This window comes from Juglans microcarpa x Juglans regia, chromosome 4S (genome assembly GCF_004785595.1).
Source record: "Juglans microcarpa x Juglans regia isolate MS1-56 chromosome 4S, Jm3101_v1.0, whole genome shotgun sequence".
NCBI classification, from domain to species: Eukaryota; Viridiplantae; Streptophyta; class Magnoliopsida; order Fagales; family Juglandaceae; genus Juglans; species Juglans microcarpa x Juglans regia.
In genome coordinates, this window is record NC_054601.1 from 17907695 (window position 1) to 17962001 (window position 54307).

Below are 54307 nucleotides of genomic sequence, written 5' to 3' on the forward strand. Positions count from 1 at the left end.
ATATGAAAATCTAGATCCGTTGAAGAACTTGTCTCAAGAACCTAAATTATAAGGAAGAATGCCACAAAGGTTGTGATTTATTTTGAAAAGTTTAAAAGTTCATTCAAGAACAAGAGGAGATAAACTCAACTCACAATGAATAAATTCAACAAATTTCATAAACTTAAAATGACGCAACAAAAAGTATTTAAACCAAAGCCTAATTAAAACCCTAGCCAAAATAAATCCTCATCTTTCAAAAATGACCCTGAGTGAATAGTATCGCGGCTATAGTACTCGGTTACAGTAACTTACATATCTCAATCCCCCAAAAATCCTAGGTTAACATAAAATTATTTCCCAAAACACCCTTGGGCGAAATACAAGGCATTCCCGAAAGAAACCCTAACTGTAAATTAAAACAATCCCTAAACTACCATTGAAAACATCTCTTGAAACCCTAGTTCATAAAACATAAAATATATGCGGGCCAAACATCTTCAAGCCCCATTATTCTGGACTAATTCATGTAAGTAATAAAATAAGCCATTTTAATAAATTACATAAGGTCCAAACAATAACTCTAACTCATGTCTTCCGTAGCTTATATCAAGTGGATCAAAACTGGATCTCCTTCTTTGAAGCTCATTTTGAGTGTTGGAGTCTTACTAGCTTCATCCCAAATGGATTGCACCAATCCTTGCATTGCCTCATTGATCTTCTTGGTTCTTGACGTTGTAATTGGCCTATATGGAATTTGCAAAGGATCTTTAAGATTAGGTCTATCTTGGTGCTCGTCATTCCCCCTCTCCTCAAAAGGATTATACATCGAATCTCCACCTACATCAAATGGAGAACGATCATAAACATTGAAAGTAGTAAAAACATGAAACTCACCGGGAAGATCTACTTTATATGCATTATCATTAATTTTCTCAAGAATTTGAAAAGCTTCATCCAAGCTACTCCTGTCATCAACAAGCAAAGGCATCAAAGCTAAAGGAGTAAGTGGATTAAAACCATCAACAATTTCAAAAAGAGAATAAGAAATAGTAGTATACAAGATTTTATTATATGCAGACTTTAATAAGGGCAAATGATGCTGCCACAAACGTTCAAGCAACATGTTAATGAATGGCAAATGATACTCCTACAAACGTTCATGCAACATGTCAATGAATAGCAAATGATACTCCTACAAACGTTCATGCAACAAGTCTAAAGTCTTCATTACATCAAAGTTACCCAACAAACCACCATGTCTATCACACACAAGCAACTTACGCATAAAACTAGTAGGCACAAAAAGTCTATTCTCTCTAAACAAGTACCAATCTAGTTTATAGAACTTACCAAACGATACATTCTCACATGTTCCATAGACACTAGTAAAGTCATCGTAATTAGCATACAATTTATTATCATACTCAAATCTTAATATTATTTATATTTACAATAAAGATAAGGACATACATTCTTGCTAATGCATTAACCATAAAATTTTCCTCACCATATGTGTATTTGATTACATGATGAAAAGTTTCAATACAGTCATCCCACTTAGCATGCATTCTAGTCAACAACTTACCTTGTCCCCTCAAGTATGTCAAGAACTCATGTTCTTTAAAGAAATGTTGGGTATGAATTGTCGCATCTGGCACAAAATCAATGCAGTTCTCTATCTCTCTAATAGGTGGTAATCCACTAAACACACCGCTAAAAAACACGACCTTATATCCCTACAACAAAGAGACACAACACTAGGCAAAGGTACGTCTTAGTATTAAGACTCGCCTTGGCATAAAAACTCACTTTTCTTTTTATTTTTCTCTCACTTTCTTTACTCTTACTTTTCTTTCCACTCTCTTTTTCCCTTTCACTCTTTTTTTTCTTTTCACTCTTTTTTTTTCTATCACTCTTTTTTTCTTCATCTTTTTTTGAACTCTCGATCTCACAATTATTTTTCAACTCATGCTCCATTTTTCTTGAGATCTCAGCCTCATCTTTTTTCTCTCTCATTTTTCTCTCTTTATCCTTTTTGGCCTCACTATTTCTTTTTTTCTCAATGTCACCTTCACTCTTGCTTTTTAGCTCAATCTCACTTTCACTCTTACTTTAGCTCAATCTCTTTTCCACCCTTTTTTTTTTTTTTTATCACTCTCACTTTCACTCTTTCATTTTTTAGCAACCTCACTTTTCAGTTTCAGTTGGTCCCCATAGACTTGTGTTGGAGTTAAAGGAGCAAGTTTGATTGTTTTTCCATCATTTTCAAAATTGTACATGTTCCTTAACCCATCATGGATCACCTTCATATCATACTGCTACGACTTTCCCAACAAAATACGTCCAGCATGTATAGACACTACATCACAAAGCACCAGATCCTGGTACTTCCTAATTGAAAAAGAAACTAGCACTTGCTTATTTTTCCTAATCTCCTCACAATCACTCAACCATTGCAACTTGTATGGTCTAGGGTGTTTCAAGGTAGGTAAATTCAATTTCTCAACTAAAGTAGTGCTAGCCAAATTAATACAACTCCTTCCATCAATGATCATACTACATATCTTGTTATTGATGTGGCATCTAATATGAAAAATGTTCTCGCAATGTTGTTCTGTATCATCTATCTTAATTTGTGTATTGAGAGCATGCCTGGCAACAAGAGACTCACCATACTCTTTATTCTTAAACTTATGTTCAATATTAAGTTCACGCCTCCTCCTATCTCTCCCACCTTGTAATTTTCTACACGCTGCATCCCATTGATACATCATATTCCTCACTTCACTCAACACCAAATTCAACCGCTTAAACTGTTGTTGCATGACTTGCAACACAAAGGATAAGTTTTCTGTTATCCCCTTTGGTGATAAGTCACTTCTATAAGACATCGTAATGTGCTGCCCAAAAAGAATGTTAGTGAAAAACCTCACACACTCTCTTACGTGTTTACACTCGAATAATGACACTCCACTCATTTTCACTCTTAATTAGTTTTTTCCCAATAATAGTCTCACACTCTCTTGCCTTTTACCTCAATAGTTTTTCCGCTCAAGTGCTTTAAGAACTAGTTGAACTAAATCAAGACAATACAACTTTGTATTATTCCAACTAACAATAGGTTCAAGAAACAAAGAAGGAATAAAATGACACGAGACTCAAGGAATTTATACGAGGAAAAGAGCAATTATAAAACAAGATACCAACTAGAAAGATATATTCTGTCCTTTTTATGATAAAGCTCAATCAACAAATGTCTTTCTTTCTCTTTGTTATAACTATGTAGCAACCTTTGAATATGCAACTTTTACTTCTTCTTTTTTTTCGAATTTTCTTTTCTTTGCTTTGCTTGTCTTTTCTTTTCTTTTCTTTTCTCTTCTTTTCTTTTCCTTTCTTTTATTTTCTCTTCTTTTCTTTAACTCAATCACAAGCAGATATTTTCAATTGTGAAAATCAAGCAATTGAATTCAAACAAACAAGAATTGACAATGAAGTATAAGTGAATCAATGGAACAACACACCATGCAATTGACAAACTTAGATATGTTGGAGACCCTAGAATTTTGAAACTCTAGGTGATGCAAATTTTGGCCAAACCAAAAACTCTAAGAATTTCAGCAACTTACATTTTTTTTTTTTGGCAACCCTAGAACAATGAAGCCCTAGAATTGAATTTAAAGATGCAAGAATTAAAAGATAGAATTAAACCTGATTGGAAACATTGCTCTGAATACCAAATGATATGAACCCGTGGGAATGGAATCCCTTGAACCCAAAATCAATTTGAAAACTCACCCAAGAAAGCCAAAATCAAGTCAAAGGATGGAGGATCTAGACTCGTTAAAGAACCTGTATCAAGAACCAAGATTACAAGGAGAAATGCCACAAATGTTGCGATTTACTTTTGATAAGTTCAAAAATTTAATCAAAACCAAGAGGAGTTGTGAGATCTCGAGTTTCACTTGAATTTTTAATCCTTATTATTTTGAGGTGTTATTTTAATTTAATGTGTTAATTAAATATGTTATTTGTTTTGGTATTTTATTTTTTAATTTAATTTAGAGAATGTTATTTTAATTATTTGTATTGTTTTTATTTTTGGACCTGTGTTTATTTTTGGGCTTTTTATTTGCTTAATTATTTATTTGGGCTGTGTGTGTGTGTGTGTTTTTCTCTGTGGGCCGTGGGTGTGTGGGTGCATTTTTGGTGACCTGAAATCCGGCCCAACCCAGCAGGGGCCCAGGCCTTGTGCGGAACACGGCCCAGCCGTGCGGCCCGTGAGAACCCAGTCTCTTCATTGAGAAACGGTGTCGTTTTGATGGAGCCCTAGCTCCATCTTATTTCCTTCTCTCGCGCCGCACTTTGCTACCCTCCTTCCCAATTCTTCTTCTTCCTTTTTCTTCTTCATTTCTACTTCTCCCACCGGATCTCCACGCAGCTGCTGCCGAAATTAGATCCCAGCCGAGAGCCACCTCCACCTACGTCTCACTCTCTCGTGTCGTTCGGCATGCACCCCGAAGGTTTGCTGTCAACCTGTGGCATCGCACGGTCACTTGCTCTTCCGCAAGCTCCTCGGTGGCGATGGGCATGGCTTCCGTGAGTGCCGCCGAGCCATCCGTCCACGAGAGGACTTCTTTTTCTCCACGGCATGCTGCCGTTATTTCCTTCCTCCACCGTGCGACACGCACGCCATGCGAACCGCCACTTTTGGCCTATAAGTAGACCACGACTTCTCATGGTTTGGGGATCTCCGTTCAAGTGTGTTTGGTTTTGGTTTGGATAAATTAATTGGGATTTTTGGTGTGATCCGAGAACAACTTTCTCTTGAAATTTCTGGGTATTTGGTTTGTAAATCTGTGAGGTGTTGTGATGTTTGCCGAGCTCTTTGTGCTTTCAAAATCTTGTATTTTGGTTGGGTTGTTGTTGAGTTTCCATCTGGTTTTGTTACAACCCGTGAGTTGAGAGAAACGGTTTGTCGGTGTTCAGCCGTGAGACGCCGTCGCCATTGTTGGCAGCACTTCCTTTCACGTGATCTTCCAGATTTTTTATCAATTTCATCATGTGTATGTAATTTTCTCTTTATTTAAATATTATTTGTAATTTCTCAATTTTATAAATAAATTGTTGTATTTATTGGCTTTATAAACTGTTGTTTATTTGTACATTATTGGTTTGATGAAAATGTATTGTATTTGTTGAAGTGTTGGGCTTTAAATGGTATTGTGGAAAAATGGGCCTTGGGCCGTCAAAGTTGTTGGGATTTTAAATGTAATTGGGCCTTGGGCCGGATTAGCGGATGGGACTATGCGTGTATTTATGAAATTGTGTTTCGGCATTTATTGAGAACTTGTAAAATGAATTATTTAAATGCGTATTCTAATAAACTGTTGAAAAGCATAAATTATCATTTTGTTAAATTATGCGGTAATGTCACGAAGTCTGTTGGATATTGATACTGTTGCGTGGGTGCGTGTGTTTCACGACCCCAAGCCGAGATGGGGCATTATCTCGGTGGAGCTTCTCTGGTCACTCGGAAGCGTAACAGACTGACGCGACATCCTCTGAGTTGTCGCAGGGTGACGACGGGAACGGACGAGACGGTAACGCTCTCGTACCGATTCCGTGACCTTTGGCTGGCGAGATTAGAGGATGCTTGGCCATGTACGCGCTGGGCGCGGAACTGAGCATCGCTCGTTACGAAGTCTCATGCACGGACGTTACTCGTGATGTGACGAAGAGAGTCAGGGTGTGCGGACGGTCCATAGGGGAGACCGTGGTGCATGCGTGAATTCATAATAAATATGAATGGGACAAAAATGGGATTTTTGGGTGAAAGACTAAAAATGATATTTTTGGGAAAGAAATGTAAGTTGTTATTTGTCCGCATGGGAACACGTGTTTGTATAAATATGTTTTAAATCTCTTAGATGTTATTTTGGTTAATTACTTGCTGAGATGTCATAATCTCATAGTGGTGTTTACCCTACTGTTCTGTTTTATGGTGCCGTAGAGTTTGACGCAGAGCCCGGGTATGAACCTGAAGGACCGACTCTGCCAGAAGCTTAAGTCGCTGTTATGTTGTTCAGCATTTTGGGACTTGTTTCCATTATGTTATTTGTTTTCTTTAAATTATCTGACGGAAGACTGTAAAATATTTGTAAAGTTATTTTGCTGTTTTATGAACAATTCTGGTACTTAATAAAGAAAGACCATTTTATTTTCACCGCTGCGAAAATTACTGTACATTTTATGTATATTGTACACACTTTGAGCACTGAGAGTTATTGGGGTGCGTGATCCGTGTGGTCATCATCCCGGTGTCACGAACTCCATATAAATAACACGTGGGGGTCGAGGGCGCCACAAGAGTAAACTCAACTCACAATGAAAATTTAATATTGTCTAAAGAAACTTATGTTTGACGGCTACAAGGTATTTAAATACCTAAATCCCAATTAACCCTAGGCCAAAACAAGGCACCTTTTACCCAAAATGCCCCTGGATGAACAGTAACGCAGCTACAGTAACTGATGGGAACCAAGGTGGGCCTATTCTTAAAAATCCTTTGCAAGTTCCAGATGGACCAATTACAAGATCAAGAGCCAAGAAGATCAATGAAGCAATGCAAGGATTGGTGCAATCCACTTGGTATGAAGTTAGCAAGAGCCCAACACTCAAGATGGGCTTGAAAGAAGGAGAACTAATTTTGATCCACTTGATTCAAACTGTGGAAGATATGACTTAGAAATAGAGCCTATTGTTATTGGAGACTTCCAATTTGGTTAAGCAATTTATTTTGTTAGTTTAGAAAAAATAGACTTGATGATGCTTGCCCATATATTTCTTATGTTTTATTAATTAGGGTTTCAAAAGAACTTTTATTGCATGCACTTGAGGGGGGGCGTCGGCCACATAGTATTTTGGCTAGGGTTAATTTTTCAAATAGGGTTTCAAGTAGGAAGGCCATGTAATATTCGGCCAAGGGCTTTTTGGGAAGAATGCACTTTGGGCGCCTAGGGTTTCTCTTATTTTTGGCTTATTTAAGCTTGTAGCTATGCAACACTTAGAGTTTAAAATATATTGAATTTTAATTGTGAGTTGAGTTTACTCTTCTTGTTTTTTATTAAACTTTTAAACTTATCAAAGGTAAATCACAACTTTTGTGATTTCATCTTTGTAATTTGGATTGTTAAGACAAGTTCTTCAATGGGTCTAGATTTAATATAATATAAATTCTTGAAACGAGTTCTCAACAGGTCTAGATTTTACATCCATTGACTTGATTTTAACTTTCTTGGGTGAGTTTTCAAATTGATTGTTTCAAGGGATTCCATTCCTACGCGTTCATATCATTTGGTATTCAAAGTAAAGTTTTCAATCAGGTCTAATCTTATCTTTTATTTCTTGCATATTTAATTCTAGGATTACAAAAAAAAAAAAAAGGTGGCTGCGAATTTCTTCACTATTCTTAGGGCTGCCGAATTTCATTGTTCTAGGGTTTGTGTTGGCCTAAATCTCTTGTTCTAGGGTTTGAGTTAATGTTAGTGTTTTTTCAATTGCTTATTCTTTTGATTGTGATCAAATCAGTTGGTGAAAAGAAAAAAAAAATAGTCCAAATAAAAACTGAATTTTTTTGTTGAGCCTTATCATCAAAGGGGCTGCATACATCATTCTAGTTGGTATCTTGTCTTATAGTTACTCGTTCATTCGTATAATTTTCTTGATTCTCGTGTCATTTTTTATTCATTCCGTGTTTCTCTTGTTCTTGTTTCTTGGACCTAATTAGTAGTTGGGATAAAACAAGGTTGCATTGTCTTGATTGAGTTCAATTTGTTCTTAAAGAACTTGAGTGAGAAAACTCTTTGAAGTAAAAGGCAAGAGAGTGTGGGACTATTATCGGATAAAAAGTCAATTAAGAGTGAACCACAAGTGGAGTGCCATTATTTGAGTGTAAACACGTAAGGGAGAGTGTGAGGTTTTTTTTTTTTTTCTACCACTAACATTCTTTTATGCAGCACAATACATTGTCTCATCGGAGTCGCTCATCACCAAGGGAGAGAGCAGGTAACTCATCCTTTGTGTTTCAAGCCATACAACAACAGTTTGTGTTGGGTGAAGTGAGGGATAGGATGGATTATCAAGAAACAATGATTAAAAATCTGCAAGGTGGGAGAGATAGGAGGCAACGTGAGCCTAAGATTGAAAATGAGTATGAGAATGAAGGAGACAGTGAGGATGAGGAAGCCTAAGCATTTCAAGTTGGGTCGGGTAGACATAGAAGAGTTAGGCGTGAAAGAGGACTTGAGGGGAACCTAGGGGTTAGGAGGGTGTAGATAGAGACCTTGGGAGCATCAAAATGAAAATACCATCTTCCAAGGTTGAACTGACCCTGAGGTTTATCTAGAGTGGGAGCAAAAAATAGATTTGGTATTTGATTGTCATAATTACTCTGAGGAGAAGAAAGTAAAGTTGGCAGTAATTGAGTTCATTGATTATACTATTATTTGGTGGGATCAACTAGTGACCAATAGGAGGAATTATGAGAGGCCTGTAGAGACGTGGTGAGAGTTGAAAGCTCTCATAAGGTGGAGATTTGTACCTAACCACTACTGTAGGGACCTTTACCAAAAGCTCCAAAATCTTATACAGGGGTCTAGAAGTGTGGAGGATTACCATAAGGAGATGGAGGTGGCGATGATTCAGGCAAATGTAGAGGAGGACCGGGAGGCCACCATGGCTAGATTTTTGAGTGGTTTGAATAGGGACATATACAATGTAATTGAATTGTAGCATTATGTGGAGATAGAGAATATGGTGCACATGGCTATGAAAATGGAGAGTCAGTTAAAGAGAAAAGGGACAGCAAGGTACACTTCGGTTTCCAACACTACTTGAAAATCAAAGTGGGATAGAAATGATCCAGCTGGAGCAAAGAGAAAGACTGAATCACCTAAGAGAAAAGATGAGGGAACTAGCAACAATCTCAAGGTAGAATCTCAACCAAAGAGAAAGACTGAATCACCTAAGAGAAAAGATGGGGGAACTAGCAACAATCTCATGGAATAGAGATATTAAGTGTTTTAAGTGTTTGGGTTCAAGGCACATCGCTTCTCAATGTCCAAATAGGCGGGTAATGATTATGCGTGACAATGAGGAGGTGATGACTAAGAGGGAGGATGATACTAATGAGGTGCCCGAGTTGGTTGATGCTAGTGATGATGGAATGGTATACCCCGTGATAGGTGAGTCTCTTGTTGCCAAGCGTGCTCTCAATATACACATTAAGGTGGATGATGCAGAGCAACAGAGAGAGAATATTTTCCGTACTAGATGCCACATCAACAATAAGGTATGTAGTATGATCATTGATGAGGGAGTTGTACTAATGTGGCTAGCCCTACTTTGGTTGAGAAATTGAATTTACCAAACTTAAAATGCTCTAAACCAAACAAATTGCAATGGTTGAATGATTGTGGGGAAGTTAGAGTGGATATACAAGTGTTAGCTATTTTTTCTATTGGGAAGTATCAGGATGAGGTGCTTTGTGATGTTGTGTCTATGCATGTTGGCCTTATTTTTTTGGGGAGGCCATAGCAGTATGATAGGAGGGTGACACATGATGGGTTCAAGAACATGTACAACTTTGAAAAGAAAGACAAAACAATCAAACATGCTCCTTTAACTCCAAGCCAAGTCTATGAGGACCAACCGACACTGAAAAGTGAGGTTGTTCAAAAAAGAATGAATGAAAATGAGAGTGATCAAAAAAGAAAGAATGAGAATGAGAGTAATCGAAAAAGAAAGAGTGAAAAAGTGATTGAGCAAAAAATAAAGAGTGAGAGTAAAAATGAGCAAAAAAGAAAGAGTGAAAAAGAAAGTAAAGAGGTGGTTGAGAGTAAAGAAAAAAGAGTGGAGTCACAAGAGAAAAAAGAAAGAGAGTTTGCAAGGAGAAAATGAAAGACAACAGTGAGTTTCTATACAAGAGAGAGTAGGGTTAAGAGGGCTTTCTTCGCAGATCACCCTATGATTTTTCTTGTCTATAAAGAGTCTTATCTTAATCCTGATGAAACTAACCAGTCTCATCCTAGTTTGATTGTTTCTTTGTTGCAGGAGTTTAAGAATGTATTCCCGGAGGAGATGCCAAATGAGTTGCCACCCACTAGAGGCATTGAGTACCAGATTGATTTTGTGCCCGGAGCTGCTATTCCAAACCGACCAACGTATAAGAGTATCTAGAGGAGACAAATGAGCTTTAGAGGCAAGTTGAAGATTTGATGAGCAAGTGGTACGTGAGGGAGAGCATAAGCTCATGTGCAGTACCAGTGCTACTAGTGCCAAAGAAGGATGGGACGTGGAGGATGTGAGTTGATTGTAGGACAGTCAACAATATCACGGTAAAATATCGTCATCCCATTCCTAGATTAGATGATATGTTTGATGGATTGCATGGCTCATGTATTTTCAGTAAAATTGATCTTAAAAGTGGGTACTATAAAATTAGAATGAAAGAAAGTGATGAATGGAAAAATACTTTTAAGACTAAGTATGGGCATTATGAATGGTTGGTTATGCCATTTGGACTTACAAATACGTCCAGTACTTTCATGAGATTAATGAACCATGTCCTACGTGTGTTCATAGGCAAGTTTGTGGTTATGTACTTTGATGATATCCTAGTGTACAACAAGGACTTAAATGAACATATTGAGCATTTGAGATATGTGTTTGATGTGTTGAGATGTGAAAAGTTGTATGCTAATTTCAAGAAATGTACCTTTTGCATGGAAAAAGTTGTTTTTCTTAGTTATGTTGTTAGACAAAAGGTATTGAGGTGGATGAAGAGAGAGCCAAGGCCATCAAGGAATGGCCAGTGCCAAAAAGTATCACTGAAGTAAGAAGCTTTCATTGCTTAGCTGGCTTTTATCGGTGTTTTGTTAAAGATTTTAGCACCATTGCTGCACCACTCACTGAGGTAATTAAAAAGAATGTTGGATTCATTGAGGGGCTGATCAAGAGAATGCTTTTGCAACTATTAAAGAAAGGTTGTGCTCTGCACCTGTGTTAGCATTATCTGATTTTAACAAAACTTTTGAGACTGAATGTAATGCCTCACGAATAATGATTAGAGCCGTTTTGATGCAGGATAGGCAAACCATAGCCTTCTTCAGTGAGAAGCTAAGTGGGGCGTCCCTGAAGTACTCTATTTATGACAAAGAGCTTTATGCTCTTGTTCGTGCATTAGAGATTCGGCTTTACTACCTATGGCCTAGGAAATTTGTGATCCACACCGATCATGAATCATTGAAGCATCTCAAGGGTCAAGGTAAGTTGAATAAAAGGCATGATAGATGGATGGAATATATTGAGACCTTTCCATATGTCATCCGTTACAAGTAAGGTAAGGAGAACATTGTTGCTGATGCTCTATCCCGGAGGTATATACTTCTTACTTCTATGAGTGCTAAAATGCTTTAGTTTGAATATGTGAAAGACATGTATGCCGATGACGCTAACTTTTATGATGTGTATATGGCATGTGATAAGGCGGCATTTGGTAAGTTTTACAAGCATGATGGTTATTTGTTTAAAGAAAGTAAACTTTGTGTGCCAAGTTGTTCTATGCGTAAGTTATTGGTACGTGAGGCACATAGTGGAGGATTAATAAGACACTTTGGTGTCAAAAAAACTTTAGACATTTTGCATGAATATTTCTTTTGGCCTAAGATGAAGAGAGATGTCGATTACATTTGTGGCAGGTGCATTACATGTAGAAAGACCAAATCTAAGGTTATGCCACATGGGTTGTATACACCCTTAACCGTTCCTAGTGAGCCAAGGGTAGACATATCTATAGACTTTATTTTTGGGCTGCCTAGGACAAAACGGGGTAAAGATTCTATTTTTGTGGTTGTGGATTGATTTAGTAATATGGATTGATTTAGTAAGATGACACATTTCATTCTATACCATAAAACAGATGATGCCACAAACATGGCTGACTTGTTTTTCAGGGAGATAGTGCGACTCCATGGTGTGCCCAGGAGTATTGTTTATGATAAGGATGTTAAATTCCTTAGCTACTTTTGGAAGGTGTTGTGGAGGGGAATTAGATACTAAGCTCTTATTTTTCACTACTTGTCATCTGCAGATTGATGGTCAAACTGAAGTAGTTAAAATAACTTTAACTCAACTTTTACGCATTGTTGTTCATAAGAATTTAAAGACTTGGGAGGATTGTTTGCCATTTATAGAGTTTGCATATAATAGATCATGCATACTACTACTTCATTTTCTCCTTTTGAAATTGTTTATGGTTTTAATCCACGTACTCTTTTAGATTTGATGCCTTTACTTGTTGCCGGCAGGAGTAGCTTGGATGGACAAAAGAAGGCAGAGTTGGTGAAATCACTTCATGAGAGGGTACGACTTCAAATTTTCCAAAAGAATGAAAGAGTTGCTTCCCAAGCCAATAAAGGGCGAAGGCGTGTCATCTTTGAACCAGGAGATTGGGTTTGGGTTCACATGCGCAAAGAAAGATTTCCAGCTCATAGGAGGACTAAGTTGCATCCTCGAGGAGATTGATCTTTCCAAATTCTTGAGAAAATTAATGGCAATGCATATAAAATAGATCTTCCAGGTGAGTATAATGTTTCTGGTCGAATCATTTTGAGGAGATGGAGAATGATGGGAACCAAGGTAGGCCTCTTAAAGATCCTTTGCAAGTTCCAGATGGGCCAATTGCAAAATCAAGAGCCAAGAAGATTAAGGAAGCAATGTAAGAATTGGTGTAATCCACTTGGGATGAAATTAGCAAGAGCCCAACACTCAAGATACGCTTGAAAGAATGAGAACTTTTTTTTATCCACTTGGTTCAAGCTGTGGAAGACATGACTTAGAGATAGGGCCTATTATCATTAGAGGCTTCCAATTTGGTTAAAAGATTTATTTTATTAGTTTAGAATAAATGGACTTAATGATGCTTGGCCCATATATTTCTTATGTTTTATTAAATAGGGTTTCAAAAGGACTTTTATTGTATGCACTTGAGGGAGAGAGGGGGGGAGGGGGCGCCAGCGACATAGTATTTTGGCTAAAGTTAATTTTTCGTCTAGGGTTTCTAGTGGGAAGGCCATGTAATATTCGGCCAAGGGCTTTTTGGGAAGAATTCACTTTGGGGGGCGCCTAGGGTTTCTTTTATTTTTGGCTTATTTAAGCTTGTAGCCGTGCAACACTTAGAGTTTAGAATATATTGAATTTTAATTGTGAGTTGAGTTTATTCTTCTTGTTGTTAATTGAACTTTTAAACTTATCAAAGATAAATCACAACCTTTGTGGCGTTCCTCCTTGTAATCTGAATTCTTGAGATAAGTTATTCAACGTATCTAGATTTTAATATAATCTATGTTCTTGAAACGAGTTCTCAACGGGTCTAGATTCTCCATCCATTGACGTGATTTTTACTTCCTTAGGTGAGTTTTCAAATTGATTGTGGGTTCAAGGGATTCCATTCCTACAGCTTCAAATCAGTAATGCGGCTACAGTAATTTCTTGAAACCCTAGTTCAACAAAATAAAACATATGTGGGTCAAGTATCCTCAAGCCCGATTCTTTTAGAATAATTCCTATGACTAATAAAATAAATCCTTTAAATTATATAAACAAATTGAAAGCCTTCAATAACTATAGGTCCAAACAATAACTCTAAGTCATGTCTTCCAGAGCTTGTTCAAGTGGATGGATCAAAACTGGTTCTCCTTCTTTCAAGCTCATCTTGAGTGTTGGGCTATTGCTAGCTTCATCTCAAGTGGATTGCATCAATCTTTGCATTGTTTCCTTGATCTTCTTGGCTCTTGATCTTGTATTTGGCCCATCTGTTACTTGCAAAGGAAATTTAAGACTAGCCCCACCTTGGTTCCCATCAATTATATTTTAGGGTAGGGGGTTTTCACATTACCAATTGTATTCAATGCCAGTTCTAAACTCGTTTGTTGTTTTCCTAGCAGTACGACCTACGCTCGTGTTGTGAAACTCACCATCGACAGGTATGGTCGATATTCGTTGTTTATAAATTATAGAAGGTTCATCTTTTCATATACATTAATTCACATTAGTTGCTGCAATTAATCACTAGCCTTCTATATTTATCCTTCATTTGTGTCCATCATCATTTCACATGGTTATGTTCTATATGTCCTTGATATACGGTTTTAGCTATTTCACATGGATGATTCAGAGAATACAAACATTGATCGTGAGTTATGGGCGGATGGGATGGAGGATATTTTGATTGAGATGATGTATGGGGACACCGTTAGTGGTGCATTGCAGGCAGGGAGGATCACAAGTAGGGACAACGTTTTGTACGCTCAACGCCTTACTGCTCTGGGTACATAGTCGTTTGATGCAAACCAACTAAAGGGCAAAATACAAAGGCTGAAGAAGAGGCAACGGTAGTTCACCAATCTAATGGCCCAAACGGGTATGGGATGGAACCTTGACACCAAAACGGTGATAGCCAGTAACAAGCACTGGGCAAATGCCATTAGGGTAAGCTAATTACACTTACATGAAAACAATAGCCAAGTTACTACATCAATACATGTTTTATTCAATTTTTATGTCTTGGTAACCAATATCTAAGAAGCGACTTGATATATTTGAATTAGGTGAAATCAGACTGAAAGTATTTCCAGAATGTGGGGTGCCTAAAGTATGCGGAGCTTTGCAAAATTTTTTGCCCATCAATCGCCACTGGGACACTTCACCATGCGTCAATTAAACCAGTGCCAAGTAGTGACGTGGAGCGTCAGCTTGATGTAGAGATGCGACATCAGGGCCTCGCACTGGGCACGCAGTCGAGAGTGGAGGTTGATATTGATGACATAGACGTTTCCATGAAGACACCTTCTATGGGACCATCGGCACACTCGTCACGCCACCATAAAAATAAGGGGGCGAATCAGCCAGGTCGATGAGGAGTTATCGAATTTCCTCGATGAGATGAGGAAAACAATAGTAGCACAACGGAAGTGATATGATGAGAGAGCTCAGGCTTTCGCAGCAAAGTGTAGCAAGGGATCGACGCCGACCATGGGATTCATTAGCTCATTGTGTGGCATTGCTACAGGCGACTCAACCGAAGTTGTCGGAAGATAACTTTTTTCATGCATGCAAAGAACTATGTGATCAAATCATCCAGCAGGACTTTTTATCCATAGATGACGAGCATAGGCGATCGTGAGCCATGCATTGTTGATTTCTATTTTTACTGCTTTATGTCATTTGCTATTAGATCTGTATTAGAGATTATTAATTACTTTATGTGAACATACTTGATGAGATGTTATTTGCTATTAATACTGTTTGGAATTTTTGATATAGAAATCTATGTGGCTGGCTGATTTGGGATGTTTCCTATAACGAGTAGTTTATATCAAATATAAATACATGAAAATAAATACTTGTGAGGATCTATGACAATAAATACATGAAAATAAATATCCGCTAGTGAGAGGTGAGGATTTGAACAGTGTAAGTGGGACTTCTACAAATATTTGTTATTGGTAGCAAATGAGACTTCTACAAATATTTGTTACGGTGTACAGAGGCTTTTATTGCTAGATGCTTGTTGAGTACAGATGATTTTATTGTTGGATGACTTTTACAATGTAGTTTACATCAAAGAGCCTCTGCATTGTTGAGTATAAAGGCTTTTATTGCTGGATGCTTCTTTTGCAGGCCGTTTGTATCGCATGCATGCATGTGTTTTTGGCTTTATTGTTGACCTATTAATATTATGGCATTATGACATTCTACGTATAAGGAAGTGTGTGTGTGTGTGTGTGTGTGTGTGTGTGTGTGTATAGCTAGATGTTTTGAGTAATTATCTCCAGCCTGTGAAGGGGGTTTATCCATAGCAGATCATGTGATCTTGCAGTGTTTAAGATGTAATTACAGTACTACTAATTTTTCTAAAAACAAGTTAGTACTTCAAGTTTCAACCTTATAAATATATATATATATATATCTACACCTCATCCTGATGAATTACATGGGTAAATAGTATCAAGTTACTTTTATTTCAAAGCTCTACAAATATTTAGATATGATCAATTAATTGTTAGTGAGACTTCTACAAATATTTGTTATTAGCAGGTGAGGATCTAAACTATGTAGGCAGGAGGTCTACTATGTTGTCATTGTGAAGTCAATCCTACATATAAAATATCGGTGGCTTGAAAGTATACGCACAGTTGGGCTGATTTTATTACTTAGGTTTGAATAGGGGTTAGTTGTCTGTTTGACTGGAAGCTATCACACGAAGCAGTTCATAAAATATTTGGGCAGCTGGTTCAATACACAGACGATAAGGAAACCGCACCAATTTTTGGGAATAAAGGCCTTAGGCACAACCCTTTTACACAATTTTTGGCTTAACATCATATCAGGTGCATTTCAAGGCTCTAACATCTCTTGCCTAGCATCCCTTTCTAGTGGAGGGGGCAACTCTAGTGTCGATGCTGGTGGAGGAGGGGGCAGCTCTAACATTTTGCGTGAAACCATCAGGTCTGAAATCTCTACGCTTATACTGTAACTAAAAATAATAAACTAAAATTATATTCTCTAAAAGCTATGTTTCATCTTCAGTTCATGCTACATTTTAAGTGTATAGGGCTTATGCCTGCATACTATTTTTTTTTATATGCATGCATGTATGCTTAAAATCAATGGTTGACATGTTGAGTGTATAGGGCTTATTAAACCTTGTGGTCTTAAAATGAGTAAAGCCGTGAGTGACCTTACTATTTAACAATTACCATCTTATTTGAACTTGGGTATATTAATTGATTCATTACGTGTCATTATTATCCATTTACTTCAATTTCTTCCACTAATGGATAGTGTTTTCTCAATAAAATTTAATTTATGCGGGCTTTTTGTTTTGATTTTCGTGTTGTTCTTGCAGTAGGAGATGTCCACTTATTTCTAAATTATAGTCTATTTATTTCCTTCACAAATGAAGTTATATCTACTTTATACTATTTATTTCATTTTTTAAACTACCTAAAAAATGAAGTTAACATCGCCATCAAACCATTCAAGCTTCATCTATATTCCTACCCGTCCATATATTATTTTGTAAATTGTCAGCTCTAACATTCTAACATAATTTTTACAATAGCTTTATTGAGATAATGGATGATGAACCTGATTGGTCAGTGGAGGGTGGAGAACATGTAAGTAGTGACGATGAAGGGAATTCTTGTGGTGATGAGTACAAAGTGCTTGAGCTAGTCACTGTTATTAGGATCATATTGTGTCAACTGGGATGACATCGTCGAATGCCACAATATAACATATTCATTCTGGGAGATGAGTATATTATAGGAATTTTAAATGGACATCCAGATAATTATAAGGACATGTTTTGGATGGAAGTATCAACATTTCGCGCATTATGCTTATTGTTACGTGTAAATCACTTTTTGCGTGATTCTAAACGATCGGTGACCTGGAGGAATCTGTCGCCATGTTTTGTGTAATTGTGGGCCACGCACAAGCCCAACGAATTGTTGGTGACCGATTTCAAATTTCGATCCAAATAATTAATAAATATATGAGAATGATGATGAAGGTCTTATGTGAGCTTGGGAGACATATTATCAGGCCAAATTTCACATACGAGGTGCACCCATATATTGTAAGGAACAACCAAGATTTTTCGTGGTTTGGGGTAAGGAATTCTCAATTATTTACAACAAAAAATTATTTTTGAAATCATAATTAAATATATTTAATGTAATTTTTTACACATATGATTTTATTTCTTAGTTGACAACAATGCGTTGGAGCGATGGACGATACTATGGTGTACACCAAATAACAGCCTCAGTACATGAGGCATTAAGAAACCGGTATGGGCGAGTTGTCCAAAATGTATTGTGAATTTGTGACTTCGATATGAAGTTCATATTTGTATACGCCGGATGGGAGGGAACAGTGCATGACGCTCATGTCTTTCTCCATGCGGTGAGTCAAGGATCCGCCCAATTTTCATAGCTGCCTGAGGGTATACTTCTTATTTTATTTAATGCAAAGATGTTTGATTTTTTGTCATATTTTTTTCCCTTTCAAGTCATCTCAATGTATGTTTTGGAATCTATGCTGTCAGGTAAATATTATTTGGCCGATTCTAATTTCTCGTGCACTAGAGAGATTTTGCCCCTGTATCCCCGAGAACAGTACCACAGAAGTAAGCGTCATAATTAGCGTCAATTTCGAGGGTACAAAGACTATTTTAATTACTGTTATTCCTTACTTTGTAATATCATAGAACGCACTTTTGAGGTACTTAAAGAACAGTTTAAAATTTTAAGCTTAATGCCTCATTATTTTGTTGGGCGGCGAGGACTCATCGTGACATCATGTTATGTTTCACATAATTTCATTAGAACGGTGACTCCTAACGGCAGGTTGATGACGAGGCAGGGCCACCTAGTAGTTTCGAAATGACGACTGAAGCAACAGAAACTATGGTGGCAATAAGAGATGAGATTGGCATAACTATGTGGGAAAATAAGAATGGTTGTTGAACGTCTAACTAAAAGTAGTGGTATATGTGTCATTTTGTTTACGTATTTTAATGGTGTACTTGTTTGTTTAGATTTGTTGTATATGTTTTAGAATATTTAATATTGGTACTATTTAATGCGTTTTAAACATAATTATTGCATGTGGTGTATTTGTTAAAAAGAATAGTTGTATCATTTTTCTTTTAAGTTGTGTTATTATATAATTAATTAATAACCTTGAAAAGTAGTAGCTTTCGAGCTTATGCATTATTATAAACGGATATTTTAATTTATTCAATATATTACCCACTTGTGAGTTAAATAATAAAGTTATTATTATTACCCAACATATTACCCAATTATTTTAAAATATAAAGTTTATTTTATTAATCCATTGTTGTTTAATAACATTATGTAATTTTTTATTTATTTTTTATTTCATATTTGATATGAATTAATGGTAAATATTTGAATAATTATTGAAACTTGCCCACCTAGCTGGTCACTTCTATTTTCATCGGAAAAAGAAAGGAGAAAAAAATAATACGAAGCATGTATGTAGTTTTTGTTGATGGTATACTCTGTAATTTTTGACAGCCAAGGGAAGGACTTTTGTCCTATTCGAGAAGGGGCTAGCCAATACCTGGGGTCTGTCAGAAGACTGTTTCACGTGCATAAAAAGTGACTTCGTGGGTCCCACTCAAGTCATCTCAAATACTACAAAAAGGTCTAATAAAAAAATTCGTCTCTCATCTCTCTATAAACATACCTTTTTTAAAATAATTTATTTCATTTTAACTCATATATTTTAATAATATTTACATATAATTTAGAAAATCTCAACTCAACACATTTTAGATGCTCGATTCAAAAAAATAAACGAGGCCTAAATATAAAAAAAGATTTTGAACAGGATGCTGAGAGGGACATTGGATTGGTGGATAGCTTTCAAGCGTGGCCCGTTGGCCCAAAACAGGTCCAATGTCGCTAGCCTAACTCAATCTAAGCAGCAAGTACTCCTTTTTTTTTTAATTTTTTTAATTTTTAAAGGTAGAACAAACTTTATTCATTTATAACGAGATATTATAACTTTGATCTGATACTTACAAAATATAAGTCAATTACTATTTTTAAGACTCATTAATATACAAATTTCTTTGTGACTGATATGATCTAATCTATTGTTATAACTCTCTAGAAAAATAGATACAAAAAACGTAAAAGATACATAGAAAAATAACAAATTAAAGCTTGGAAAGCTGTAGATCCACATTTTCAACCTTATAAAAAATAAAAAATGTAAACATCAAGACTGTGGTGGCGCGTGTAGAAGTACGACAGAATATCAAATCTGAAGTAAGTACTCCTTCAGACAAGTACAATCCTTTTGAAACCCTATCTCAACTCTTCTCCTATCCGCACGACCATCTCTTTGTTTTGTCTCTTCCATGTGCACAGACAGATCGTTACAATAACTTATGAATAATTCTACTTATCATCTCCACACTACATCTATTTTAATTTTTTTTTTCATTTTTCCTATAACAAGTACGTGGTGTATGGATGATAAGTAAAACAACTCAATTAGTTTAACAAGAATAAAATAAAACAAAAAATAATAAAAATAAAAATAAAAAATATTTTTAAAATATGTAAATTATGTGATGTGAAATGATGAGCAACATCCTCGTAAAAAATTAAAAATCACAAACATAACCAGGAACTATTTATTTAGCATTTCCTTTTTAAGTTACAAATTTGGTGAAAAGAGAACAAAAGAAAGCAAGGGAAAAATGAAAATGTTGAAGGGAATTAAGAGGAGAAAAAAAAAAAAAGAAAAAAAAAAGGGAGAAACTATAGAAAAGAACAGAAGAAAACAATGAAATGATTAAGGGGAGTCGTGAACATCTGTTGCTAAACTGAAAGGAGGCTAGTGCTTTACAGGGTGACTTATTTCAGCCGGAATGATTTGGCTTGGGCCATCTCTAAAAGAACGGTGGACATTCTTAACTCATGGAGAGGGCTAGGCGCTCGTTTACAAATCTTAACATATATCCGGGAACAAAATCCTGATTAATCTCGAGAGTGCACAAATCCTCCACAAAAAATTTTCTGCAAATGCGCTTTCGGAAAATTTCCTGAGTGTGATGATCCTAAAAATTAATTACACCCAAGGGTTCAAAACTTCAACCCTTAGAGGGAGCATTCCACCAAGACCAACCACTTGAGCCAACCCCTAGGTTTACAAATCTTAACAATGCTAAAGGAATGATAAAAATTGAGAAGCTCAAGGCTTTATTCTTCAGCACTCTCCTCCACCAGACAGAATCCATAAACTTTAATGGACTCACTCTTCATTATTATCTTCTTCTTTTTCAAATCTCCAGGTAAATCATAAATGAGTTACTTGAACACTTCTTGTACTTGGAATGTTTATTACTTGCAATAATAATAATAATAATAATAAATAACATCCAGTATATATCCTAATTCTAAAGCATGGCTGCTGACTATGAAGTCAGCATAAGACCTTATATTCATAGTCACTGATCTAATATAACGTCGAGTTAAAATATAAGAAAAATGCAAGTCAAGATAAAAATCCTACCCAAATCTGCAAAGGTAAAAAGACTTAAGAGAACTAAACCGAACATTATTTTTGGTATTTCCTGTCACGGCTCCCTTCTGCCTCAGCATCTTTGCTTCATAGTTGACTTGATTATTGAATCCTTTCTAGCATAGAAATGTGTTTACTTTTCCTCATGATGCCCAAATAGGGTTTTCTATATATCATGAAAGAGCCTCCTTATATGATCAACAGTTGCAGGCATTAATGTGATCGGGCATCGTTTATACTGTCCAGATTAAAAGGAAAAAGATCAGTAAAAAGAGTTAACCAACGAAAGATACAATGGAGAACAAGAGGCAAGATTTGACCGTAGAAATCACAATAATAATAATATAATGATACAGCTATTATTCCAAATGTCTGGATGCTACTCGGTTTATGATTTTTCCAGAGTATTTTTTTTTTTATGTTGGAGAACCTCTCCAAGGCAGGGCCCTTTGGACCCACCCATGCAGAGTAAATCTTGGTTCCGTGCACCGCACCCTCGGAAGTTTCTTATACGAAACTGGTTAAATCGTTGGCTTTTCACCAAGGAGTGTGGCCCCAAAAGATTGTTTGCACCCATGAGGTGTTGAATCTTGGACCTTGAAATGAGTGATACCCCAAGACCAAGGCTTTCACCACTTGGACCAACCCCTTGGGATTAAATGAATGGATGCAGGATTATTAAAATTTAAACAGTTCTATAGAAAACTTATTAAGAAAAATAGTTCTATAGATATCATAGAAGTATTGAACCAATTCGCTTTTCTTTTTCAGTAATAATAATTAAGAAGAGTCTGGAGGCCTCACCTGAGAAACATACTTAAATATACACGTGTAGCAGAAGACAAACCCTGAAACGGTAACAACAGATGGATTTGCACGCTTCTGCGAGCACAAAGGACAAATTGTTCTATCGGGTGGCAGTGGAATACCCTCTTCAGCAACCTGTTTGCAATGATATATTGCATTTCACTATTTAAACCACAGTGACAAAGCCTTGCTCCAACACAACTCTATAGAGAGAGAGAGAGAGAGAGAGAGAGGGGGGGGGGGGGGGGAACCAAGATAGACTATAAATTGCTTCTTCACCTTTGGCAGAGGAGGTGGTGGTGGTGTGGGGTACACAGTTGGAGCTGACATTCTCTCCTCAGCAGATTGGTACCACCATTCCATCATCTATAAGATATCAACTATAAGATAACAACGACAAGATTGATTTTTCATAAAGAAAAATCCTATAAAAAAAATTCATAAAGAAAAACAAATTGAATGAGAAAATAATGCATTAAAATATGAGAATTGGATCATGAGTTTAAGCCCTTGTTTGGATTCAAGATCATCTCACTCACTCTATACGGTAGAGCTCACTTCTTATCCAAACACTTGCTGAAGAGGGACGTGAGATGTTTCTATGTGCTTTCGAATAAGACAAAAAAGGCCACTCTCAAGTGACAGTTGCTTTTGGAACCCTTTCAGAAGCCCAGGCCACTCTCCTCAAATTTCTTTTAATAAATTATGGTACATAATTTTTATAATAATAAAAATATAAAATAAACTAATTTTATAAATATTTCATAATTATTTAAGAATGTTGTAAATAAAATATATTTTTATTTGATATTTTTTATAGAATTTGATTTTATAAAAATATTGTCATCTTATAATATTATTATGAATTATATTATAAAAAAAAATTGGGTAAGTAATTTAAAAAATTATTATAACTTTTATACATATATTTATAAATAAAACAAAATCATTACAAATATTATACAATCATTTGTGAGACCCACATCTATCTCCTCTCCAACAACTTAAAACCATCTCATCTCACTTCCAATCCAAACACACAAAATTTTCAAAAATCATTTCAACTCATCTCAACTCACAAATCTCACAACTATTCACTAACTATTTCAACTCATCTCATCTCTCAATCCAAACGGGGAGTAAAAGTATTGGAGTAGCTGTCTACTTCCATAATATTAAATTGAACAAAAGAACAAGACACAATTTAGTTCCCTAATATAGACATAAGAGGTTTATGTCAGAAGAGGAATATGATACTGTTACGAAGGGTTGTGTCAAGCCGTACATCGAGTCGTTGGACTGTGAAGGTGCATAGGCATATATTAAGTGATTCCCAAAGGCTCCAACAGAGACAAATCTTTGGGAGCCACCGTGACAAAGCTAGTGGCAACTAGCACTTCTATAGATAATGAGAAATGGTATTAGAGACAACTCAGTGATGTAGTATATGTCAGGCACTCGTGTGAGGGAGGTTTGCTACCTTAATTCTCACACTGAATGGCTGACTCGTATAAGCATTGCATAAGCATGAGCCAAGTATTGGATGTGTAATAACTAATAAGTGAAACTTTACCATTTAAGTGATTCCAGAGAGTTCTAATATTAACTAGCCATTTGAGGATATAGGGGAAATGTAGCTAATGCTTCTCTATATCATGACAAAAGCACATGAACTTTTTTTATATATTCATTGAAATATATAAATTTGCATAAGATCCTCAAACGTCCTTTCCTATATAGATATTCTCTAAATTAACGTTTCGACTTGCCTTTTTTTCTATTCGCTTCCTCTGCTTATACAAGTCTTGGATCTTTTAATTAACCTGAAATTAACAACGTGGAGATCGACCCAGAACTGAGGCTTCAACAAAGCAGGAAGTGGTCATGGTCAATGAGCCATAAGCCAAGGTGATGGTAAATGGTAGTTGCAGGTGGTGACTCTATAGTGAGAGTTGCTAACACACATAACTGGATGAAGATGATAGCAGAAACACACAGACCCATAGCCCAACCCTGCCATCCAGCAGAGAGTGCAGCCAGGGCAGAGGGAGGAAGTCTTCCTTTCCCTCTCCACCAACCACCACAGTTTCTGGCCAACCTCTGTCCTTTTCCTGCCCTTGCATATTTAGTGCCCTTTTTTGGCTTTTGTAAGAAAATCTTTGTAGCCCTGATCTGCTACACTTTGATCCTGACCAACCACCTTCACCTACTATGCCCCTTTCTCTCACTGTCTGCATTCCGCAAGCCTAGCCAGAACCCCAAACGACATGCATGTGACCAACGAGCCGACTCTGGCACGCATGGATTTCATGTGTTATTATGTGGTGGTTGATCTTCTTGCTAGTTGGAGAAGTCTAAATGTAACGAAGAACCAGTCTGACATTTATAAGGATAATTTTATTGGGCTTAAATTTTGTATTAATGGACCAAAATTGAGAAGCCAATTGAGGTCTATTGGATAATTTTTTAACAGGTTGGGCCACACTTCTCTCAGGAGACAACTAAGGCAAGTAGCTAGTTGACTGTAGGTTTAGAGCACGCTAGGATAGATTCTAAGTAATTATCTCTCTCCGGTCTTTTATTACATAACCTCTTGCTAGGCAAATGGGCTTTTCTGATCGAGAAGAATGATTCAACCTTCGCATCTTAGTGTCCAGTAGTGACATAACCTCGATCTCGAGGTACCGAGACAGTATGTTTCAAAGGTAGGTACAAGGGCATCGTGGGTACGGAAAAGGGCCAGAGAAGTCGGTGACAACCCAGAACCCATCACAGAGAGCAACAGGCGATCTGGTGGGTGGGCCGATGGTCGATGACTTACCGGAGGTGACACTGCCGGTGGAGATAGAAGCCTAGAATGTCCATTTTGAACCTAAAAGGGGTTCTCGAACAGAGGAAGAGGGTCAGAATGAGCCAGTGACCTTCTCAGTCATAGTTGGAAGTCCTATAGCTACTGTGCTTGCATGGGATCCTCAAATGGACACTGCAATGTCAATGGAGAACAGTTATGAGAGATTGGGTGTTTAGGACTCCCAAACCGATGCTGGCACCCTGGTTTTATTTAAGCCAGGAGCCTCTAAAAACGAGGGGGAGTCTCTGGACACAATAATAAGCAGGATCACTGGTGCTGATAATCATTGGGATGAGCCTACTCCGTTGAATTTAATACCCCTGCTGAAAGAATAGATACCAACATTAGACTGGGTTCTTCTTAAAGCCAAGGAGATTCAATTGTGTTGGACTTCCATGTATCGGTTATGAAGATCAGTTCTTGGCCTTACTTGCTGCCATTGAAGCTAGGTAGCCCAATTCAGGCATGAAGAGCCATTCAGCCAAGAAAAGGGAAAGGGACTTAAAGTGACTTACATGTAGGAAGTGCGAATTGTGGCAGAACAAAAGGTAGGACAAAATCGGTGTTTTTATGAAGCTCAAGATAGTCTTGTGGAATGTCAGGGGGTTGAATGAGTTAGATAAGCGCACCAAAGTACGAAATCAACTTCGCGGCTGGAAAGTCGATGATGTATGTTTACAAGAGACAAAACTGGAATTCACCTCCCATAGCACCATACGGAGTTTGTGGAATTGTTATCATGTGGGGTGGTTGTATTTGCCATCTAAAGAGACTTCGGGAGGCATCTTGGTAATGTGGGATAAAAGGGTAGTGGAAAAGATGGATGCGTGTGTGGGGGCAATATACGGCGGCTAATTCTTTCAAGAATGTGGAAGATAGTTATCAATGGTCCTTTGTCGGTGTTTATGGTCCCAACTCTAATATCACGAGAAGAGGCTTGTGGGATGAATTAGCTGGTCTTTGTAGCTTATGGAGCCTTTCTTGGTGTATTGGGGAAGATTTTAACGTCACTCACTTTCCAAGCGAATGAGTAGAAGGTCCTAGCTCTAGCTCAGCAATGACGGGATTTTCTGAATTTATATATGATCAAGAACATCTGGACATTCCTCTAGTGGGTGGCATATTCACTGGTCTAGTAATAGAGAACATCTAACTTGGTAAAGACTTAATAGATTCCTTATCTCACCCGATTGGGAAGCACATTTTCTGGACCTATTCCAAAAATAGCTTCCAAGGTTATGTACGGATCACTTCCCCGTTCTCATTGGCTGTGGAGGCATCCAGAGAGGTAAAAGATATTTTAAGTTTGAGAACATGTGGTTGAAATCAAAAGGCTTTGTTGAGTGAGTTAGACAATGGTGGTCTTCCTATCTCATACAGGGTAACCCGAGATATGTGCTGGCTTGTAAGCTAAAGGCTCTCAAGGCAGACATGAAGAAGTGGAATGAGCAGATTTTTGGGAATGTGGAACACCGAAAAAAAGTCCCTCTTCGACGAATTACAATGTTTGGAGGACATGGAGGAGTAGAGAGGGCTTTTAGAAGAAGAAAAGGCTCACAAAAAGCATCTCATCTTGGATATTGAAAGGTTGACTTTAATGGAAGAGATTTCATGGAGACAAAAATCAAGGGCTTTATGGTTAAAAGAAGGGATAATGCACCAAGTTCTTCCATTGCATGGCTAATTCACATAGACGACACAGGGCTTGTTTAGATATAGTTCTCATCCCAAAATTCTCATCTCATCTCATCTCTTTCCCAAACATAATTCAGATTCAAAATTTTTAAACTAATCATTACAACTTTCCCAAACTTTCAAATAAAAAATAAAAAACAATTCAACATTTTCAAATCTCCAACCAAAAATAATATTATAAAACTATATTCTAACAATATTTCAACTTTATAATATTTTTTATTCAATTTTCTCTCATTTCCCAAAAACAAAATACTTAACTCAAACTATCTCATTACTATTCATAAACTATTTTATTACTATTCACAAAATTTTCATCTCATCTCATCTCACTTTCCAAACGAGCCCATGTCATTGAGTCATTACTGGTAGATGGGAGGATTACATCGAATCCGTCTGAGATCACGGATCACATTACCAACTACTATGCACAACTACTTTCGGAGCAATTTTCTTGGAGACCATGTCTGGATGGCCTTGTTTTTTAGTTGATTCATCAGCAAGAAGCAAGTTGGCTAGAGAGGCCATTTGAGGAGGCGAAGATTCGCAAGGTGGCGAGAAGTATGGCAGGTGACAAAGCTCTAGGTTTGGACGAGTTCACTATGGCCTTCTTTAAGGCATGTTGAGAGGTAGATAAAGATGACATCACAAGCTTCTTCCATGAGTTTCATGAATGAGGTAAGTTTGAAAAAAAACCTAAATGCTACTTTCATTACTCTTATCCCAAAGAAGCTGGGGGCGGTAGAGATTAAGGAGTTTTGTCCTATTAGCTTGGTGAGCGGCACGTACAAAATCCTTTCGAAGGTATTGGCTAATAGATTGGGTACAGTATTGGAGAAGATCATATCCAAGCCCCAAAGGCATTAATATGAGGTTGGCAAATTCTTGACTCGGTTCTCATTGCCAATGAATGTTTGGAGAGTTGTATCAAGTCGGGTGAACCAAGATTATCATGCAAATTTGACATGGAGAAGGCATATGCGTGTAAAGTGGAATTTTTTGTTACACGTGCTTGAGAGGTGTGGACTTGGGGTGAGATGGTGTTCTTGGATCAAATTTTGCATCTCCACAATACATTTCTCTATTTTGGTGAACGGTACCCCAATGGCTTTCTTCGGAAGTTCAAGGGGTTTAAGGCAAGTGATCCCTTATCTCCATTACTATTTGTTTTCATAATGGAAGTTTTTAGAAAAATGATCGTAGGTCTAGTGGAAGGTGGATTTTTATATGGCTTTGTTGTAGGGGATGCACGAACCGGCACAGTTGAGATGACCCACCTCTTATTTGCAAATGACACTCTTGTGCTCTGTGGGGCTAGTCATAATCACATTCAAGCTTTGTGGGCTCTTTCACTTTGCTTTGAAGTGGCATCAGGCTTTAAAGTGAATCTTACCAAGTCAGAATTAGTTCCGATTGGAAATGTTCCAAGTGTTTTGAGCTTGGCCAATATCCTGGGGTGCAAAGTCTCCACTCTGCCAATGAAGTATCTCGGTCTTCCATTGGGTGCCTCCTTTAAGTCAGAATATATTTGGGACGTGGTGTTGGAAAAAAATGGAGCACAAACTAGCAAGTTGGAAAAGGCTTTATTTGTCCAAAGATGGTAGAGTTACATTGATCAAAGGTACTCTATCCAACCTGCCTACTTACATCTTATCTTTATTTCCAATACCGTGTAAGGTGGCTCTCCAGTTAGAGAAATTGCAAAGAGATTTCCTATGGGGAGAATAGACAAAGAACTCAAGTTTCATTTGGTGAATTGGGCTATGGTTTGTACTCCTATACGCGAAGGAGGGCTGGGAATTTGTAATTTGTTGGTTTTCAACAAGGCTTATAGGGTAAATGGTTATGGAGATATTACGAAGAGAGGGGAGCTTTATGGAGGGTGATCATAGATTTTAAATATGGTGAATTGTAGGGAGAATGGTGTTCGAATGAGGTGAGTAGACCACATGGAGTGGGGCTTTGGAAACACATAAGAAGTGGTTGGACCAATCTCCATCGATCAACACGTTTTGTAGTTGGGGATGCCTCTAGAATTAAATTCTAGAATGACTTATGGTATGGAGATCGAATCCTCAAAGAAGCCTACCCAATACTATACAACATTGCACAAAGGCGCCTTCAGTAGCAGATCTTATGGATATCTCTATTGGCTCTCCCCAATGGAATATCATTTTAATTAGAGCTGCCCAAGATTAGGAAATTGACACATTTACAGATTTCTTCAATCTTGTGTACAATTGTGGAGTGATTGGAGGAGCGGATAAGATTATGTGGTCACCATCTAAAAAGGGGAGCTTTACTGTATAGTCGTACTATAAGTCTCTTATGACACACTGTACAAGAACATTCCCATGGAAAAACAAATGGAAGACTAAGGCCCCCTAAAAGCTTCTTTTTTTGTAAGTACATCTTCGTTAGGGAAAATTCTCACCTTAGATAATCAAAGGAAACACCGACTCATTGTATTGGATTGGTATTACACGTGTAAGAAAAGTGGTTAGTCTATGGATCACCTATTATTGCATTGTGATATAGCCATGAGCTTATGGAACAATATCTTTGCTAGAGTGAGACTCTTTTGGGTAATTCCAAGAAGGGTTGTTGACTTTTTGGCCAGATGGAAAGGCATCCGAGGTAATTCTCAAATTGCAACTATGTGAAAAATGATACCGACTTGTCTATGGTGGTGCATATGGATGGAGAGGAACGGTCGGAGTTTTGAGGACTACAAACGAACAATGGATGAGCTTAGAACTTTTTTTCCTTCACGATTTATTCTATTGGTCGATTGTAATAGACTTTAATGGCATGAACGTACATGATTTTCTTGTATTTTTAGACAGTCATGCCTAAGTGTGGCTCTTGTACATGTCCCGTATACTTGGTTTCACCTATTTTCAATAAAATTCTTATTTACTGATAAAAAAAGTCATATGAACGATAAGTAAGCTTTAAGGATTGGTCTTATATTATGGGTGGATGTGCAAGCTACAAACCTAAGCATAGTCCACCACATTTTATGTTATGATGTATGCAGTGACACAGACCTAAGCATGCTCCACCATATGCCATGTTATGATATATGCGGTGATACGAACCTAAGTGTACTCCATCATATGCTATGCCATGATATATGCGGTGACACGGACCTAAGCGTGCTCCACCATATGTTATCCTATGATTATGCAGTGCCATGAACCTAAATGTGGTTCACCATTGGACCGATGCACATATGTTATGAGGGCCACCATACAAGTGAAAGACAAGATGGATATTTATGCATGAGTCATGTTAGAGGCATGGAGTCCATTCATACATCCATGTTATGTGTAATGCCATGATTATGCTTCAATTCCGCCTATGTTATTGAGGAATGTCCATATGCTATATGTATGTATGACTATGCATGAAAGTTTTCAAAGTCAAGCCTAATATCAACTTATGTTAAGTTTACAGTATGACGTGCTATTACTAAGGCCCCGTTTGGATAGTTTTTTTTTTTTTTTTTTTTTTTTGTCGATAAACAAATTTTTATTTATCAAAAGAGAGAGAGAATGCCCAAGTATACAGGACATATACATGAGCAAGTTTATGTCTAGCATAGAGATATAAGGAAATCATGAAAAAACCTGCCATGAAAATCAATTACAATCGACCAATAAAGTAAAGTATTGAAAAACAAAATTCTAAGCTCTTCCATTGATCTCTCTTGATTTTCAAAGCATCATGCGTTCCACTCCCTCCAAATGCACCACTATAGACAAATAGGTAACATCTTCCATATGGATGCAATTTGAGAGTTGCCCCTAATACCTCTCCAAGAGGCTAAAAAATCACATACCCTTTTCGACATCACCCACGCCAACCCCAACCATGCTAGCACTTCGGTCCATAAGGTCATAGCAATCTCACAATGTTGTAATAGATGGTCAATGGACTCACCGCTCTTCTTACACATGTAACACCAATTCATAGCTATAATGCCACATTTCCTTAGGTTATCTATAGTAAGAATCTTCCCCAAAGAGACTGTCCATACAAAAAAAAGGTACCTTTAGAGGTGCCTTTGTCTTCCAAATACTCTTCCATGAGAACGGGACTAAGTTGTGCATGTTTAAGGAATGATAGAAAGAACGGGCCGTAAAAACTCCCTTTTTAGAGGGATTCCAATATATATTGTCTTCACCTTCCCTCGACACACGAGTGGAGTACACAAGGAAAAAAAAGGCTAAAAGGTCATCCATCTCCCAATCTTGTGCATCTCTATGGAAAGTGAGGTTCCATTGGGAAGAGTCATTGGAAAAGAAAATTAAATCTGCAATAGATGTTTCTTTCCTTCTTGCTAAGCTATAAACTTGAGGATCAACATCCTTGAGTGCCCGATCACCACTCCATAAGTCATGCCAAAATTTTACATTAACTCCGTTGCCGACTTTGAAGCAAGTATGTGCTGCATAAATGTCCCACCCTCTTTTAATATGTTTCCAAAGCCCAACTCCATGAGGTCCACTCACCTCATTAGAACACCACCCTCCCCATGATTCCCCGTGCTTCAAAGCAATGACGGTTCGCCACAAGGCCTCCCATTCTTTGTGATATCTCCACAACCATTTGCAAGCAAGGCTTGGTTGAAATATCTCAAATTTCGTATACCCAAGCCTCCTTCTTTGATGGGGGAGCAAATTGTGGCCCATTTCACCAAGTGAAATTTAAACTCATCCTTGATCCCTCCCCAAAGGAAATCACATTGAATTTTCTCCATGCGATGAGCCACCTTAGCAGGGACCTGAAATAATGAGAGGAAGTATGTTGGTAAGTTAGAAAGAGTGCTTTTTATGAGAGTTACCCGGCCCCCTTTGGATAAGTACATCCTCTTCCAACCAGCTAGTTTTCTCTCCATTTTTTCTATTACATCATCCCATATAGATTTCGATTTGAACGCCACACCCAACGGAAGGCCGAGATATTTCATGGGCAACTGAGTTATCTTGCACTCCAAGATGGGTGCCAGACTCTCCACGTTGGGTACATGTCTCACTGGCACTACCTCTGATTTAGCCAAATTCACCTTCAAGCCTGACACGGCTTCAAAGCATAATAAAAGAGCTCTCAAAGCTCGAATTTGTTCATGTTTGGCCTCCCAAAAGATTAGTGTATCGTCAGCAAACAATAGATGAGAAATGTAACACACGAGCCTAGCGCGAAGCCTATTTTTTTTTTACATATTTTGGGTTAAGAATGTGAAAAATCCAGTTGAAACTTTTAAAATACTATTTTATGGGCAGAGAAAATTTAAGGAAGAGCCCATTTATTTTTTTATTCACTACATTTTTTTTTATGGACCATAAAGCCCAAGCCCGTGTTACCTTATTTTCAGATTCCACAATTCTACACAGTTTTACGTTGGTTTTATCCACTCCATGCACACACACGACTCTATTTCCATCTGCACGCACGTCTCCCTCATCTCTCTAGGGTTTTCACATCACATATATATACGCACACATTAGCCATGCATAGAGAACTGCCTTTGTTACGTTCGCTGCCGCTGCTAGCCACTCCTCCCCACACAAAAAGCAACCACGGCTCCTCCGCAGCACAACCCATTTCCACCATGCACCGCCCAGAACTCTCACTGTCCCCATACAAAAATCGACACAACCCACGCATAACTTCCTCTCGTTCACTGCCTCACCGCGTTTTCGGCTCTTTGCTCATCAACTTTGCCACCATAAACCTCCACCGCAAACCACCAACACCAAAAGATAGCCACTGCAGAACACTCCTCCGCCTTGGTCACATAAACCCACCCCAAGCCGTGCAGCTCCCCCAACCGCTGGCCAAGCCGTAACGCAACACGGTTTGATTCTCCATGACGCCACTACCCTGCCACACGAACTCACAGACAACAACTCCTCCTTGCAAACAGCGCACCACCCTCCAGGCTGTCCTCGCCGACACAGAAAGCCAACCAACATCGCCCAGCCGTTGAAGGAGGAACACACACGGCATACTCTGTTTTCCCACTCCCGAAACAAAGCAGTCCTTGCTCAAGTAGTTCCACTGAGCTCCTCCGCCGGCCTCTCCCTCTCCCTGTGCCCCTCTGTTTTTCTGCCACGTTGCACGACAAAAGCCACCGCACGTAGCTCCCGACCAGTCGCACGCCTTCTCACTGTCCCACGATGAGCTCTCTCCCCCTTCCGCATGCCATACTCTCTCCGTCTCTCACTCATACTTTCACCGTGTTTTTCTCTCTCACTCTCTCTCGCTTCCAGTGCTCCGCCGAGATCACCACCGCTACGTCGCTAAGCTTCTAGCCCCTCGCTGCGTCGCACGCTGCCGCATGATTCCTTCGTGAGTAAGCCCTTGCCATGCAAGTTATTTGTTTTACGTAGGTTTTTGTTGGTTTTCAAAGAATTGAAAGAAATTACATTAGTGCCCTTTTACTACAGGTTATATTAATGTGCTTTTAAATTTTTATTATGCATTAGTACACTCTTATATAATTATGATTACAAAAATCACTTAAGTATTTTAACATGTTATTAAGTAAAGATTTATTTTAAGAGTAAACAATATTGGAGTAATGTTTTTTTTACAATTTAGATATGATTTAGTCTATTTAAAAATAGTTATGGTTTATTTTAAAATATTTTGGGATAATTATATGATCTAGTATTAAACTTTATAGTTTGTTTTCAATAATAAATAGGTCAAACTTTTAAATGTTTTAGTCATAGTTATTAAATCAACATTGATGATTTTAGAAAGTGATGATTTATAATTTTAGGTTTTGAGGAATTAAATAGCTTATTTTAAAAATTTAGGATTAAATATCGAAATACGTGATTAATTGAAAATTTACGAGAATTACGTGGTTATTTTATAGATGACGCTTAAATTATTGTTCGACATTTTTTGAGAAAAATTCCGAAAAAACTAAGAAGTCCAGATAAGCGGGGTTCCTATGCTAGACTTTGCATTAAAATAAAATGAGCTGAAGTTGACTTTTTTGGAAAATATACATATTTGGTTATGAAAAGAAATTTGAACTACCTCAGTTATTTGTTCTGCATTATTCATGAAATTCTGTTTAAGAAGAATATATTTTCTGTCATGACTGGTACAGACATGAGCTTATTTTTTACATTTTGTTTCTGAACTTTGAAAAAGAGAGCGAATATGAAATTTTGTGTATAAGTTATGTTTTTGTGATCTGATTCAGTTCAGTACTCTGTGTTGATAAGATGTGGCACTTGAAAAACCTTTGGCATGACTTTCTGATTATGTTCTAACTCTGATTCTGATATGGTGATTCTGATTCTATTTTACTCTGATATGTGGCCCTGTCACGGGATATAATAGTGACATCTGGTCCTACCACGGGATATAATAGTGGATTTCTGTTCTGAGTGCAATTGCTTTGATATTCTTGGTGATTTATGTTCTGCTTGGCTTTCCGCAGGATGCACAACCCTACCACGGGGTTTAAATATGGTCTTTGTTCTGATATGTTCTGATAAGATGAAGATGTTCAGTCATGTTATGCCAAAGGAGTCTTTGAATATAAAGTTGGTTTTTGAATATGAAATGTTTGAAAAATAGCTCTGATTTTCTGATAATATGTATTTTTTTTTTAGATTTGCATATTGATACTGAAATGTTTTGTTTCTGCATTATGAACTCTGTGAAAATGTTCATGTTTACATACTAGTATATGTCCTCTGCTTACTGAGTCATTGATATAAAGTCGGTGAGATGATTATTTAAGCATAGTGGATTACTCATAGAATATTTATGAGAAGTGGCGGATTTTATTAAGAGATTTTGTAGTATTTTGATGACTTCATATTTTGGTGTCTATAAATATATTGATGAATTGTGAGTTTTAAGTTATAGGGAGTAACTCTTCAATCCCTGCGGGACCGGGGCGTTACAAGAAATGTTAAGCAAACTTGAACTTGCCTCTCCCTATGAACCCTCCCTCTACCGCCCCTGAAATCATCTTGTTGAAAGCTTCCATCACAAAAACAAAGAGAAAAGGAGAAAGAGGGTCTCCTTGTCGCAAACCTCAGGAGCTTTTGAAAAAACCTTTGGACGTACCATTCACCAATACAGAGAAACAGGCCGTAGAAATACAATGAAGGATCCAGGAACACCATTTAGAGCCAAAGCCGCATCTCTCCAACATATAAATTAAGAAACTCCAATTGACGTGAAAGTGTTTCATCTCCTCTCCTCTCATCTAATCTCATTTCATCATTACAACTTTCTCAAATTTTCACACAAAATATAATAAACAATTCAACTTTTTTAAATCTCAAAACAATAATAAGATTAAAAAATAATATTCTAACAATATTTTATTCAACTTTCAACTTTCAACTTTCATCTCATCTCAACTCATTATCCAAACGGCACCTAAGTCTTCGACTCATTTTTGTTTGCCTTTATGTTTTAACCACCCCAGGTGAGCATCTTTATGAGGACATAATTGCAAGATGGGACTTGGCCTAGGGAGAGGAGGCAAAGGCCTAGACAGTATATGACCTGCTAAGTTTCATGATTAAAGGTTGACTTTATTTATTTATGGAATCTCTTGTACCTAGTGCTTCATTAAGAAGAAAACTTTTAAGTCAAGGTTAGTAGCACATCAGTTCCCCGAGATTTTTTTTAAATGACTTCATTCATAACACTGGGGGAACAAGGCATTACACTTAAAAACATTACCCAAATTGCAGCAATGTGGAAGATGACCTCATTTGCATTTTGTGTTGCATTTCGAGGGAAAGGAATGGCTGGAATTTTGAAGATTGAGAATGCTCTCTGGAAAATCATAAAAGTTATTTTTTAAGATTTCATTTCTTTGGGTTATAGCTATAGATTTTAATGGACTCAATTTCCATGGTTTTCTTATATCTATCTCAAGTGCCTAAATAGATGCAATCTCTTGTATATTTCCTATGTCCTCAAGCTATGCCTATTTTCATATCAGTAAAATCTCTTTTAATCATTCTACCAAGTGTGGATCATCTACAGAGTTTGAAGTTTTTTTTTTTTAGAAATATTGTGGTGTGAAGGATTGCTTGGATATTATAGGATTTCAGGAGCAAATGTAGGTAAAGCAGGTGGTTAAAGTCATTCATAATCAAAGTTTCTTTGGATGGGGATTACGTGGCATTTCTCTTCCAGTAAAATGTACTGTTAAATTATTTGATTTTACTTCCAAATAAAAGAATAAAAATAATGGATCCAGTCTAAATTCTTATGTAGAATCACCTCAAACAATCTTTTTATAAGTAAAATCATCTTAAACAATTATATATATATATATATATATACTAATTAGATATATTAGACTTCTTACGAACATAATATTGCAGATGGGTAAACCACACTCACTTTGAAAAAGAACACTGCTGCAATCAACCCTGTTTGTGCATAATCAAGTGCAGTATACATACAACTGAGGAGTGCTCCTTGTAATGCCTGTATCAGGAAATATATATACATATAAAAAATGGAATCAACATTTAAAGTTTAAACAGTCAAAGAAGCATTTAAAGAGCCATTATTCATTAAAAAAGACTAAAGCATTTGAACAAATGGTAACATTGTGCCAACTAAAATGTCACATGTCATATAGATGAATATCATAATATTGATGTAAATGGTCCCCCTCCTCTCACCCACCCCTTCTCTCAACACAAATAATAACAAAAAAAAAAAAAAAAAGTAAAAGGGCAAAGCAAATAGGAGAATCATATCTAAAAGGGATTACAAATTCAATATTCCTCTTGCACATGCAACACCAATAAATCACCAGCATATTATCTGCAAATAATTGATGTGAGATAACTCCTTCCTGATTTTGGGCCACAACAGAGCAACATAAGAGAACCCTCAGACGTGTTGAGATCATTCTACTACGTACCACCACAACAATAACCAATAGCAAGTGTGAAGGGCTCCCCCATCACAATCCATGTGAGTTATCAGAGGAACTCTAACCACCAAGACAGAAAAGCACATTGTGGAGATACGTTGAGCTATCTAATTGCACTGCTTTCCCCAAAACCACGTCTCGATATATTTTTTCGACAAGTAAAATTATTATATATATTAATATCAATAGGAGTAACCAAGTACACCGAGTGTATACAAGGAAACACTTAGCCCATGCTAAGGAGCCCCTAATGACCAATAAACCCGTGAAAATTAGAAATCTATCCAAAATACACCAAGCCCGAATGGGAATAGAACACATCCCCATCCCCATCCCCATCCCCAACCCCTTGTTTCCTGTAAGACCAATACTCCACCTTAAACTCCCTCTACGAGGAGGACTTCATAATGCCCTATCCTTAGTCTTCCCTCGACTTGCACTACCTCACTTAGCGTCGTAGTTGATTGCCCAAGAAAGACACTTTAACTCCCTGCTTTTCTTAAATCTTGATTTGGTTTCAAGCGAGTGGCCTGCCTCAATCGCAGTGAGTAGTGTTGTAAATTGGTCTTCACATCCTTCATGTGAAATCCCCACACATTGCTGAATCTCGTTAACCTTATGCAAAACCCAATCTGATGATGAACCCGCTATATTGTTTATTGGAGAAAGAGAAACCAAGGGAACAACATTTTCCCCAGACACAATTCCCAACTGCACTCCCGACCCTAAACATTCCTCCTTACAAGGCACAAAAGACAAGCCCATAATTTCCTCCCCACCATTTCCTACATTCAAATCCCGAACATTCTCAACAGTTATATTGTTGATGTCCATTGTTGTCGTCACCGTTGGAGGTTCCTTCACCTCCAGCATAGGTGTCGTCGTTCCATCGACAAGAACATTACTTATAGGTGAGCCACCCCCCAACAAACCTTTCTGTGCCACATCTCAATATATACAGAAAAAAGCTCCAATTCACACGATTAAATGCCTTATTTGAGTCTAACTTGCATAGAATTAAATCAAGTATTTGTCTTCCCTTGAGCAAGACTTTTTTCTTTTGAAGTCCCAAAGGAATATGGGGATGAGAGATAACGTTTTCTTGGACCATCTTCAAGCTATTAATAAGGAATTGACAATGATTTTGTAAATACCACTCACAAAAAGCCCTTCCCCTCAATTTCTCACTTTCTCAAATTCTCTAGAAAAAAAACCGTAAGTTTGAGCCACCTTCTCCCACCCACCCAGCCCGTCACCTCTCTCTCTCTCTCTCTCTCTCTCTCTCTCTCTCTCTCTTTCTCTCTCTCTCTTCTCCCGCCTTGCGGCCAGCCCCCAACTCCCCCTCGCCATCCGACCTCACTGAGTCACTCACTCTCAGACCCACCGCGAGTCACGATCTCACTCTCATTGAGCTCAATAGTGCAACTGCCCATCGACATTGGTCCCATCACCATAGGTGCCTCTTCCATTCGCCACCGTAGTTGATTTTCATGTTTTGGTTGGTTGCTGATTTTTTGTATGCTTGTTTCCAGATTTGGCGTCTGCTACTGCTTCCTTCAAGATTTGGTTCCAGATTTTGGTTCACCACAGTAAGTCCTTCCACTACCCCTTGCCATTCTTGGTTTTTAGGTTTATTACATTATTGTGACTGTTTTTGCTTGCTGCTATGTTTAATGTTTTTGTTTCGAGGTTTTTTGTTTGCTGCTATGTTTTATGTTTTTGTTTCTTGTTTGGCACCCAGCAGTCTATGCAGATGACATGTTTATGTTTAAATTTGAATGTTGGGGCGGTTTTTGAATAAATTTGAGCTGGGGTGGGGCTGTTTTTGAGCTGGAGTGGGGTGTGGTGTCAAATAAATTTGAATGTTGGGGCTATTTTTGAATTTGCTGTTTTCGTATGATTAATCGTGCTCTTTCGTTTGTGTGTTGTGTTTTAGTTCTTAAATCATGAATGTTGAAGACACAAGCACTCCTACGTCCACCTCTGCATCTTTTCCAGAAGGACCACAACTACAACAACCTATCGAGCCTACCATAATCGAAGAATCTAGTGAACCATTAGACTCTTTGGTAGGCACTCCTACTAACTTCCGTTCTAGCCCCGCCCTCCACCCATTAGTAGAAACCCCAAGAATAGGTCTAAGATATGGGATCACTTCACGAGAGTGTATGATTGTAATCCCAATGAACCTACAGCAACTTGTAACCATTGTGGGAGGTTGTGGAAATGTCATCCCAAAAGGCAAGGCACTTCAACCATGAGAGAACACATCCACATTTGCCCTAAAAACCGCAAGAGTAATTTGGACAAGGGTCAATAATTCTTGGTCCCGGAGGCAAAAGTTGAAAGAGGGCAAGGGGAGAAGAATCTAGGGATGACCAAGTATAATAAAAAAAATATTAGGGCTGCCCTAGGATGGTGATAGTGGATGAGTTACCTTTTAGGGTTGTTGAGGCCAAGGGTTTCGAGACTACACTAAATCCCTTGATACTAGGTTTCCTATTCCGATTCGTTTTACAATAATGAGGGATTGTATGAAGCTATTCTTGAAAGAAAATGATAGCTTGAAAATGTTTTTTACAACCAAATAAAGAGTTTGTTTGACCATTGACCCTAAGAGTTCTATCCAAACCATTAATTACATGTGTGTCACGGTTCATTTTATTGATAGTAGTTGGAAGTTACATAAACAAATCATTTCATTTACACAGGTTAACGATCAGAAGGGGGAAACAATTGGGAAGGAGTTGGAGGGGTGTATGCTTGACTGAAGCATTGGCAAAATTCTTACAATTACGGTGGACAATGCTACCTCTAGCGACTCCGCTATAGATTGGTTGAGAACAAGGGAAATAGGAAGTAAGGAGTGTGTTGCAAATCACGAGTTTATTCACATGAGGTGTACTGCACACATTTTAAACCTTCTTGTGAGTGAAGGTTTAAAACATGTTGATGACTCAATCATAAGGGTCCACAATTTGATTAAGGCCTCGTTTGAATTCAAAACTCATCTCAACTTATCTCATCTCATCATTACAACTTTCTCAAATTCTCACACACAATATAATAAACATTTCAACTTTTTCAAATCCCAAAACAACTTTATCAAATTTCTATACAAAATATAATAAACAATTAAACTTTTATTCTACAATTCACAAGTCATCTCAACTCATCTCTGAATCCAAACCACTCCTAAATATGTGAAGTCTTCTCCCCAAAGACTTGCCACTTTCAAGTCTTGTATTGATAGGTCAAAAGTTTCATATTCTAGTTTCTTTTGTCTTGACGTGCCTACTAGATGGAACACGACTTATCTTATGTTGGACGTGGCTGAGAAGTATCAAAAAGCCTTCCAACTTCTGCTTGATGAGGATCCCTACTTATGTGTTTATTTGTCTGAGGATGGGCCTACAAAAAAGGGTTTAGGAGCTCTTGGGTTTGATGGTTGGGAGACCATCATAAACTTTACGAAGTTTCTTCATGTATTTTACAGTGTCACATTGCGTATTTCTGGTACATTATGTCACCTTGAATCTGCATTTTCAAGAGCTTATTAATTTTCATGCAAACTTGAATTGTTTTTGTGACAATAGTAATCGACGCTTCAGTTCAATGGCTTTTAGAATGAAAACAAAGTATGATAAATATTTGGGAGAGGGGGGGGGGGGGATCTTCAAAAGATAAACAGATTGTTGTTTATTGCTGCCATTCTTAATCCACAATACAAATTGGTTACTTAAGCATATTGATTCAATCAAACGTTGGGCCATGAGGGGGGTGAGGAATTTGTTGAACTCCTGAAGAGGGATATGGAGATCTTTTATGAACAGTATGGTACGTTTGGTGGTGGGTCTAAGTCAACTATGTCTCACCCTCGTAATGAGGGTAGTACATCAATGGGGAGTAGCTGTACAATTGATCCCTTTGCTTTTTTGAGAAACTTCCATAGAGCGAAAATCAGCAACCTTAATAGACTGTAAGTCTAGAACGGTATTTGTTGGACAATGTTGAGGTTCCGACGGAGAGTTCTAACATTTTAATTTGGTGGAGGGTCAACTCCACCAAATATTTGGTTCTTGCTCTAATGACAAGAAATATCTTGGCCATTCCAATCACCACTGTAGCACATCTGAATCAGCATTTAGCACATGAGGCCATGTCCTGGATCTGCTTCATTGTTCTTTGGCTCCTAGAACTGTAGAGGCTCTTGTGCATGTGTAAAAATGGTTGAAGTCCACTCATATATGCTTGAGTCAAAATTATTCGGATACAATTGATGATGCAGACAACTATAAGTTAGACTAAGGTAATATATTTAGAGATTTTTTTTAGTTTCTATATATCTTGATTTTTTCATTTTGTGATACTAATTTCTTATATTTTAACATCTTAATGTAGAATTAACCACCTATATGGCGAGTATACTACATGAAGATGATTGAGGATTTGTGAAATTTTGTAACTGTTGTTTGTTCAATTTTGTTTCATTATTTTTATAAATTTATGTGGACCTATCTTATTTCCTTACTAATATTGTGCTCTTTTCTTCAAGCACAACTTGAAATGGCACTCAAAGTTTTTTTTTTTATATAGGTAATACAATATTTTATTCCAAGTAAATAGGCATAGCCCAAGTACACAAAAAGTATACAAGATAATACACCTAAATACAAACTAAAGCAAAATAGCACACGAAGTTTGGTTTTCTTTTGTTGGAAATTTTGAATGGGAACATTTAATTTGGTTTTCTTTTGTTGGAAATTTGGAATGGGAACTTATTTCTTTTGTTTTTGGTTTTCTTTTGTTGTTGGAATGACCCAATGCGAACTAGGTTGTGTTACAGCAGTGTGTTGTTGGGTTGGTAATTGGTTGATCTTAGAAAATGTTGGTTTGTTGTTGTAGTTGGGAAGAGAAAACTGAATTATTGCTGCTGGTTGTGTTTCAGCAGTGTGTTGTTGGGTTGGTAATTGGTTGATCTTAGAAAATGTTGGTTTGTTGTTGTAGTTGGGAAGAGAAAACTGAATTATTGCTGCTGGTTGTGTTTCGGCAGTGTGTTGTAGGGTTGGTAATTGGTTGATCTTAGAAAATGTTGGTTTGCTGTTGTAGTAGTTGGGAAGAAAAAACCGAATTATTGCTGCTGGTTGTGTTCAGCAGTGTGTTGTTGGGTTGGTAATTGGATGATGGATGATGGATGATGGGTAGGTTGGATAATTTGTAGGGCTGGTTGTGTTTTGGCACAACTTTGAATGGGAAGAAGCCCCCAATATTTTGTATTGTTTGTTGTTGGAATGAGAACATGTAATTGATTTTAATTTGTGTTGTGGGTTGTTGTAGTAGTTGGGAACAGGTAACAATTTTTGGTGACAGGCTGTGTTTCAGCAGTTTTGGACCTTTGGTTATGCAACTTATGTTTTAGTTTTGGCTTCTATTAAATCAGCAGTGAATTTTTTTTTTATGTTTTAGTTTTGGCTTGTAAGTTGTAGTAAATCAGTATTGATTTTGGTAATGTTTTTTTTAAACTTGTAGTCAATGATATAGTTTTGTGTTTTGGATATGTTTTCAGTAAAACTGAAGTCAGTGAATGATTTACTTGCAGTGAATGATTTAGTTTTAGTTTTAAATTTTTGAAAAAATAGAGATTTGAAAGCCCACAAAAAATTCTTTTTTAAAAAATGGGCTAAATATGAAGCTAAAAAAAATACACAAAAAAAGCTCTAACTCCTCTCTGACAAGTTGGATCGGAGGATACACATGTCGGAGTCGAAGCTAGGGAATTCCGACTCCAACTTGGTCGGTGCTCAGCCCTAATTGTGAGCTGGTCAGGACCTTGTGGGATGGTTGTTTTCCAGGAATAGGACTATCATGGGTCATGCCTCGTAGTCTAGTGGATTTTCTAACAAACTGGAGAGGACTCCAAGGCAATCCACAAGTGGCAACAATATGGAAGATGGCCCCTCTAGGCCCCTCTAGGCTCTATGTATGTGTTGGTGCATTTGACGGGAGAGATGATAGGAGCTTCGAGGATTGCAAGAGGACACTAGAAGAGCTTAAAGTTTTCTCCTTTAAAACCTTGCTCGTATGGGTGGGTCATTGATTTTAATGGACTTAATGTCCATAATTTTCTACTTTAGTTTGTAAACCCTAGTTAGGTACTTCTCATGTATTCATCTTGTGTAGTTGGGCTATGCCTCCTTTTCCTATGAATAAAATTTCTTGATTACCTAGCAAAACAAAGTTTGGTGGAACTTAATTTGGGGTAGTAGTTGGGGATCCCCACCCTCTATCTACCGTTTTGAATGTTTAATGATGTTAGTTGCTTGCTTAGGAAAAAAATGATGAGAGGGAGTAAACACCAGTCACAAGACTTCATAGGTCTAGAATATTTGATGTCCGCAATCCTACCTTTTTTAAAAAAAGGGCAATCAATGTTGCATTAAGGCTTTTAAAAAAGAGTAATGCTAGGTACAAGCCTTAAATAGACAAGTCCTATACAAGCCCTTTGTAAAAAAGTGGGTTCCACTAATAAAGAATATTTACACTTTTTTACGTAGGGTCCACTTTTTTACAAGGGCTTGTATGAGGATTGTCTATTTGGGGCTTGTACAAATCATTTCTCTTTAAAAAATCTTCCCTTCTTATCGAAGTCATGAACATTCTCATGAGCTGTCTTTTACCACCTTCCGACATGCTTGGAAAAAAGCCATGTATTATCCCTTGGATCCTAGGGCTTTATCACCTTTATTTCTTCTAATACTGCTTGGACTTCAATTTTTCTCCAATGGCCCTTCCAACCAACTTGCGTCGTTTGCTCCCAACAAAGGCAAGCCAGCGAACTTTGGTCTCCAGCTGAATTGTTCAATGTACAATTTCTTGTAAAACTGTATTATGTGATCATTAATCTCTTGATGGTTGGAACTTTCTATGTCATTAACATTCAAGGACTCTATAGCATTGCTTTGCGGGTGTTAATTGGCATCTAGTGGAAAAGTTTGCACACGCGTCACCCTCTTGCAATCATAATGTACTTGAATTCAGTTTCCAACAAATATCCTCTATAAAAGTAAGTACTCCAACTCACCTAATGAAGTCATTCCTCCCTTTTTCTTCAGCATCTAACACCTGTTCGCTTCAATAGCTCCTAAGTAATTAGTTTATGTATAAGGGCGGCTTTTTCTCACCATGTTGTGAAACACTTGCTCATTCCAAACTTTCAAGTCGGCTTTCAGAGATTTCAGTTTACAGTCCAGAACCTAACTTGGGGGATCCTTGAAAACAGTGTGAAATCCATCATGCTTTCACCCTCTCCACAAAACCTTCTGACTTCAACCACATATTTTGAAAAGTTCTTATGGCTCTTATGAAAGTGCACAATCCCGGACAGGAATCAAAGAGAGGGTTGGACTTGGGCTATGCATATTTTTATTATTAATAAAATTGACATTTACATATCACAAAAAAATAAATTAGATTAAAAAAAAAAACTAGTATCTTTACATATATATGCTCAAAATTTCAATGTTTACTTCATACAACCTAGAAGTCAAGCACGAGTGCAACTATATATTTATGTTTTACGGGTAACTTGCCTTGTACTGGGCAGTAATAAAGCATGCTAAGAAAAATTTTGAAAAATAAAAATGCATGTATAATTGATTCTTTTGCATAGAATCTCCACATCCAAATTCATTCACACATGATAGAAAATGATAAAAAGCTTTTCACATAATTATCGCCCTGACTGACAGATCAGCACAACTAATCATTTACATACTGACACGTCAGAACAGAAGGCACATTCAACTGTTCATAGCCATTGCAAAGCATGCACATGATCCTTTAAAATGCCATAATCTTTCATGTGGAAATGATTAGGTGGTCATTACTTGTATATATGTAAAATGACAAATTAATAAGCCACAATTCAAATTTTACATTGCACTAAATAATTAGTATTTCTATCTTCTGCAAATATATAATCAAAATAAATAGAATATCCAACAAACTAATAAAATTAGATTATACCTTCAGCCATGGTGGGCCACGAAGTCTTTCACGTTCATGGCTTCTTATCTTTGAAATTCTGGAATTAGTATCCATCTACCTTGACATCAAGAAAGCCAACTCATGAGCATTGAGAAACCAAAAACACTGAAGTGCAACTTCATTACTTGAATACAGAAGTTCAAAAACAAAAAACATGTGTATTTGGACCTTAGGTAAGTAAAGTGCAACTTCTTAAAACACGGGTTGGCAATTCAAACTCAATCCAAATGACAGGCTAGTATAGAGTGGTTCCCCGATAGAAAAAGATTCTCCACACATATCTGGCCCTTGACCTTGTCAGTAAATAAACATATCTGCCCCCAGGCCTTGTCATTAAATAATTCTTCAACATGACTTACTCAACAAGATTTAATAGTTTATTATTATTATACAATGTTCAAAAAGACTAATAGTTTGGCATGCTTGATAAGGTGGAAGAGGACTAATGATCAGATGGTTAAGCGACTGAATTTCTAAGAAACGTAAAGACAATCTATATAAGCATAGAAAGAGTGAAACAAGCATAGACTTGTCACCTATATATAGCCAATAGCAATATGCATGATCAACTTGTCAGAAAATCGACTGCTAATATAAACTGACTCTACCAGCCACTAAATATTCCAAAAGAAACTCTTGCTAAATTATACCAGCTCTTGTCCTGTAGCTCGACAAACATGAATCCCCAGTGCATGCAGTCCAACGGAATAGAATCCAGTAGCATCCAACAAATATAACAGCTGATAAGCAAATGATGCTCCTACATTGTAACAAACAAAATAAATCTTAGATGGATCCATATACCACCCATTCCCAGAGGAATTGTTAGATACAACTAATGGAACTGGATCACTTAAAGCACATCTGCATATAGCCTCACCTATTGAATATGCTACAGCACTATTCCTTTGGACATGAGAGTTTATCCAGTAGCTTAAGGGAAAATATTGCCTAACTATACACACACAATGCATCAAACAAATAATTTCCTGCATATAAAAAAAAATTAAATAATAATAATAATTTCGTGCATATACATCTACTTCATCAAATACTGGTTTTTTGCATGCAACATGACCCAATTAGCTTGCTTTTGAGTGGGAGACTGAGTCTATTCATTAAAGAATCAGAATGCAAACTTGTCAGCTTTCATGGAGAATTTTTCAAAATGATTAAATGCTAAAAGTGACACCTGAAAGATAATTTTAGAAAACAACAGGCAAAAACGAGAATAAAATACTAAAAGATGCATAACTAAGCCATGAGCACAAACTTCAGTTCCCTCATCTAACACCACCAAGTCGTCACACTGGGGAATGTTACAAATCAAAGATTTAGAAAACAATATAGTCAAAGTAACAATATATTTCCCCATATAACACACAAAAGTTATACTTCTATGCACAGACATAAAAAACGGAAGTAGATGGGAGGCACCCAGATGGATAACGGAATGAAGTAGGAGGCTGCAATTAAAAATCCAACCAATGCTCTTTGTGCTTCTATGAAAGAACTATGTGATTCACTCCTATCCTTGGCCTCAGGGAGCAATCAGCAGCACAGAAAATAATTTTTTTATTGTTAAACAAAATTTTATTGATAATAGGGATAGGCAATAGCCCAAGTACACAGAACATATACAAGAGCATCACCTATGTTTGATGAAGCGCAGAATAAATTAATCAAACATCATAAAGGAGCTACCGTTTGCTAGAAATCCACAAGCAACGAAAGAGAGCTAAAAAAATGGGATCGTATAATCCAAAAGAAAAAAGAATGAACAAGCAGCATTGGGTTGCAAATAAAGAATCAGAACTAATTGAAACAAATGCATACCTTCACTACTAGCATGTAACCACGGATAGCATGCGCCTATAATTTTGTGAATTCTTGTCATCATACGTGTTCTAATCGACACATCTCTATCCAAATTTCCTCTTGAAACAGGAGAAACTTCCCCTCCATCAATATAGTCAGTACCATCAAATCTTTCATCACCATGACCCCATAAACTAGCTTGAAGCCTGGCTTCCCTTTCTTTATTATATATTGAATATAACTTTGACTTCAAATAAGGAAATACAGCCTGCACATATACATATTCACATCATAAATCACTACCCTTCATCTTGCTAGAGCTCTGAGTGACAAGAAATTGATAAACCATAAGAAACAGTGATTGAGATACTGTTTTTAGTAGTTCACCAATATCGTTTGCCTAGATATTTTTCTTTCATGGAAATCAAGAAATAAAATGATTGATGATATCTTCTGCAAGCGCGAAGTCAAATACGAAAAATAATTTGGAAAAATAAATAGCAAACATGATTTCATGATAGAGAATTGAATTCCTAGAGAAAAATAAAACAAAAAATAAAAAGATGATAATTTGGATGGATAAGGGCTAGAGAAAGGGGATGTTTGATATTTTGTAGGACCTTCTAAGCTAACACACATAATTCATGGAAGAGTTGAATTATCAACCATAGTCTCCGGGCTCCCTTGTTATACGAGAAGATTGTAGGAAATGACAACCTTATTACGAATTCAAAATAGAAATACCTAATAGAAACTTTGGCATGCTACCAAAGATGTGCATATACACGAATAAGCATTTATGGAGCCAAGCCCAGAACAAATACATGGATAGCTATACAGACATTATAACATACATAACCAAACCTATCTATGGGTCTATGATGTTCATGCAAAAGCGCCCAAGTTTGTTGAAGAGAAGCTGGAGTAAAGTCTCTGCATAACAGTTTATCTCAACAACACTTTTTTTTTTTTTGGGGGGGGGGGGGGTTCAGCTTTACAAAAGCCTAAGAGATGCATGTAGTTGATTGTCGAATGAGGTGTGCACCAAGGACTGGAGTTAAAAGGATTTTTCTTTTTATCGGTAAACAAAATTTTATGATCATAAGAATAGGGTGATTAATTAGAGAAGGAGAGGAGAGGAGGAAGCTCATCATCGGTGTGAGCTTTGAGCTTAAGCTGATGAGTTTCACCACTATTCTCCTCTAGTTAGCAGTTTATTAACGACTAACTCAGACAGACAATAGAAAACAGAGACAACAAAACCACAAGTACTTAACTAGTCACACCACAACTTCAGTCACTAATGGCTGCGGTATGAATATAAATGTTTACTAGAGTCGAAAACTAATGAAAGGAAGCAGATAGATAAAGAAGGCAGATGATTGTACCAGAAACACAACTGAAAGGACCTTTTGACGCTTTTCTAACCCAGAGTGATGAATCCCGTCACCTGAGCTCGATTGAGCATCATCTTTCTTGGCTTGTATCTTCACAGCTCTCCTTCGTAAGCCATATAGAGATTCAGAGAAGGACGCATCTGAAGATGATTAGTGAAAAAATGCAATGAGTCTCAAGTAACGATTTTCGGCCACTTTATAACAGATTAAGAAGTATGCCACATCAGTATGAGTACTTGAGATGGAAAATGAGAAAATGGTTACCAATTACTATAATATGGATCTTAGGACCAAAACTTGAAGTCTTGCATAACTTGACTTCATTACACTAAGAATCTTGCATTACATGGAATTGCCATCAGTAGTAGTTCTTTCTCTATTTCTTATTATTTGGCCCTTTTGGTAAGAAGGGCAGCTTATGAAACTAAATTGAGCTTTAATATGCCCTCATTTTCACAGAAACACCTCTTGCTCCATCTTACTACACTATATTTTAATGCTAATGCTGAATACATAGTACCATCAACGCTCATCCAAACTCCAAACATGCAGAACCATCAACTCAAACTTCACCTTCTTTTAGTAGGCTCATAGTGCATTCTTACAATATGTACAGCCACCATTATGTCCATTAAGCACTGAAGAAAATTTACATAGGTGATAGTTGCTTACATAATACCACAACAAATGAAGGAAACCAAACAAACTGCCATAACAACATTCTATTTTTTTATGGTTAAATGGCGATAATATGTTAGAAAAGAAGTAGTAGGTCCCTCATATCCCTCAAGCCCTCAAATTGTAACTTCAGGTGGGCTGTAATATAAGGCTTTTATACAACATCTCAAAGACATACCAACTTAGCCAGATATAATTCAACATATATTAGACAATTTGCAAGTAAAATATCGACAAAAAGTTTCAAATAGTTCCTGATTTTTTTTATCGATAAACAAAAATTTTATTGATCATGAAATAGACAAGAGCCCGAGTATATGGGACAAATACAAGAGTGTCGCCTATGCGTACTAGTTTAGCGATACAAGAAAGTCATGAAAAGACATGCCGTAAATCAATTACATTCGACCAATGAAGTAACATAGTGAAAAATAAGCTTCTAAGCTCATCCATTAACTGTTCTTGATTTTCAAAGCTTCTTGCATTCCTCTCCCTCCAAATACACCACTATAGACATATTGGGACCATCTTCCACACTGTTGCAATCTGAGAGTTGCCCCAGATGCCTCGTCAAGAAGCTAGGAGATCGATTAAGGCCTCGTTCACTTTCACAAAACTTTTCATCTCATCTCATCTCATCTAACCATTACAACTTTCCCAAATTCTGACACAAAATAAAATAAACAATTCAACTTTTTCAAATCTCAAAACAAAAATAATATTAAAAAAATATATTCTAACAATATTTTATTCAACTTTCAACTATTATCTCATTTCATCTGCGAAAACAACCGAGGCCTAAAATAGTTCCAGATGTTGCTTTCACCCCCATCTAACCTCCAATGGTATTACAAACTTCATAAACTCCTCAACCCTAGTGGATATCTTGCTCTCCTCTATCTATCAGTCCTCGATCTCAAAAAGAGTGATCATTTCTTTATTTTTTATTTCCAGGTTCACAAGCACCTCGTGATGAACATAGCTTCTACTCCAATCTTGAAGCAAGAAGGAATAATTCATAGAGAGATGCATGTCAACAAGAAAAAAGGAAGGGGGAAGCAAGACCATTTTGGTTCTGGCGGAGATAGACAAACAAAGACAGAGGGAGAGAGTTGAATGAGAAATTGAGTACAAGGGTGGGAGATTTTATGTCAAGAGCCTAAGATTTTATGCAAGGCAGTTGCCTACACTCTCAAGGTGAGCACCTCAATAAAAACCTCTCCTTGAGGCTTCAATGGTGCCTTGTTTCTACCTTGCCTTGCCCAAGCACCTATGCTAGCATGACTCGCCTCTGACAACATTTATCAACAAAAAGCAATAATAGGGAAGGTTTAAGCACAAAAGGAGGGGAGGGGTGAGTGGAGGAACACAAAGAAAGAAACCTGTTGTTCGTAAACTATGAGTTTCAAGAACCAGCATCAGCAAAGCATAAAATTCATCTTCATAGTCTAACACCCTGTGGAGAAAGGGTCTTCTTAAGGCCAATACCTGTAGAATCATGAATAAGCCATTCAGTCTGTAAAGTAAAAAAATAACCAATTAACATTGAGTTGGGCATTTGAAAGGCTTAAGAGCTGCTGAAAAAACCATTATGGTTACCGCGGTCTTGTACTTGCTCTATAACAGCTGATAAGTTGAGAAGTAAACATGCTAATTGGCAACAACCAAGTGCAGACGCACGCAAGGTCTAATAGCATATTTTTCACATTATTAGGAAGAAAAGCTTACAACAAAGACAGAAGACAACCCAGAGAAAACAAAAAAGCATAGCATACATATTTAATTTCTTTACACAGATTCTACACAGTTTAAAATTTTCCCCGAGCAGCATCAAGATTTTAATGGTTTTATATAATTAAATTGCCTCTTGCATACTTCATGTCGGCAATGCCTACTTTTCCATTATGAATAAAATCTTTTACTTATAAAAAAGATATAACCTAAAAGGATTCCCTCAAAGACATTACCATTTTTATTTCAACAAGAGGACCGGCACAGGCATGAAGAAAAGGAATTCCTTTCCCTAACTAACTACTCTCTACGTCGTCAAGAAACCAAATCGAGTATTGTTTTATTGTCTAGTGAGAGCTAAAGAAGTATAAACTAAAAGGCAATATTGCGCAACAAGAAATGTAAACCACCTTAAAGTTATCCAACAAGCACGCTATGAAATGAGATTAGCAGCCTTCTGAAAGCAAAACATGCCTTGAATTGGCCCAGAAAGAAAAAGAAAACAGTTAAATTTTGAGGGTGTTTACGTTTTACCCATTTCTCAGCAACACATTCTAGTCCCAAAGGCCACATGGCCTAAAACAAGAAGTTGAAATTCATACCCATATGTGGAACACAAATGACAAAACACGAACAGCGGGGTGAACAGTAAAAAGTTAGCTGCTTCATATGAATCGCGTAAAACACCGCCCGTGGCTGTATAGATGCTCAAAAGGAACGGAAGTAATACAACTTACGCCGAAAGAATAGGTAAGAGCGGCGCGCAGGCTGGCGGGGAGCTGCTGAGCCGCTGCCATCTCAAAGAAAGTGGGCCGAGTCCCTTGTCCTCCTACCTGAAACAACATCCTCCCTCTCTCTCCCTCTTTCGTTCTCTCGCTGTTGCTATGTTTTGTACTTCCGCTTCGGTTACTGATCCTATTGAAATGATAAGAGATTTTGGTTTTGGATTATTCTTTTTCTTTTCTTCCCCTTCTTTCCTTTTTTTTTTTTTTTTTTTTTTCTTCTTTTCTTTTTGTTCTTCTTTTTGTTCTTCTTTTGAAGCGAAAAATACGCAGAAGTTAGAAAAATGATATTTTGATTCTGGTTGGTTTGGTCAAGAAAAATTTGAAGGGCATATTTGAGAATCAATTATTTTCAAATATTATCAGCCTATTTAATTATTATTTATAAATTATTTTACTATAATTTACAGATTATCTGATATATTCTTAGCTTACACAAATAAGATAATATGTGAAATTTGTGAATTATAATAAGATAATTTGTAAATAATAATAAAATGATTTGAGTTTAGATTTTTATGCAGTTTTGAAAAATGAGAGAAAAAAATTAAATAAAAAAATTATAAAGTTAAAATAGGGTTAAAATATTATTTTTTTAATATTATTTTTGTTTTGAATTTTGAAAAAATTAAATTATTTTTTTTGTTCTGTTTAAAAGTTTAGAAAAATTGTAATGATTAGATAATAATTAAATAAAAAATTTAAAAATTTAAAATTGAAAAATGTTAGTGTTTGAATGGTATTCAAATGTTGATATGAGATAGGATGAGATGGTCTGAAAGGTTTGTAAAACCAAACCAGGCCTTAGCATTGAAGCCTAAGAATTTTTTTCAGATTTACTTTTGAAAAATGAGAAAAAAGTTTTGAGTAATTTTTTAAAAATTAAATATTATATTTAAGTCTCTAAAAGTGAATAGTTATAGTTAAAACAACTTATTGAATTTAACTTCTTAAGAGTATTTTTGTTTTGAGATATTTAAAGATATATTATTTTTTATGTTTGAATAATGATTGGATAAAAGGTTCAAATAATTTTATTTTTTTAGACTTAAAATGTTTGATTAAAAAAAAAATTGAAACTTTTTGAGAAATTTTGTTAAACCAAACCTACTCAATTTGGTCATTTTCAGTAATTTCTGTTATGTGGTATATTTTAAATAATTGATATATTATGTTTCTTAAAATGTGTGATATGGTAATATATCAGAGGGAGAGTAGCATTACTCAATTAAAATACTCGGGCACAAAATCATATTGCACGTTTATTGTTTAAAATTTCTTAATGATGGATTTTGTGGAGTTTTATAAAAAAATGGTGTGGCCAATTAAAATACCTTTAATTTAAATGTTTTGATTGGAGGTTTGTGGAGTATTTGATATTACAAACGTAAGGTCATATTTGGATATAAAAATACTTTCAACTCATCTCATCTCATCATTACAATTTTTTCAAATTTTCATATAAAATATAATAAATAATTCAACTTTCTCAAATTCTAAAATAATAATAATATTAAAAAATAATATTCTAAGAATATTTTATTCATCTCATCTCATCTTATTTCACTAAACAAGTCCTTAATCTTCTACCTTTCTCCCTGAGCTAAATCCTATATTGCAGCTTCATCCTCACATTAATCATTATCTAGGACAATCACACATTAAAATAAAAATTATTTGAATACTTGAAGGTCTTCTAAATCTGTCTTTCAAATGCAGAAGTTATCAAAGTAGTAAATAGATGAGTTCCATAGTCATTTCTACGGGGACAACAATGTTCAATGTTCATGAAGAGCAAGCATGTAATAGTTGTGTTTGTACGAGGAACTTGTTTGTGAAAGAGCTATTTACATAGCTAATAAGAGAAATAAGAAAAATATGTTTGTGTACTAATATAGAGTGTATTAATGAAGAATGATTTATATCTTTTCTCTATTTTTTTTTTTTTAAAGAATGCTTTTCTGAACGCTTGTAAATTTAAAATAAATGAGAAAAAAAATGAATGCCAGAGAAATGAGTGCATGGAATTAGAAATTGTTGAAAAATTAACACCTAAAAGACAATATATCAAACACTTGAGTTGCGGATATGGCCTCTTTTTTATCCAACCTTTAGTTAATTTCCAGGGGTGCTAAATCTCAATCATCAATCCAGTTAAGGAATCGATTATTGGAAAATGAAAAGTTTATGTTTGAACATGCACCATTTCTTTAAAAGCCTTCACTGTATTACCAACCAAAATCGCAATAGCAACTGATCGAAGGAAACCTTGATAAATTCAAGCCTCTGATGTGCCTTTATGTCTACAACAGCGCTAGAGCAAGAGAGTCCTTCAATTCTCAAATCAAAATCTGATTTGCAACAAAGTAAAGAAAAGTTCATACCAATAGAAATTTCATTAATCCAAAGCCCAAATCAAACCGAGACACTCTCCACAATTCAAGCTACAAAGTTAGCCTAACATCATCTTTTCAGAAAATAGAAATTAAAACAAGTAAAACCAAAACTCATAGAAGGGTTGTTAGGCGCATGAACCAAGCTGCGATAGAAAAAACATTCCCAAAAAAACAACAACTTAAAAATAAAACTTCCCAAACACAAGTCTGAAAAACACAAAAAAGAACAACCCCCAACGAAAATCGCAACTCCCCTTTTATATCTATGCGCCTTTTTCTCTTTTTCTTTTGATTGGCTTGTTTTTGCACGTCCTTGAGGTCACAATCCTGCGTCGTTTCTGTAATCCTACGTGCGTGAGCTGCTGTGCCTTGCATTTCGTCGTCCCACTCATCCGTAACCTCGTCCCTCTCTCTTTTCCTTTCTTTTTTTTGCTTTTTTATGTTTCAGATTGGTTGTTATCGCGCTAGTTGGCTATTTTCAAGAAGAGTAATGTTAGATATAAGTTCTAAATAAATAAGTCATATACAAATTTTTTATAAAATAATAGTTCTCATTAATAAATAATAATTTTTTTATACTTTTTTCAAGTGGAGTCTACTTTTTTATAAAAGTTTGTATGGGACTTGTCTATTTGATATTTGTACAAATTATTTCTCTTTTAAGAATACCCTTATGCTTTTAACATATTTTCCTATAATATCCTGCAACATATAAGTAAGATATGAGATGAGTAAAATCTAGAGTATTAATTTTGGTATGGACTAGCTGCATTATAATTCTTTTAAAGTGAAAAATATCAGAATTTATCAATTGACTCAAGTATCATAATCTACTGTATAATTAAATGTTTAATTCAATTTTTTATTAAATAATTTATTCACTTAAACAACTTGATCATACGGTTTTAACGCTTTATCAATACTTGCTAAAAATTAACTCATTAGGTAAACGTATAATAAAATAGTGAGTCGTGCAATAACATGTA

General features: G+C 36.6%; 1 protein-coding gene across 1 annotated transcript; it reads right to left on the reverse strand.

The window, feature by feature from the left end:
• Window positions 1–20975: 20975 nt before the first annotated feature.
• LOC121262781 (peroxisome biogenesis protein 12) lies at window positions 20976–51040 on the reverse strand. Its single transcript, XM_041165380.1, has 10 exons — window positions 50881–51040; window positions 49795–49900; window positions 47726–47874; window positions 46356–46605; window positions 45170–45279; window positions 44499–44573; window positions 35930–36016; window positions 22258–22344; window positions 21976–22113; window positions 20976–21409 (listed from the first exon to the last, which is right to left on the reverse strand). Exons 1-10 carry the CDS (start codon window positions 50986–50988, stop codon window positions 21338–21340), a joined length of 1182 nt encoding a protein of 393 aa, XP_041021314.1. The 5' UTR covers window positions 50989–51040; the 3' UTR covers window positions 20976–21337.
• Window positions 51041–54307: the final 3267 nt, after the last annotated feature.

Coding starts and splice junctions, on each gene's coding strand:
- LOC121262781 (XM_041165380.1), bottom strand. CDS start 50,988: ATGTTGTTTCAGGTAGGAGGACAAGGGACTCGGCCCACTTTCTTTGAG. Junction 44,574..45,169: donor GAGCTACAGGACAAGAGCTG/GTATAATTTAGC, acceptor ATGTCAAGGTAG/ATGGATACTAATTCCAGAAT. Junction 36,017..44,498: donor GTGGCCCACCATGGCTGAAG/GTATAATCTAAT, acceptor TTCCTGATACAG/GCATTACAAGGAGCACTCCT.